General features: G+C 38.7%; 4 protein-coding genes and 1 long non-coding RNA gene across 5 annotated transcripts in view; 1 reads left to right on the top strand and 4 right to left on the bottom strand.

Annotated features, from left to right (window-relative positions):
• The window catches only part of LOC140932131 (ZP domain-containing protein-like), a 6,478-nt gene extending 2,080 nt beyond the window's left edge, over positions 1–4,398 (bottom strand). Inside the window, exons 1-4 of the mRNA XM_073381777.1 lie at positions 4,284–4,398; positions 3,234–3,347; positions 1,412–1,537; positions 463–868 (exon numbers count right to left, since the gene is read on the bottom strand). Of these exons, the coding sequence (XP_073237878.1) occupies positions 463–868; positions 1,412–1,537; positions 3,234–3,347; positions 4,284–4,398 (761 nt within the window). The remainder of the gene's footprint in view (positions 1–462; positions 869–1,411; positions 1,538–3,233; positions 3,348–4,283) is intronic.
• A 2,922-nt stretch (positions 4,399–7,320) lies between these two features.
• LOC140932130 (ZP domain-containing protein-like) lies at positions 7,321–13,290 on the top strand. Its single transcript, XM_073381776.1, has 7 exons — positions 7,321–7,480; positions 8,397–8,498; positions 9,400–9,525; positions 10,576–10,981; positions 11,564–11,743; positions 12,396–12,694; positions 13,199–13,290. The coding sequence occupies exons 1-7, from the start codon at positions 7,321–7,323 to the stop codon at positions 13,288–13,290; spliced, it is 1,365 nt and encodes a 454-aa protein (XP_073237877.1).
• Positions 13,291–15,885: 2,595 nt separating this feature from the next.
• Positions 15,886–18,472, bottom strand: LOC140930883 (uncharacterized). The gene is made up of 2 exons (XR_012164898.1): positions 18,126–18,472; positions 15,886–16,610 (listed from the first exon to the last, which is right to left on the bottom strand). It is a non-coding gene; the product is annotated as an uncharacterized lncRNA (long non-coding RNA).
• A 196-nt stretch (positions 18,473–18,668) lies between these two features.
• On the bottom strand, positions 18,669–37,477 carry LOC140930882 (sentrin-specific protease 1-like). The gene is made up of 21 exons (XM_073380594.1): positions 37,338–37,477; positions 36,641–36,677; positions 34,380–34,416; positions 33,425–33,633; positions 31,621–31,795; positions 29,401–29,600; positions 28,667–28,824; positions 27,864–28,042; positions 26,891–26,933; positions 26,300–26,356; positions 25,373–25,457; positions 24,748–24,828; positions 24,102–24,167; positions 23,254–23,370; positions 22,950–23,087; positions 22,416–22,481; positions 21,500–21,579; positions 20,870–20,948; positions 20,152–20,202; positions 19,547–19,591; positions 18,669–19,417 (listed from the first exon to the last, which is right to left on the bottom strand). Exons 1-21 carry the CDS (start codon positions 37,424–37,426, stop codon positions 19,355–19,357), a joined length of 2,055 nt encoding a protein of 684 aa, XP_073236695.1. The 5' UTR covers positions 37,427–37,477; the 3' UTR covers positions 18,669–19,354.
• Positions 37,478–46,851: 9,374 nt separating this feature from the next.
• On the bottom strand, positions 46,852–51,178 carry LOC140930881 (E3 ubiquitin-protein ligase TRIM71-like). The gene is made up of 2 exons (XM_073380591.1): positions 50,832–51,178; positions 46,852–50,721 (listed from the first exon to the last, which is right to left on the bottom strand). Exon 2 carries the CDS (start codon positions 50,441–50,443, stop codon positions 48,353–48,355), a length of 2,091 nt encoding a protein of 696 aa, XP_073236692.1. The 5' UTR covers positions 50,444–50,721; positions 50,832–51,178; the 3' UTR covers positions 46,852–48,352.
• Positions 51,179–67,567: the final 16,389 nt, after the last annotated feature.

Genomic DNA, 67,567 nt, shown 5'->3' with positions numbered 1-67,567 from the left:
CATTAAAAAAACTCTAACACTAAGCCATTGTCAAGAGACTTCGACGCGATCATTAACGTTGAGAGACTATTTGCCATGCGTAAGCATAAAATCCAGATCATATATGATTTAATTAAAGGCTGGAAGTAAAGGCTGGAATTACGAACAGTCGAAACGACTGTTGTGGCCTTTTTCAGTGCAACCAGTGAATCCCAGGAAACAACAAAAAAACTGGAACTTATTACTGTAATTAAAATTATTTTGTTTTAATGGCATTTTCTCAGCGCTGATTCTAAGAATTAGTAAATCCATAGTGTGTGTGGGTGGGTGGGTGCGCGTGTGCAATGAATTTCAGCATGCAATACTCTAAATTGCATTCCTTTTAGCAGCCGATTTTACTTTTCTTTTGCCTTTGTAACTATCGAGATATGGCATGGTCTATCTTCTTTGGAGCATTTTCAAAATTCAAAATCAATTGCATACCTATTGCTATGGTACAGTTCCAGTACAACCGTAAAGTTCCCCTTTCCTATTTCTGAGAAAACCAGCTTTCGATTTTCCGGCCTCATTCCAACGGCAGTGGCTGTTCTCGAATTGGAATAATAGCAACTGAAAGGAATCTCAATCTCTCGAATGCGTGTTACGATGTCTGAGCTCTTCAGCGGAATCTCCAACACTTTGTTGCTGTATACAACGGCAGACTTCGTGTGTCTGCGAGTAGTACCGCATCCGGTCAGCGGTGTTTTTAAAATGAAGTGTGAGGAAGTTTCAGTTGCACCGCATTTTGGGTTCAGGAGTCGAATATGCTCTCGGTCCATTCCTTTGAGAATGGTTTTAGGGATGGTGATGGACATTTTGTTTTGAAGGCAGTTGACAATAACTCCCTTTGCTGTAAACAACAACAACAACAACAACAAACCATATATTAGTAGAGTAAAAAATATATCACTGGTTATGAAAGCTGGAAAGATGATGAAAGCAATGGCACTACAGTTAATATTGAGAGCTCCCTCGAGATAAATAGAGATATAAGAAAAAAGAGAAAAATAAGGAAAATTGTTAATCGGCAAGCTCCGTTATGACGATCTTTAAAATCGGAAGCTATGAAGGGTGTTACCGAAAAAACATTACATAAGTATGACCTTCTTGGATCTTTAATACTTAGTATTGTACTCAGGGTATATTTGCATCATGTTCCTTCCAAAGTCGAATCCTGAAGTCTCTTTCCCCCTTAAATTAGGCCAAGTGTAGGAACGCATTAATATTTTAGAAATTCAGTTTTAAGTGCATGCGAAAACCAAAAACATTTTAAAACCAAAAACTTCCTACGGCCTCGTCTTAAAGAAGAAGGCTTTTATGAAACTCCGAATTGGCATATTATAGCCCTTCACTCATGCGCGAGTTGACGCGGATCTTAACTGCGTCGCTTTACCTTCACAAGTGTGATTGTCCGCAGCCAATGAGAGCTCTGCATCTGGGCATGTACACTCGTAACTGCCAGGTGTGTTTTCACAGTCGTGAGAGCATCCACCATTCTGCACAGCACATTCGTCGATATCTGGGTAGGTATATTTTCAAAATTATCGATTTGTCTATGGTCCAATGTTGTTCTGCAACTCTTTGAGGCAACAGAGTTATGTTGTGCCAATACCCTGCTGCGTTAAAGGCAACACTTCAGCCTTGGTGAGAGTAGGACGGCGTTTCAACTTTTTGGCGCCCTTATAATTTTTCCTACCTTACTAAAAGTGTGAACTAAGCCTCAGCTTAAACGCACAATGCAATGCGAAACGATTTGCACAAGAACCGCGGTCCATATTTTTAGCCTTAATTACAGCCACTATGTGTTGTACTTTTATATACTTTTTTGCTACAAATATCTTATATCCTAAGGCTTATTCCTAAATAGAGCGCGCTTTCTAAAAGTTTCTAAACCCGAACCTAAGTGCTATTTTCTTTGTTTTATTATCCAATTCATACTCCCTGCTGGTTCCCATCTTACAAAATTCTTATTAACTGTCTTCAAAGTTTCACTCTTCAATGCAATCTATTATTCCGGTCTGTACGAGGCCCAACACAAGGCAAAGAGATGCATTTAATGGATATGAAAAGTCGAGAAAACTTGTTCTGATTTTGTGATGTATTCTTATTTTAAAGCAGTGCATTTACAGCAGTTAAAAGGAATGAAAAGTTGTAATAAACATTGTAGGTATGTGAAAGGGGTACCGTTTTTCAGTAAACGTATGCGAAAGGGGAACCAGTCTTTGCTGTCAAAAATGGTGTACAAAAGGGTAAGGGGTTGGACCTCAGGGCGGAGCCTCCCGCTACATGACTTTGTTGAGTACTTCCAACCCCGGGCGCGATATCATGCTTTGATGATGAAAAGAAACCTGTGATATTAGCTCTAGGTGCATTGAGAAATTTTGTTTATGTTTGTTGCGAGATGACAAAAAATAACCTCGTTTGCAACGCAGCGTACTTTAACGGTCTGCATTTGCTGGTTGAATTAATTGACAATGTCAAACTGAACACAAACAATATGAGTGAAGTACAAAATGTCTTAGTGCTATGAATAAGACGCTACTACTTAAGGTGCTTCATTTAAGTTCGCATACATGGTGAGTTCTTGTCTAATCATACCTATAAAAAATATCTGTAACCCTAACCCGATTGGCTATCAACAGCCCTGATTGCGTACGAGTCATTTTTAGTCATTTACCTCGAACTCTAACGTAAATTTCACACAAAATCTTTTTTTCCACCTGCGACATACAACCCGCGACCCGCGACCATTAGTCACACTCGCGTACAGGACGTAATAGGCCATTTCCGAGTTCCCCAGGGCCTCTGTTTCAAAACGACGGTAGGTGCTCAGCCTTTCAGGAGATATGGAAATCATTTTTCATTCTCATGCAACTGTAAAACTCATTTTCGTAAAGAAAGGTTGTGCACTTAGCCTCATTTTGAGAGTGAGGGTTTTTGGAACTCGGAAGTGGCCTATTGGACAGAACACGTCATCGCGCGCACAGTAATTGTACAGTTGTACTTGACGGGATTCCGTTTTACGTTAGTATATAATACTCTCTCAAGAGATCCTCTGTTCATGTAAAACAAAAGTTCAAATTCTCATAATTGGTAACTCACATTTTAGTATCACAGAAAACTCGAGTCGTCCAGGCCTGTCTGTAATCGTGTAAAAATTGGATCACTCGAACGATTAAACCCGAGTAAGCTCCACCCAGTATTTTTTTACTGACCTTCCTCGCAAGTATCTCCTTTAAAGCCTGCTGCACATTTGCATGAGAAGCTATCGCCTACAGCTACGAGACAGCTCCCTCCGTTCTTACACGGAACGCTGGTACATGGACTGACTGCAAAATAAAAAGAAATCTATTGCTGTCACACCAAGTTTCAATCTATAAAAAGAAAGCCGACGTCGCCAACATGCAGAAGGGACTCCAACACAGTCTTGGATCCTGGATTCCATTATTTTAGATACTACATTTTGGATTCTTTGACAGTGGAACTTAAATTCCGGAATCCTTGAGTTGTATTCCGGACTCCAACAAAACAAAAGAAAGATTTAGAATCACGCTTACGGCAAACGTAGATTGCCGTGTTCTGTTACTTACTAATTTATTCACACAAAAATTAGTAATTTCAAGCCAGGATTATCAAGAAAAATTGTTTTGAAGTGTTTTTACCTACTTATTTTCTATTTTGAGAAATTCTCAACTTGACTCTGACGTTTTCCGTTTGCCGTCAACGTAACTCTAAAGCTTAAATGCCTGTCTAAAGAATGCTCAACAATGCAAGACCATGGGGACATTATCAACTGCCATCATTAACATTTGGAGTTTAAGTCTAATATGTCATAATATTGCGAACTTATAGTTTCACTTTTTTCATGTAGTATTTTTCATTCAAGAAGGGACATATAAACCGCTTGTACCGAAAGAATAAAATCACATGCGATGTTATTTTTTTACTTATGTAGTATTCGAACTGAATTCATTTTAAAAAAAATTCATGGCTGAGTATGCACCCATATTTGAAAATCAGTTAAAAGACTCTTTCACAAAATTACAACATAAATAGCTCACTACTAATCGATTTTTCTAATCAGCTGATGTGGCTGTGGATTGCAATTGTTATTAACAATGGAGAGTATATTTCGTGCAGTAGCATTCAAATATATATTTATTTATGAAGGCTCTCAGACGTGTCCTGCATAATGAAACTCTTAATCTTTGACAGATTTAAATCTCAAACAAAGTTACGTCACATAGCAAATTTTAGCATCTAACCTCCAGAGGATTCCTCAAAGACTGCTCCATCAGGAAAATCATCGACTTCTTCTTCGAGGCTGTCTACAAGTTTGTCATTTGTCAGCTGATTTGTGTATACAGTTTTTCGAGACATGACTAGCGAAGACAGGCTTGAACAAAAAATCAGCACTATGACCGTCAAATCTTTCATGATAATTTTAAAAAGATATCAAACTCCTTCCTCTTTCACTGAATTTGCCGAATTAGCCGGAAAAAAAATTGCATTGCTCTTTTATAGGGATAAAGAATTCTGCCGGAATGTATGTCAAGAAAATAATGTATTGAAAACCTGTCTTAGGCGACATATCACGATCCAAGGTTAGGAAATTCAGTCCATATGTTTGAGAAAAATTTAGAACAGTTTTTAATCAGTCTTTAATCATGGAAGATGATGCAATCATTGTCGCTTTTGCAATTGAGTTCATTTCCTTTTATATGCTTCACAGTTTAACAGAGCCATTCAAAATATTTGTTTCGTTGTCGAAAATGATGTGGCACACCTCAATGCAAATAAAGGTACGATAATTGTTTCAAGCCTTTATTTGTGTGATGTTTATTCCTTTTATTCTTTGATAAAACTACAACCAATTTAAGGTAAAATACGGACGGAAAAAACGGTCAGGTTTTTCAAGATTTTTACTTTTTCTGAAATCTTTTTAAGATATGATCATCCAGTCAATGTTAATTGTACTTTTTATTCTTGTTTTCGTATCACTTACAATTTTTGATTTTCACAATTTCACAACTAGCAATTTTCCACCCTTGTGCAAAGGAATTTGGAAAGTAATGAGGCACAGAGTACTCGGTGTAAAAAACGACGATAGGTGCATGACGAAAAACAGTGAAAACAAAGGAGTCAAAACAACCAAGGAAGACCCCAAGGACTTAACACTGCAATGAATAAATTTCCTGAATCACTCTACTCAAGGTTTATAGTGAACATAATAAAAAAAAATTAGCGGATTTCTCTTTGAGATCTCTGCAGTGTTGAGGCCCGCGTTTAGTCAAAGTTGGTCGACAATTATGCCCATTTCGTGCGTTTTTCTCCTACTGTTATACCCTTTTAACCTGGTGTTTGTTCAAGCAATTAACATTGAACCGAAAGAAATAGCATTGGACGGTGGTAAGTGATGTTTCTATTATAGAAAATTTGCAAGTTACCTTAACTTTCACACACAGAGATTTTTCTGCTAGCAACGCCGGCATACGGCGTGTCATGGTAAAGCTTCTTTATATGTCAGTGACGTTTCTAATGGCAAATTAAGTTTGTAAGCCGGGTAGCCTGTGTAGCCAGCGGGATTATTATTTAGCAAAGTTTTGGTAGAGGAAGTGCGAAGCCGTGCGGAGAATTTACATGGAAGGAGACGAAATTTCCTGGCGCCTTCGGCGCTCGCTTCTCGCAGCAAAGCCGCTAGAATGGCGGCTGGCTCACCAAACCCCTCACAAGCGCAAAAACAATTCCCCCTGTTACGCAGGCTATGGGTCCCGCGGAATGTCGGATCTGTCCGGCAAACCCAATCCCGTTTGCTTTCTTTCAATGGCAGAATTTGAATACCACTGTGCGTTCAGACACTTTACGAAAAGGACAGATGCAAAATCTTGGGTTTATCTCGGTGTAAGAACCTGTGAACTTTCTCTTTGCTTTGCACCGTTTGTTTTTCCAGGTGGTATTGTGATTACTTCATTGTTTTCTTTGTTTTACATCATCCGTGAGTTTAACAGGTTCTTACACAGAGTTTGAGCCAAAATTTTAATGTGAACATCATAACAATTCAATAAAATAGAACGAGCCTTTGAAAAAAGTCTTAGAAATACCCCTCCTCGATCTTAGTTGACATACAACAAAGTAAAAAATTAAGGGGCCTTTGCAACAAATGATTTTTAAAAATTATGTTATTCAAACTGAAAACCCTCACGGACTTGTACTTGCCTGTATGACTGCAAAAATAATGCGCTGTTCACACGAAGCCGGACATGATTGAAGCAGTGTATTTTTTACCCGGATCATCGTGTGGACGGGGACTTAAACCACCTCTTAAGAGCGGTTTCAAAAAGATGCAGTTTCTGTGTGCGGATTCCCCGGGAGCAAGGAGGGGGGAGGGGGGGTGGTACTGCCATACATGGGCTATATAGGTATGTGCCACTGTGAAGGGTATGGTTTTCAAGCAGTATACCCTGGGATAGGGTATATAATTAAGAGAGTTTGGGTCTAGAATAGGGTATCTTTTTCCATGATCAATTGGTTGACGATTTTAGTCTAGACTAGGGAAACCGGCAATTGCCACTGAAAAATATTTTAAAAAATGAAATCGGTTTTGTTTTGGCTGGATTGTGCTAGTGACCTCAGTAGTTTCTGGAAAACAGCTACTCTAGGATAGGGGGGATTTGGGGAGTATACTCTAGAATAGGGTAGCAAAATTCAGTTGAACTAGTTCTGGTATAGGTAAAAACTCTGGGATAGGGTATATAATTAAGAGAGTTTGGGTCTAGAATAGGGTATCTTTTTCCATGATCAATTGGTTGACGATTTTAGTCTAGACTAGGGAAACCGGCAATTGCCACTGAAAAATATTTTAAAAAATGAAATCGGTTTTGTTTTGGCTGGATTGTGCTAGTGACCTCAGTAGTTTCTGGAAAACAGCTACTCTAGGATAGGGGGGATTTGGGGAGTATACTCTAGAATAGGGTAGCAAAATTCAGTTGAACTAGTTCTGGTATAGGTAAAAACTTTCAGGGTCCTAGCAGCACATCCCCACCCGAAAAATTCCTAAGTACCTCCCCCGGGGGGCGGATTCACTGGTTTCGAACGGACGGAGAGTTTGATTCGTGTAAAAAAATATGCGGATTCGTGCGGGAGAGACTAAAATTTGCTATCGTAAACTTGCTTACCAAATATGGCGTATTTACACTGACAATTTCGTTTCCAGTCACCTGGCTCGATTTCACTCCGTCCTGGTGCACGCGATATGGCCGAAAGAAGCTGTCAAAAGAAGCAGTACCAAAGTCCGAAAGTTGCATGAGGTTATGTGTGAAGCTAAATCCTTACTGCAAAGCAGTGGAGTGGTGGACGAAAGCTGGCGGTTTGTGCTTTGAATGTACTCGGCCATCATGGATGAGCCGGTACAGGGATGCCAGTGATCTCGCTAACCCACCGCATGTGTTCATTGAAAAACTCGGTAAGATTGTCATAAAAGATATCATTGGCCGTGGATGTGTATCCTGGGAAGACTCCCATATGAAAGAGGTGGGGATGATGGTCGGAAATTTTTAATTAAACCCCTAAAAGAGACCAATCTGGGCGTGGTCCGACCTTTTTTGACCCCTAAAAGAGACCATTTTGTGGACAAAGACATTCTGTTACAATTTCTCTTGGTATTGATGTTATAGAAAACTTTGATTACATGAATCGAGTAAGTAAACCGAATTGAAAATATACAATTTTTTATGTTTCTCCGCGTGCAACCCTAAAAGAGACCTTTACGGCTAACTTTAGTGGCGTTTTGCCAGAAAACCCTAAGTTAGACCAAAATCCGACATTTACACCCCTAAGCAAGACGACGAGAATCCCCGCCCCTTTCATATGGGAGTTCCCCCCAAGATGTGTATAAAGGGTTTTGTTTATCTTTTGTCCCACGTTAGCCACTTAGCAACTGATTCGCAGCGTTTCGACCTCGTACTATTGGCCTTCCCATCATTCCATAGTGTCGATTTACTGAGTGTGTTTAGGGACGTTAAGATCCAACGACGTGACGACAACAACAACGTTGCTTAACCAGTGAATTAGCGTTATTTCAGTTTTTATCGTGATTATTCCTACCCACTTAGTTCGTTAAATGCAGGCAAAAACTCCTAAAGTTGAATTCCAAGGGAATATATCCAATGAAGTTCAAGAGGGAAAATAAAACTTCGCCGTTGCTGGTTTAAATTCTCCCTGTAACGCGAAATTAGGCATTTTCACGTCGTAGTCGTGCAAAAACGGCAAAGAAATGTACATAAAAAGCGTGCTGCACGTGCAGAATTGTTGTTTTGCTTGTTTTACCAATTGCTTTTTTATACTCTTTAAAAAGTCCCTTTTCTTGTCCCTTTTATTAGTACCACCGCGGTTGATTGTGATTGGTGTACCACGAACCTTTCTCGTGGCTGCCTGTGGCTTTCGAGCCAAAGCGTTGTTGGCATCATTAGTTCCTCTCAGCGGTCTGTTTTGGTACCGATTGGTTGTTGTGTTATCTTATTATAAGCACCCACGCTTTTACAGGAATCTCTATTCCACTGCTCCTGTTAATGTTTTTAAGGGTTAAGTCTTTTTTGAATAGCCTCTATATGCTTTACCAACTGCAACTGCAATTCTTTAAAAAAAAAAACTTAAAAAGTTGCTTGAAAGTAATTGATGGACTTATGGACCGCCATTATTTTTCACTAGTTAATACTTGTCAATCCAGTCCTTGTAAAAACGGAGCAACTTGCACGCAAACGGAAACTCCACAAAGATACGAATGTACATGCAGACTTGGTTACAAAGGAGTCAACTGCGAGACAGGTATCGTAGTGAAGGTTTTGTATTGCCTTGCTCATCTTCTAGAGTCCGGCCTGTTATAAATTCAAAGGGAAAAGAAATAAAAAAATATATTACCTGATGGATTGCAAATAACGAAAGTGAGGGTTTTGGGGAACTCAGACATGGCCTGCATAACGTGCAATTTTCAATACAAATAGGAAGAACATGCTTACCCACTACTTGGTTTCCATATGAATTTCCCGCTATGTCTCCTCTTCAACCGCTGGTTTACATCCCGGATCTTAAATAAACCGACTGTGTGAGTCAAATTCCGTGGTCATAGCTTGAATGGACTTTTTCTAGCTACATCTCTATTACCAAAGTTAGGGACTCCTGCTATTACCGATGGACAGGAATTTGTGGACTGCTATGCGAGTCGATGGCAAGTTAAAGTTGATGATGTCATCTAGATCCCTCCCGGGTGGAATTGTATTTTTCAGACATAAGGTCAATATAATAAATTGCTGTTTGGCTAAATGGACTCTGGTACATTGTAAGACTTATTAGAAATAATAAGTGTCGTGCATCATTTTCGTACAGACATTAACGAGTGCGCTTATCACAATGGCGGATGTTCACACAACTGCAAAAATACAAATGGCAGTTACCATTGCTCGTGCCCAGACCCCGAGCTGAGTTTGGCACTGGATAATCATTCATGCATTGGTGAGTACCCTGTGATTTTAAATAAGGGGCGTTATGTGAAGATTATACGCGCAAAGAGAATGAGTCTGCGGAATAGATTTAATGTTATTAAATACCCTTATCAATTAATTTATCAATTGATTTCGGGGCTTTCGATTCTGATAACAGTAGCTTCTTAAGCTTCTTATTCGACCTTTTATCTCGTGATTTAAAAGAATCATGCAAAAAAAGAAATGAATGAATAATAAGAAATTCCAAAAGAACTGTGTTTACTGAGAATAAGAGTTTAATTACCAGTGTGTAAAAGTAAGGAAAGAAAGGGTCTTTACGATCGCAGATTTTTTGCTATCGACGAAAGTAAAAAAAATATCTATGACTTCAAACAAATATGTGCATTCAAGCATCAATGTTGGAACTATCAGTAAAAAGAAATCATTAGTGATTCACGGGGGGTCAACCACATTTGCATTGAGATATTCACAGTAAGTAGACAAAGAATAGCCTCGTTTTCCTCGGGGATAATTGAGCAAACGAAATATGAGGGTGCGAGTGAAAATTCCTCCGCGCGCGAGGAGAGGGACGCAGAGGAAGGATTGTGTCACCTTCCGCGCGTGTGGCGATTTTCACTCGCGCTTGTGTGATTCACTCGCTCCGCCATCCACGAGGAAAATGAGCGACTACTCGGACGAATACCGTACACTGCCGCGCAAGCCCCCTACTTACAACCCCCCTCCCCCTCCCCCCTGTAATTGGACCATCTTCCTATTAACGAAAAAAATGAATTCTAAGCTCCCACTAGTTTCAGTTATAAGCCCACTCTGAATTCGAATTATTATGCTTTGAAGCTTATAAAATAACTGAAAACAAGTAAACGCAAAACCCATTTTGATCAGCACTGCTACAGCTAGTTTCGAATCGCTTCTTCTATTTCGTTTATAAGCCCTCCTCGGATATAAGCCGCTCCGTTTATAAGCCACATCTAAACGTCTTACAAAGATGTATAATCCCAGGGCTTATAAACAGCAGCTTACGGTACACCAGATAACTATATTCCTTTGTACTTTCTTGTAGCCAATGGTGTGACCGTGCGATGTGGTGAAAAAGTTATGGCAATCACTCTCCCTAAATCGCTTCTCCTCGGCTTAAACCGCGAGCATCTCACTCTACGCGATGAAAATTGTGTTGCCACGGAAACCAGCACACATTTCACCCTTACGACTACATTGACGGGCTGTGGCACGATCGCCAGATACAGGGGAAAGGCAACGGTTTATAGTAACACAGTCATGGAGATACCGGTTGCAGGTGACGCGATCATAACAAGGGTTCGTGAGATTAAGATACCCTTTCGCTGTTACTACAAGAACTCTGGTCAAGCTTTTGCTGTTGGAGTTGAACCTGATACCAGGAAACTGGTTTTTAATGAAGATGGAAAAGGAAATTTCACAGTTGCTTTGAACATGTTTCCAGATGAAAGGTCTTGAATGTTACTCACTGGATATATTAGGACTAATTGTTGCTCGAAGTATTAACTTATAGGTTTTGCAACTTCATGTAATACCATGTATTACTATCATGAGGATTATGGCGAAGCAAGTACTGAATTTTACAACAGGAAAACAAGATCGCCATAGGGGACGTTCATCGCGCTTTTGGTTTAATATTTTGAGTAGTATAGATTATAATTAGACTTTTTTCCGGCTTGAGTGTACAGGTTTTCCTAACCAGTGGAATGGGATATATACTTAGCCTTTTGAAACAAGAAACGATTGGCATTATTTTGAAATGGGACATTTCCACAACTTAACCCCTTCTCCAAATCTCTCTGACTCCTGCCCTCCCCAGCTGAGCTGCCTTACCGCCGTGAGTGACGTCAGAAGTCCCTGTTTCAGTCCAATATTTTGTGACCGATGTCAAGAATCGTACAATAATAGTGGACATCTTCCAAATTTATTCAACGTAAGCTGGTTATGAGGATCATTCAAGCAGAAGCATCTCAGCCACTCAGAACAAGAGGAGTATTTCGAATGAATAAAAATATTTATTTTCAATTCATTAGGTTTTCTTCAGCCTATACTCCAAAAGATTACCCTGTGGAAGTCAAGTTGAGAGAGCATCTTTATTTTCAAGCATCTGTGAAAACCAAGGACAAAACTCTGTCAGTTTTAGCTGAGAACTGTTACTCTACCCCCTCCAAGAACAGAAATCATGATGACAAATATTATCTTATCAAGGACGGGTAATCAAGTAACAAATAATGTAAAAACTAATTTATATTATCAAGATAGCACTGACTATGAATAGGTGCAACGTCTTACGTTTGTTGTTGTTGTTGTTGTTGTTGTTGTTCGTTGGGTCTTCTTGACTACGGCAAGCTGTATAATCGCTTTTGAATAACTTTAGGCCAGCGGTTATGAGAAATAAGTCGCCCCATATAATGGAATCCAAGGCAGTCTTTGATTTTGGATTCCACGCCGTGGATTCCGGATCCCAAGTAATGGATTCTGGATTCCGGATTCCAATCATTAGTGAGATTCCGGATTCCTTGGGCAGTATTTCGAATTCCAAAGCCCGGGATTCCAGAATCCACAAGCAAAAATTTCCTGGATTCCGGCCAGGTCCAAATTCCCTTACATGAGGCGAAAAAAGAATCAGACAACACTTTTAATGCACTGCACTTTATCAGTAACGTTGTCTTCGTGTTGTTTTGTTTTTGCTTTTAATTTGTTTCGGTTTTTTAAAGCCAATTCACCATTCCCTTGTGACTTAAGGAAATTGATGTATTATTAACAGAGAGAGATATTTGGAACGCTCTTATGATAAAATAACTTGTATTTACGACAGGGAATAGCAATAAATAGTTACAATAATTTGATGCTTTCAACTTTCAGCTGCCCCGTCGATAAATCCACCGCCGTCGTGAAGTCGATAAAAGTGAGCAAGACAAGGTTCAAAACTGAAGCCTTCAAGTTTATTGCAGATCACCCCTTCGTGTTTGTCCATTGCGAAATAAGGATTTGTGACGCAAGAAATTCAAACTCCAGATGTGCACAGGGTTGTATCACAGAAATGAGAAAAAGACGTGACGTCAGAAATGATGACGTATTGTACCCACTGGCACAGGGACCCCTAACAATCAGCAGTGATACGACACCGAACTTAAGCTCGGCTACAAAGTCAGCCTTGCAAGGTAAACAGAATGACATAATACATATAGTGTGAGTAGAATTAGGGTGCGTTCGATTAACCATATTCAGGAATAAAAATACGCATAAATTTGTGACAAATTTCTTTAGCCTGCCTCGCAGGCGCCGTAATGGTAAGGGAATCGGGACTGAAGAGGAAAAGGGAGGGATTTTGGAACCAATCAGAAATTTTTTAAGTGATTTTTAGATTTTACTAAGAAATGAAAGCTAAAAAAAATGATTTTTAGGGTTTATCCATCAATGTATTCTTAATCCAGAATACAGTCAATTGAACGCGTTCTTAATGGAACTGAGAATGACCTCATCGTTTGTGGAAGTAGCAAACGACAGACAAACTAAGTTCATGAAATTGCATCGCAGAGTTGAATACATAACTTTACCTGGTTTTAACACTAACACGTACCCACAAGTCCATTTAGGTACGCTGACCAGCAAGTAAGCATATTTACAAAAAAATCACCTTTTATATCTTTGTGTTTGTGTTTCAGGTGTTACTGTTCCCGCTGTCCTTGCAATGGCAGTAATATCTTCGCTTTGCATTGTGGGAATGGTCTGGTTACTAAACAAAAGATCCCTCTAAGCCATTGTCCTCACTCAGAGGGTTATATGCTTCTGCTATACTTCATAAGCAAGTCACATATCTACATGCTACTTCAGCTGGACATTTTGCAGTGTTTTGGTGACATTTAAGACAAAATAAAGACGCCATATTGATCTGAAATTGAAACCTTTGTAATTGAAATAAGTGACAACTATCATGAGGTCATTTCCGTCGAAATAATGACTTGTCCATAAATAAAGAAGTAAAAAAGAAATCTTGGTGTGGTTTTCATTGAACACTGGATCCAGTTGTGGTTGAAAGGGCAGTTTAGTGGCTTGGGAGCACTTAAAAATTCAATAAATATTAGAGAGTTTTATCGGACCACGCCAGGCGAAACATCAAAAAACGTGGCTCCCGGGAGCTTTTGTTTTTAAACATTGACAGTGATGAGACGTCTAAACAATTGAACCACGAAAATCCTGCAAAAAGAGTAGTTCAATGTTTATTATATGTAAGCATAACAGTGATGCTATTTGAGCACAAAAGTGATATTTGTTGAGCATAAAAAAAACGAATTATTAGAATAGCATGAGGCTTTGAATGTTCACAATAAACCGGAAAGCTCTTGCACTGGCACGAAATCCCTATCCATACCGGATAGGGATTCTGTTCACACATAGGAACGATGATTTCGGTGCGATTTCTGCAACGGAGCGAAGCTGCGCTGCGCCGCGCCGATCTCTAGAGTGGAGGGTCACTTATCGAATAGGTTCTGTGCCACAATTTGGTGCTGTAAACACAGTTACTCAGACTGTATCAGAAGTGAATAAGTAGGAGCGAGGATTGGAATCAGGGGCACCCAGCGACAGTTTCGTCCTAAATGCTTTGAAAACACTTTTTAGGCTATCCAGAGTACTTTTAGATCCCTAGAAATGTATTTTAAGTGGTGCTAAAAACTTTATATCTGTTCGGTCATCCTAGGGCAACTTGAGTCTCGTCGAAATTACAAGGGCTTCGGTATTATTTTCCCGAAAATTTTAGCTACAATTTAAAGTTTTACGAAAGTGATAGTTTTTCTGATTCCTCTCTGCATCGCATTTTCGATTCCGAAAATTTTAGGTTTCCTTTCCCTATGAAAAATGTCCTAACATGGGGAGTGAAATGGAAAAAATTATACTTCAGAAAATCGTAGGGAATTTAATAATTAAGCTTCGAAAATTGTACCTGAATTGAACGGTCATCTAGAAATTTTTAGCTTTCCTCAAGCTATAGAAAATTCTAGCCAATTTGTGCTCCTCCGAACAGATATTTCATAGAAAACAGTCGTTGGGTGCCCCTGTGGAATCGAATGAGACGCAAGTAAATATTCAAGAGTGAGGACTGGCATTTGGTTCACCAAACCCTCTCATCCAACCGCGCTGGCCAAGATGTGAGTTACAATTAACGAATTGTTCCCCTTGCTGATCATTATTACCGGATAGCTTATCATGTCGGTGAAACAAGCTATTCAGCATAGTGTCAACGTAGCTCGAAACATTCAGCATAATGTGGACAAACCTAGGCAAAAGAAAACGACTTCACAACAAGGGAAGTGGTTTGTTCAAGCCAATAGATTAAAAGGGTTGGTACACATGGATAAAGCCTGTGATGTAACTTGTTTACAAAATAAGAGAAAATGTAAACAAAGATTCGCCTTTACGGTCGCCATGACGTCACGTGAATATACTTTATTCGCCATTTTCACATTGCCCAAAATACAACAGCAAGTGGTAACGTTGCGAGTATGCGCGAGCCGCTGGACGGAAGTTTGTGGTGGTATTGGATCGCAGCGAATGCAGCAAAGAAAAATGGCGCCTCTTTTAAAAATTACCATCGTCTTAGTCATCTGTTCTATCTTTGTGGAGTGCAGATAAGACAAAGTCTTCTTTGTAATATGCTAGATTGGTCTCATGGCTAATAAATCGCAGATTTCGCAATTTTGCGCGGTTTGTGGTCCATGAGTGATTATTGTTTCGTGTTTTGGCTTGCGCGCGGACACGTCGATGGGGTTCTGTGTAACAGCTGCAAAACGCCTCTATTAAACACTGGATAACTGGGAAAAAATCTCTTCATGTAAGTTGTGACCGAGTACAAAACGTCCGACGCTTACGATTTGAATAAAACGCTGTGAAAAAAAATTCTAAATGCTAGTCTGTTTATATAGTCATAACTGAAGTTCTTGCGACAATCCCCTTGCAATAATACGATTTCACGTCAGTTATGGTTTAGGAACGCCCTGTTTTTCAGAGATGTGCAACCTTAGTGCAGTGATTGTGCCAGTGATTACTTTTCAGAGATACCCCATCCTAACCACCAGTGGCCAAAGCAGGTGCAGTGCCCTAATTCTGCGACTGATAAAATTTCAAAGATATCCCACCCAGGGCTATGAAATTGTATGTTTCCTTTTTTGACTAGATGATATAAAACTGAAGACCCAAACTCAAGAAATGACATCTATTAAATCTATATGATGCCTTAACTTATTCAGGGGTGTAGGCAGAATTTTGTAATATGGAGGCTCTTTACTCCAAGATGCCCCTTATACTTCTAAAATAAAGAATTAGATGAGCCAAAACAGGAGTGTGGTACAAGATGTTTCATATTGCAGATGTGTTTTACTGAGGTAACCCTAACCATGAAAAATCCTTCCCTTTACTCCCCACACTTCTACATACTAGAAAATTGCAAATATGCACACAACAGTGAAAATACTTAAAACAGTAAAGATCATAGTCATATCTAAAACTGCATTTTCTCTCTGAGACATTGAAATGAATTTTCTGCTTCTGATACTTCCATGCTTGCACTCTGCATTTTTGCTTTTCATAAATTGTTGTTGGTATTTTCTACTGCACATGTGTTAATTATTTAAGATATAACTAATAATGCCTAGCTCCCTTGACTAGCCCATATCTGGGCTAAGATTAAAAAATTGAAAATGAGAGAAAATTAGCTCTAACTTTTCCTTTTCATTCAATTTCAACATGAGGAGAACATAAGGATCTTAAAGCCTGATATTTATAAAGTCTGACTTTATGGTAGCTTCAAGTGAGCCAATGTATGACTCATTAAAATTAAAGCTTGTCTGTGTGTCTTCTGGGGCACCAAGGCTATTTGACGCAGTTCAGGATGGAGTGACAGACCCTTCACATTCTGCGACAGCATAGGGTAAAATAAAAAACGGATAGTCGCCATTTTGTACCAGCTCTGCTATGGCTTGAGTGGAAAGTGCGACTGGTTTAAATGTGACGATGCAGTCGTCCTCAATGTCTATCACCTGAATCAACAAGGTTTAGTGCTGAGCATCTCATAGGGAGCTCCTGCAACAGGAAAAAGGGAAATGAAATTTTTCATAACTTGTCATCTTGCGACACCAGGAGCATCAATGAGATTGTTTCAGGGGCAATTTTACATAAATTGCAACTTGTGCAGCCTATGATATATGCCTATATACGCTACTACAGTGTATACACAGCCAAACCGACATTGGCAAACCAAGTGCTCCTAAATTCATGTGCACAAACACTGAATATATGAGACCCAGAGTATCAAAAGATCTATTTCTATCAGAGAGTGAAAAGTTACCCCTATGGCATTTAGTTGTTGCCCACAACAGCTACTAGTGATACCCCTTTAGATATTTTTTCAGGATTTCTCAAGTGTCATGGATACGAATTTATATTCAAAAAGGAAAGAAATCTTTTGGATAGAAAAGGAATAATAACATTTATGATTTTTGTAAGCGTACAAATACATTGTATGTGATGAAGCTAATTCTTATGTGGATGCCAATGTAAGGAATCAAATACAGGGATTTCATGTCCAGTGTTGTCTGTACTTCAAACAGAAATGGCAGTCCAGCAAGTGCAAAGGTGAACAAGGGCAAGAATTGTTTTGCGCTTGAACTTGTGCTAGTGTCAAAGTGGGAGTAACATTGCAATGGTCATATGAAAATGCATTAAATCACACTTATTAAATCACTTTTATAGTAGGGCAGGGAAAAGAATGCACATATGTGTATTTTCATATTTTATACTGATTTCAGTTATGTTTCAAGACATTAAGTAAACATTTTAAGCATAACATTACAATTCTTTTAGGCGCCAATTTTGTATGTATAAACAAATCATCATTGAATAATTATCAGAATAAAATAATCTTCCAGATGGTGAGGGTTCTTGTCAGTGAATCTAAGAGCTTACAGTGCATGATTATTAAAATGCAAATTCATCAGTGTTCCCCCCCTTGGATGCAAAATCAAACATTCAAGAATGAAAGAGTGTTCCGAAACAATGCTCTTACAAATAAGTTTTGTTGGGATATACTTTTAGATGTTAACGAAAAATCTAAAAACAAGGTTGAAAAGGACAAGAAAAATTTGTCCATCTTTAACGAAGTTTTAGCAAATAATATTTCACCATCCACCGCCTCGATCTCTTAATCTCTGAGAATAAGTAATCGCCATAGAGCACCAATGTAAACCAGAAAAGCAAATTTTCGAAAATGGAAGGAAACATCCGATTATGGCCTTACTTGTAAGAGTAGGAAATTTGCTTGTTGATTTCATGCCGCCAAATAGTATCAAAATACTCGAACTTCCCCCCTTTGAATTAACCATTAAAAGTGAAAATACGGAGTGACCGAAAGAGAAGTTTAACCTGTTTAGTCGCTTGTGTGGGATATATCACTGGATCTCGCTGTACGGTCAGGGTCAAATACTACAAAAATACCAACACACATAAATTACGTTGAATTCAGGCTGCTATAATTTTAACACATAACATTCGATGATGCTGCTCCACATTTCACAAAGTAAATCAAGGGGTATATCTTACCTAAATGTTAGGCAGCTCTGCAGATCGTGGACGATAACTCAGAAATCCGTGACCGCTTGAATGTCAACAAATCAACATACCACAACAAACGACCTCGTGAACGCTTTATCTGCTTCATCAGAGGAGCCAAATGGACGAAAATTAACCACCTAAATGGTCCTTCTCCCATACATGACACTTCAACATGGCTTAGCCAAAGTATCCAATCTATAAGACATGTCTGTTGTCGATTGGGTATGCAAAAAAATCTCCATTGAAAGTGCTTCAGAACGGCTTTCGGCCATTACGATTTCCCGTCAACAAGTGCTTCCCAGCAAGTTTGACGCATGCGCAAACGTTACCACTTGCTGTTCCAAAATACACCTTGTTTACTCCCAAATTTTACATAACCATTGTTTCCAATTTCTGCTGGGTTTGAAAGTCGTCCCAAGAGAAATCGAATTCAATGGTTAGACAATTTTTTTTCGGGGGGGAGGGGGGAGAGTCAACAAGGTGCAATATGGTCTATGTGGACACGGTGAATTACAAAAAATACCACACACATTGTTTTCATACAAAAGTTTATTTTAATCTCTTTCTCAGTCCAGCATAATCAGACAAGGAGACTACCCTCGACATACTCAGATGTCTTAAGCTCCCCTAATAAAATAAGTGCTCTAGAAAAATTCCAGGGAATATGTTTCAGAGACTACGCGAAAAAACTTAAAATCAAATTTCGTCCTCCTTTTCGTCTTCGTCCTCGAATCTAAAGCTCTCTATCAAAATGGTAAACAACATTCCCTCTTTGTAGTGCCATTCCTGGTATTGGATTTCGTATCGACGTTGAACCTGAATTTAAATAACACCGTAATGTAACATCGCTCAAAGGTGAACTGTACAATGTGGCAATGAACAGTCTCTTTATTAAATATTGTTTTATCTAAAGGCAAAAACAATTCACACTTCATCCGAGCTGTCGGTAAGGGTTGGGTTTGGGTATTGGCATCTGGGCTATATCTGTGTTAGGAGACCCAAACCAAGTTATCTTCTCTCTTCATATTATCACAACTTTTCAGTAAATATGACCATTTAGTTCAATGTTGTAAAGCAGCTATTTTTTTCGCGATGCTGCCATATTGTAAAAAAAATCTTTACATCGGATATTGAGGATTTCTTCTGTTGCAGAGTAAGTCCTTTTTCATGACATCAAGGGAACGATAGTGACACGAAGTGGTCTCTGTAGTAACGCATCACAAAAGTTGTTTGGTCAGAATCTCGTACACCATTCGTCGCCTAAAGTAAGGCATGTGTCTCTAAAAAAGATACAAAAAGAACAAATAAGGCAACTGTCAGGTTGAAGGAGCTCTGACGGTCACGATTTTTTGACTATTATTTTTTTCGTTCTATTCCCTTCATAAAATTTGTATTTATTCAATCTGTACCTGATCAAAATCGAAGTTTGCTCTTCTTGAAAGGTACTCGGCATACTGAAAAAGAACAAACCATAGAGAAGCTTAGCTATTTATTAGTCACCTTTCTTTCAGTGTTACCTACGAAAAACAAACAAACAAAATACGACAAAATAACGTCGTCCAGGAATTTTTTTAATGCACCTTTCAGTTTCTAATAGGTTCTTTTTTTTCCAATAAAAGGAAGAGCATGTTTTTATGGAGGAACAACAGAGGTCATTACTTTCTTTAATAAATAATGACCCACTGTCCTCTTCAGCGAAGAAAATAATGACCTGCTGGTTCTAAAACAATGGAAAAAAATCATTAATCTCGGTCATCTGAAAAAAAGGAAAAACCTAGTGCTGAGAGCTCGGTCGTCATTTTCAAGACAGCTTCGAACGCCAAACGTAAGCCTATCTTAAGTATTTATCTCAAAGGTGGAAAGTTAAAACTAACGTATTACATGTATGCGACTCGAAGTTTTATGCCTGCAGTTAGGAGGTCACTACTCGAATCCACAGTCATGGTCATGTTTGTTTCTAGAGCATTTTGTTTGAAAGCTACATTACATTCTGTTAGCATTCTAAGAGCCATACCTTGCAGGCGAAAACTCCACAGTCACATCCGTTTAGCTGTTCAGGTATATCCTGTTAGACGAGAAAAAATAAAAATAAAAATATATATAAATATCATTAGTGGTGCCAAATTGGTATAGTGAAGTGCTGCACCATGTAGAAACCTTCAACTATAAGGCCTGGTTCAAAAAATCGCATTTCGCATGTGTCGAATCTAATGCAAATGAGCATGAACAGTAGATTTGGGCCATTATGCATTAAATTTCGAGCGAAAACGAATAACCTTAACCCCACATGCGGCGTAGCCTCGGGGATACGAACCCAAGGCCAAATTAGTGAGTGGCGAGTGCTAACACCCCTGTACCACCCAAGAGAGCATCGTCGCTAGTCTAGTGGCTGCATAATCGAAGCAGGTACATGGCAAACACAATGACTCAGTACCAAACACCACAAAAATGAACAACCAGACCATACGTTCACTTTAACGTACTAAATGTCACTTCTAAAATAACAAGAATCGAAACAAGTAATAAATGAACGTAGTGTTTCTCGGGTTTCTCCTCACTCTTTAATTAGTGTTGTCAACAAGATAGAAATGTAGTTGCTTTACCAAGAGAACTTTATAAGCGTTCGCGCGTTCTAAGTCGAGTTGGAATTTGGAAGTGTTGCTTTTCGAGCAAAGGGGAAAGCCCAGAGTACCCGAAGAAAACACTTAGATTCAGATTTCAGGTGCAAATACCTTCGGAGATGCCGTCTTCCATCCGTTCAAATCAAAAGGCACTTTCTTCTTGTCCACTGATTCATCGTTTAGGTAAGATCTGTCAGTCAAGTTTTGTAAAAAAAGAACGTCAGGCTAGGAGGTTTTTTTATAGTTAACTGTTCACAACCTTACCGTATACTATTATCTAGAAGCAAACTAACAACACACATGTCTGCGAGGTAGCGTACAAATCCTTGGTCTAGCTCACAGGGGATTTTCTTGTTCAAACGCACTAAATCATAAAATAATTAGACAACACCTTTGCAAATAAAAACCAAATCAATCACAGACACGGACGACTCAAACTTAGTTAAATCCTGGTCCTTCGTCCGTGATATAGTACACACTGATTAATTGGCAGGCACTACTTACCAGGTTGAACAATCAATTATTAAACGAGTGCTAAACGGAGGGTTACCGGAAAAGTCGCGAGCGAGAAGTCACGCGAGAGCAACACGCGAAAGGAGACGAGAGTGCGAGGGGCTCGCCATATATGGAGGGCTCGCTTGCAGACTACAAGGAGCTCACAAGCCAAGTCTGCTTCAGGTAAACCTCAAAACGCGTTCGACCCGTTTATAAATAAAGGTTAGCCAACACTAACAGTCTCACCTGAGTACTGATAAACACTGATTGTTGGAGCCTTTCAGTGAGTCGTAATATGATATACACTTTTTCCGGAAATCAACTGCCTGCAATAGACAACAAAAAACACTGAAAAAATGACAAAGTGTGCGGAGGTGGTGGGGGGGGGGGGGGGTTGTTCGTCGTGGTCATAAAAGAGAAATTTGCGGAAGGTAAGCAAAGGCTTCTTGCTTTGTTATTTTCAATGTTGAAATTGTTACCAAAGCGCTGTAAATTTCCCAAACCTTTTAACAGATTACTTAAAAAGTTACAAGTGTTAAGTTGGCACCAGCATGCTTAAAATTTGGCGTAATCTTGGGTTAAACGTAACCATCTTTTAAGGAACTGGGCCCTGCAAGGCTTATACAGCTTCGTAAGGGGTTTTTAAGTGGGCTTGTAAACGGGAATAGAGAAAAAAAGACAGTTCGAAACGAGCTATACAAATGCTGATCAAAATACGTTTTGTATTTACTGGGTTTTTTAAATACGGCTAAAAGAAAGGTCAGAATAAAATGAATTCACTTCAATACATTTGGAGGGGGGCTTTCAATCGGATGTATTTTTAAGGTTACATGTACAATCAGGGACAAAAGTAGTTGACACACTTGTTTAAAACGGGTGCTTTTAACAAACATTTCATTCATTTATTATTTCATTCCTTTTAAACGCCGTAAATCCCCTCACCCCCCCGAATCAATGTTGTCTGAAGTAAAAAAAAGACTTCAGGGTCCAAAATTGAACATTGATTTTGGGGGGAAGGGGTTGGGGTAGACAGGGGAAGGGGATAAGTATATCCACTATGCAAAAAGCGGCCATTCCCCAGCCCCCTATCTGACGATCTGGATCCGCCACTGTAAGTGGCAGTCTCAGTCCCTGGGGGAGAAAAAGTAAAGTGACTTCTCACCGCTAAACACCAATGCATTCCTAAATGAACAGGAACAAGGACTAAATCCATAGCAAATATATCAACCTGGAAATAACGTAGATAGATAAATATATCAGTTATAACCATAGGACAGGAAGTACTAACTGCAAATAATTCAGCCTGTTCTCGGCGTGAGATATGTATGATCGTGATGAAGCATAGAGTTCTATACTGCACTGTTTCATTGTTAATAAAATGAAATGGTTATAAAGCCCGTCAGACTTTTATTGATTATGTTTTTAGTACATACTCAAACAGTGGATAGTATTTTTCGCGCGCTCTGATTGGCTACTCAAACTCCTGATATCCAGTCCTATTCACTAGTTATTTGTTGCGGCTAACTTTTCATCACTATCCCGAATATCTATTTATTTGCCAATCCCGTATCCCGTTAACGTTTTCTCGAATCCCACATGTATTTTGGTCAAATCCTAGGTCCGGGGAATACCCTTTCAGGGTCTGCTGACCTGTGGCAACCCCAAAGTAGCAATTCACTGCTCAAATTCGCATTACCTTCTTTGTCCAACGCCTGAGACTTGCATAGCCGGACTTAATGAGTTTGGGATAAAAGAACGAATTGAACGCATGCACTTTAACTTTGCCTTGTTGGTTACTTCGTTCCACTAACAGGTTGAAGTAGAAGTTGATGACCTACAAAAATGGAAGAAAATTAATTCAGGAAATAAAACTTTTAGAGTACAGTAATTATCGTTGACTTAAATAAATACAGGATAATACCTGAGAACCGAGGCTTTCTACATATAGTTACGTGAAAAGTTAAATACGATGATTTGTTTCGTTTAATTTCAAAACATACCTCGTCGTTGAGCCAGTTGAGATTACCAAGTGTAGCGATATCACTGCGTTTAAGAGTGACTCGGAAACCTTCCACAAGCGGATCATCAGGGTAGCCTGGAGCCAAGGCGGCGTCCACCTGGTCAAAACAAATAAAAGTTGTCTTGAGCCATGTCTGATTCCACCTTGTTGCCTCTAGCAAGAACTTTCCCTTAGATGAGTGTTTACAACCGAACGACGAAATGTTGTTAACAGGTTTCGTTTCAGGCCGGATGCCGAACGCAACGTCCCATTATTCGACATGTGAAGTTTGAAAATCGTTTCTTTTTTTCTTTTATTAATCAAAGATAGATTTTACACCTATTATAAGAAAACGAAAACCTGCAATACGATAATTATAATTGTCAAATCAAATATTTCATTTTTGGCGAACATTTTTAATGTCTTAAAAGACCTTTCCGGTTAATCAATTCCGCTCCAGGGAACGCACGAAATTGTATTTTAGAGAGTCCAATTTCCCACGTGATTATGCTCCCAGACCCCGCTCGAAGTTCGTGCCTCCGGCACTCACCGTTCGCGCCTGAGACACAAAGGGTGCAGGTCCGCCAGCTGAATCTCTGAATCCGGTACTTCCAAATGCTACCGAAAATTCCTTATTCTGATGACATTAATTGGGAGCCGATTATCGTCTGTAACCGATCATTCAAAATGTAGAAAAATAGTCCAATGTCTCCTTCTGTGGTGTTAAAAGCCAATCATAACGGTAAAACCTGTTCACAGTCTGATCCAATAAAAGTCGGTGAGCTTTGAACCGTAGAGAGTTAAAGCCCCACTTCTAAAACTTACACTGCAATGATAAACCTGATTTACCTTTCGATCCATGTCAGGCGTGAGCACCACGAACGACTCTGTTATTTCCTCAGCTTCTTCTTCTGCCTGTTATAAAGAACAAAAATAATTTTCAGCATCCTCCTGAACAATCCAAACAATTCCTACTGATGTGAAAGGCCCTTTTTCTGTACAGTAGTTGACGTGTTTAATCCCAGAATTAGTGGAATGGCACTCTAAAAAGGGCCCAATAAACCGTCGGGGGGAATCAACAGTATTGTATGGGAAGGTGAAAGATCATGGCAGGGTCTCTTACAGTCTTCACTTGTTACCAAAATAAAGCATTACTTCAGCAGTATGTAGCAAAACGACATTGTACTGAAACGTGTTTGTGTCCAGATACATGTCGCAGCGTAAATACATGTATGAAATAAACGCAAGATTCAGCTCAGAGAATGAATGTACAATGCAAAAGTGTATCACGTGGCTGTTAGACAAGTAGCCAAGGGAGAAGGGATCATTTTCCGTTTCTGGGAAACTGCCCACCTACCCCTCTCCTAAGCCAACATTAACATTAGTTCTCACATAGGGGAAAATGTTGGCTTAGGGGAGGGGTAGGTGGGCAGTTTCCCAGTAACAACCGGAAATACGTCTGCGGTCGCAAGCTAGATATCAAGTAGCAGAATACCTCTTCTTCATCTTCAAAGTCCCATCCTTTCTTCAATCTCTGCTGAATTCTATCCTTGAGCGCTTGTGTTTCCTCATCTCGCTGTGATAAGCAGGTAAAGAAATGACGATATAAAAGTGTTAGTCTCAAAGAACGCCGTTTTTTCTAACACATACTTCTGAGTTGCACTAAATAATATTTGGACGACTGTCAAATCACATCTTCTGCCGGCCACCAATGAAACTGTTTTAGAAGAAGGACAAAAAAGTTTAGCTTGGAGTGAGTTGATAAAGTAATACTGCCATCATGAAGCGATTCAGAGCTGAGATTTCAAGTGATAACCCTTTGTCAGAGCGAGATACTAGCATCTCCTTGTAGTTTCTTTTCAAGTCAAGGCGTACCTCGTTCGTTCGCGCAAAACAAGGCAATCCTGACCTTAACCCTAACACTAGTTACAATAAGAGCAGGGGGCATTCTAAGGAAACAATGAAAAATGGCGGCCAAGGGGAGACACAGGTCACCTTTTTAAAACTACAGTACAGTTATGCAGGCGAGGGTAAAGAAGGCTCCCATCCTCTGAAAACACATTGCTAACGTGAAATCCAATGAAATGAGTTTAGCACTGACCTCGTGTTAACGAACTCACCTTTTGTTTTATTGCCTTTAGCTTTCTTTCTTCACGAGAAATTTCCCGCTGCCTTGATAAATTGTCATCTGACAAAACATCTCTCCTGTGAACAAAATAATAACAGATGACACGGCTGCTAACATGTATAATAAGGTAAAGCTTCTCAAATTCATTTGACTTCGCCTACATTGTGTATGCATGATTACAAAGTTGAAATGTTTGCAAAACAGTTAACCCTTTAAGTCCCAATGGTGACCAACATCAATTTTCTCCCAACCATATCCATCGATTGTCAAAAGATTTGGTTATGAGAATTAATAAATTGATCATCTAAAAAGATGCTTTGATCTTTCATCAAATTCTCTCAACTTATTCTTTAAGAAAATGTATAGAGATCAGTTTGAAGAATTTGTATGTGGATATTGGGGCTTAAAGGGTTAATAGAGAGTTTAAGCTTCACGTATACGGCAAACGGCAGATTCAAGTTGAGAATTTCTCAAACTAGAAAATGAGCAGATAAAAACTGCTCAAAACAATTCTCCTGGATAAAAAAATGCGAAGCTACTAATTTATGTGTAGAAACGACAAGTAATAAGTAACGTGGTCACGTGGTACAAATTCGCGTTTGCCGGTTGACGTAAACGTGAAGCTTAACGTCTGTAATGAAGACCGATTAATAAAGTTGCTAGTTGCTTGTTAACAAAGTACTAGATTTTCTTGCCGGGCATGTAGCTTTTAAAGCTTACTTGTCCAATGGGCAAGGGTCCAAACAAGTTTTTTTCCAACAAAATCATTAAATAAAACGAGCAAGAAGTGGTCCTAGGCAAAAAGGCTGAGAGATATGCTCGCCCAAAGGACAAGTTTTTTTTAGCCCTGGAGGAGTTTGATCCTTTATGTGTTATGTCTTAAAATCTCTCCATTCCTTAAACTGAACATTACACTTACCATTTTTGAGTCCAGGCCTCATCAAACGGACTCTGTACAGTGGATTTGTCAAGTGTTCTGTGAGAAAAATAAAAATAAAGATCATACACAAGCCACAATAAATAAATCAGAACTCTGCAGCGGAAGGACTTCTATCCAGCTCACAGTTACACTATGAGTTTCAAACATTTTAGAGGTTTTTCTGTCCACCACAAGTGTGTAGAAAGTGAGAAACTGTGTTTGATTCAGTAATAATAAATTACAAATCTTTCAGCCTTACGAGTATTTCCCAGATTAATATCCATATATTTCCTTAAAGAATTAGTTGAGAGAAATATTCTGATGAAATAACAATACATTTTGTTCTGGTGATCATGTTATCCATTCTTATAACCTTTTGTTGTAATTCCATATTGATAGTTGTTGGGAGAAAATTGATGTTGGCCACTCTTGGAACCTACAGACATGAGCATTATTGAGCCCAAAACTTTTATTCCTAAAACCTTTGATAAACAAGTGGCATCCATTAAATAATACACTAATGATATTCCCATGGGTGTTGGCTTAGCGCTGCTCTCTCTGTTGTACCTTTTTAAAGCCACAATTCCTTACCTTGATCTAAGATTGCTGTGTGGAGTCGAGGTATCTCTTGCACCTGTAATTGCACCAAGAAGACAGTCAGACTCAATACTTTAAAGAGTACAAGGGATGAAATTAATGAGTAATTCCAGTTGAATGTGCAAATTCACTCTGCAATGATAATATTATTTCTTTTTTTAAGGTAGCAATAAACTGTGTGGCATTTTCTTAACACTGTGTACAAATAATCTTTGACAAGGAGTACATAATCAACAACACTGCTTCATGACAAGACCATCCAGCCTAAGAAAGTGTTTCTATATTTTTATCATTCACTTATTTATTCATTCATTTACTTTTTTTTAGGAGGGGTGGGGGGGGGGGTTATTAATAAACAAGCCCTCTAAGTTTATGTAGATGCCAAGGGCACAAATTCTCCAAACTGATCTCAATGCATTTCCTTTATGAGTGTTGAGAGAACTTGACAAAATATCTACATGTAAGCATCTTCCCTTTCATGGCCATTTTTATAACTTTCAGAGCATACCATTTTATTCGAATAAGCGCCCAACCTCAAATTAGCGCCCACCTCGAATAAGGGCGGTTAATCGAATAAATATGGTAATTGCATAAATTGCGTTCACAACTGCAAGGATCATTCTTTATTTGACTTCATTTCCGCAGTTCATCATGATTTATTATTTTCATATAGTTACATCTATCACATTCATCTCTTTCACGGGAACATATGAACACAAATAATTGACCAGCTCCCAACATCAGTGGTTTCATAGCTCTCAGTTGGTTAGAGCATCGCACCAGTATTGCGAGGTCACAGGTTCAAATCCCGTTGATGTCCTGAATTTTTTTCGGGCTTCTTTATACATAATTGCATAAATTGTGCTCACAACTGTGAGGACTATCCTTCATTTGTGTTCATTTGAATTCTTTTTTGCCTTGACTACTAGTGAAACAATATGGACACAAGCATCAAAAGCGTACTCACCCGGCCTGGAATATAAACTAACATCAGGAGTGGGCTTGTGTGACCTATTAGCAGTTTTCCTTGGTGATGCCACGACTCGCAGCCTTGTGGGTGACTGAGGAGGGGAGGCTGGGACAGTGAATGATACAGGAGGTGGTAACAATCTTGATCTTGGTGATAAAACACTGCCATCACCCGATCTACCACAGACGAAAGACATAATAATAATTATTAATAATAATTATTAATTTCACAACTGAGGCAACTGAGGCAAGGTCACCAAGGCTACAATTTCCATGTACATTGACTTTACGCCTGTCTATGGGTGTGGACAGGTACAACAAATTTAAATCAAATCAAAAATTACAACATTGGCGATGACTTAGAAAAAAAACTCAAATGACTATCACCTATGATTATTTTTGTTCTGACATTAAAATCACTGTCCTTGTAATAATCTTTGTCAAATAAAATGATGAGAAAATTATTGGGGATGATGTCAACTGATACTTGAATAATAAGTGAATTAATTTTGCTTAGACTGGTAGTGACATGTCTATAGTGTAAGATCTTAAATGCTTTGATCTGCAATCAAGATTCAAATAGAATAGAAATCAAAAGCCCCAAGAAATTACAGAGGATGCCTCTTGGGAGATGGTCGAGGTGAAAAAGAAAAAAGAACAAAAAAGTTTCACATTCTCAAGAACCAAATTAGCTGGTGACAGGGTAAAATCCCTGGTCTCAGACCCCTGTCGTCTGCCCTCACTTATTAACAACAAGCAAACAACAACAACTTAATGACCTGATGTTAGAACTTTGTTTACCTTGCATGAGATCTTGTCTTGGTAAGAAAATCAGTTTGAACTTCTAGTGGATGCTCACATGTTGTATTCCATAACTGTTCTGTGTGATCAGGTGTCTGCAGAGTGGTAAACTGTGCCACCAGCTGCTTGTACCTGTCCCGCTCATCTAAGCGAACAACCTGTTTAAGGATGAAACAGTTCCTTGTTTAAAGAAGATGACAGTGCCTGATCACATCACCATTCTGGTTGGACTTTGTTGGACATAAAATATTACATTGGCTTTTACAATGTAGTCTTGTTTATATATACATGTAATTTTGTTACTATGCCAACAGTCAGCAACAAAAGGCTACTCTGTTTGATTTGTCCGGTTGGTTCTGTGTATAGTTGTAACTTTGAGAACTACAATGTGTAGGTGCACTGAAAAATAATCATCATAACAGTAATCAGCGCACAAAGAAAGTCATGACTGATAGCCCAGGGCTAGTGGATTTTGCCTTAAGGCTAGTGAATTCTGTTCTACTGCCTGATAGGCAAGTGAAGTTTTTTAGGGGGGAGGATTCAAATCGCAGAGGAACTGTAATAAATTCTGCTTGTCATTTTTAAGGCTCAGAGATGCTATCTACATGTTTGCTTAAAGGACCAGCTGTAAAACTGACTTTCTTTGGACCCTGTTAATGTTTAATGCTAATGCATAAAAACATGGCTCCTAAGGTGGTACAAACATAACAATTAAATAATAATCATTATGATACCCTCTCTGCTGTGCTGATAAATCTGCTTCTGTCACCAGGTGATTTCTTTCCTGTAGTTGGACGGGTTTGTCCTCTTGCTCGAGACGGTGGTCTGCTGGTCTGAGGTGATCCCTGAGAATTCTTTGATGCCAATGGCCACTCCCTTTTACTTTGAGAGGGCTTGTGGGATTTGCTTTGTGGAATGTCTCTATATTTTGATGCTGTAGGAAAAAACAGTAACACAGTATGTTTAAATGAAGAGTGAGGACATAAAACACAATACAGGTGTACATATTATAATGACTTTCTAGTTAAACCCTGTTTTTAATAAGACAGACACTGAGAGTTAACTGAAGGTTTTTTATCATCCCCATCAAAAAAGAAAGTTTATTACAAAACACAGTTGACAATGATGTAAGTGCTCACATTAGCGAGGTTAACTTGTTATGAGAATTTGTTGATTGGACAAGAAAAAATTGTTTGTTGTCCGCATTAAGGGGTGTGCGTATCAAGCAGGTTGAATTTAGAGAAAATGTACAGGCTCTCCCCACAGACAAAGAAAACTGTCCGTACTAATGAGGTGACAGTTTTAAGCGGGTGTCTGTAAAGCAGGGTTCGACTGTGTTATGTTATACTGACAAAAAAATTCTCAAAAGATTTTGTCAAAAATCTGTGGCTTCTAATACACTGTGAGTACTTGTTAGTGTATTTACACAGGTGAAAATGAAATAAAAAATTAATGATTCTGATCTTTATTAAAATCTGTGTTAATTAGTGGTAAAAAAGTTCAGTATAAAATAGATGATCTACATAAAACTTTATACACGCAAACTGTCATTATTTTACAATGTATGCATAGTACATGTACTCTGCTTGCAAATACTAGATATAACATACAAAGTAAAGTCACTTCCCTTCAACTCCACTACAGCACAATGTTGCCAAGTTACATGTATATTGAGACCCCTTTCCAACAGCACTGTATATGATACAGGGTGCAGGGTCCGAAATTAACTTTTTAATACGGGCGCCAACTGGCGATCAAATATAAATTTTTGGTCGCCAGAGGGCAAATTGTGGTCGCCAAAAATTCCCCCTCCCTTTTTTTCAAATAAAATTTTAAACACGAATAAAAAATGCATGAAATGGACGTTTTTTTTATGCTCAAAAATTGCACAGCTTTTGCTCCCGATACCAGAAAGCAACCATACGTGTACGAGTGAATTCCTATTTTTTCCACAAACTACTTTTTGGAGATATAAAGCTATCTGACCCAGAACATAGGAACAGAAAGCTGTCTGCCCATGACTGCACTGATCATATCAAAACTCTATTTTCTCCCGATAACTACCACGAAACACGAAACATAAACACGAGTAAAAACACAAGTCAGCCATGTCGCTCGTACCAGGCCACAACTGTGCCACGTTACTCGTACCAGTCCACAAAGTACATAACGTACGCTGAAAACAACATGGCGGCTTGGAAACGTTCAACTCATATTGATTGTAGCTGTTGTGGAGGTATCATTACAGGAAGATTCTTTTCACTTTTAATTAAAAAATATCAGCAGGACAAAAAGGAAGACACCTGTTGGCAAATAGCTTCGAGGTTTCAATTCTTAATCAGTTTTTCCGAACGTTAAAGTCCACAATAACAACCAGCTTTACAAGTCGCTAGCTGGCGACCAGCTATGAAATTCTGGTCGCCAGGACTAAATTTTTAGTCGCATTGGCAACCAGGAAGGCGCAATTTCGGACCCTGGGGTGTACAAATGTATATACTACTTCCTGTAAGCTTGACGCAAGCGAGGTGCTAGTGTGGTTATTTGTATAATGAAGCATGTTTCATTTTTTTAATTTACAGTGTAAGCCATGCACATGTTTGATTGTTGCGGTAGCCTAGTGTATTTAATTTACACTATTTTTCTTAGTACATTTTGTAATAGTAATACATGTACAGGTATGTCTTGTCAGTAAGTTGTGCCCACATTGTAGATGGCTTCTCCTAACATGTTCCGTAATTGGTATAGGATTTAATGGAGCAAAACCATCATGTCACCTTAATTCAAATTTCACAATCAAAATGCAAATGATGCAACTTTATATACAATTACAGCTGTATGTGTACACGTACATGATATTACACATGGGTAATTTTTAATGTTTGAAAAGCATAAACTATTCATTATACAGAACAAATAATTGTACCTGTAAATCATTTACCGATACAAATACTTACGGTCATAAATTCTACCAGAATTTTCTGTCACACCTCTACTTGGCTGCTTTGGAGTTGCCCATGCTTTGCGGGTTGATCTTGCTGCTGCAGAGGCCTCTGGACCGTTGTCCTTACTCAATGGTTTTCTTGTTAAACCTGACTGTCCTTGATGAGACCATCCAATAGATAAGGAGCCCTGAAAAAACAAAACACAATCATCCATAAGCACAGCCTTGTTTCCAAGCCAATTCCCACTACCATAAGCTGTGGCTTATACATGTATGCCCCCTCACTTATAAGCCACCCCTCCCCCCCCCAACTTTAGTTATAGGCCTGGGCCTAGTTGTTCGAACGCCGGTTAACGCTAACCAAGGTTAAATTTTAACCCGGGTTTCTTTTTCTTTTTATCAAATGCACTCTCTCGGATAATTTTGTCTGTTTTTTTAGCATATCCAATCATCAAATTGTAGGCAAAGAGAATTCAACTGAGTTGGCTTTTTAAGCTCTCATATCTGAGTTCAAAATTTGCACTAACCCTGGGTTATCTTAACTCAGCTTCGAACAACCCGGCCCTGGGCAAAGAAAAAATACTACCAATTACAAGCCAGCGCCCCCCCCCCCCCCCCCCCCCGCCCAGGTATAAGCCCCTTTTAATTGTGTTCCAAGTGTATTAAAATGAATTTGACATATTTTGACATTTTGAAGCTTTGTTAAAAAATCAGCACTACTATAGATGATTTTTTAGTGCTCTTAAATTTCACAGTGCCTTTTCAATTCCAGTTGAATACATGTAAGCCACCTCGGACAAGCCCCTCCATTTCAAAGCCCTCCTAAAACCTCCAAGTCACAAAGACATATAAGCCCAGGTCTTATAAGTCGCAGTTTACAGTACATGTACATGTATGTGAGTGAGAGGTGTGAGATTATAAACTTCCAACTCACTATCTTTTATTGAATGAAAACATCTAACAGTTTGACTACGGAAAAAAGGATGAAAATAAAAGATTTAAATAATAAAGTTTCACAAAAGTACAACAAATGGAAAGAAGACACAAAAGATAGAAGAAAGCGTACATGATCATCTTGTAGCTAAGAAAACTTAAAGAAATTTCCACGAGGTAGAAAAGCAGGATAATATCGGAAAATACAGCAGTTTGAAATCCACTGAAGAACAAACATGCTCTAAACTCTTGACTCGTTGACTAGAATAAACTGTCTGCCCCTAATTTATGCTGCTAAATTGCTAGTAATGCAGGCCGTGAAAACAGATATACTCCCTCGGGAGTAACGAATAAATGAATGATAAGAATTACACTGTAACAAGAGGCAGAGAAGGCTTGCAAAGAGATGCATTAGCAAAAGGCATCCCAAGTGGATTTTTCCAACAAGCTTGATAAGTGACGTTACATCTGACCTTACCAAGGATGACTGGGAACAAGATGAGCAGCAAGCAACAGTATCCCCTCCAACAGACACAACAAATAATAAAATAGAAAACAAGGAAAACATCTTGCTAACTTACATGTATACAGTGTATGTAGAACAGCCAAGAAAATTTACACAAGAGGAAACATACATGTACATGTAAATTATGAGTGGAATAAGGTTCTTCGTGATCCTTGAACTAACATAAGATCCTTCCTTTGATTCACAAGCGTACATGTACAATCTACAGTTGCACATGTATGATGGTACAAGTATCTACTAATAAGTTACAGTTACCACATGACTCATCCCTATTGCAGCTCCAGGCAAATGGCATTTCAGATAATAAAAAAATTATTGCAGTAGGTTAGCAATAGTTATGTTTGTTATAGTTACTCACACTAGCAAGCCTGGTGTTTGTAGAACTGTGAAATTTTTCCATCTCTTCCTCAGCATCCCCCAAATCTCTGCTCAGGGAAGATGGATTGTCATCATCCGTCTCCCCTTGCACTACATAGTTCCAAAAGTATCTGCCAGACCAGTTCTTCACCCTTCTAATAAAATCTGTGAAGCTTTGGATGGGGGTGTTACTGGTTCTTGCGCATGCAGCTGGATAAACAAGCAAATCAGAAACAAACACATTTATAGTTATTACATTTATTACATGTACTGTATACTCTACAGCTATTAAGTCTTTACAAACAATACATATACATGTAATGCAGTCTTCAAATGCCCATCTGATCTCTTCAATCAAGGTGAAAGAGAAAATGGCATATTTTTTCCAATACATTGATACTACAGGAGATTTTTCATGATTCATTTAGAATTAATGTACAAGTAATGTTTCCTGATTTGTTACATTTAAGATCCTAAAAGCTTTCCCAAAACTTTCCCAACCAAAACAAAGCCTAGTAAATGACCAGCAAGTGGAAAAAAAAACAAGGCAAAAAAAGAGAAAGAAGAGGGGAGGACAGAAAGCAAAAAGTAGAAGTCAAGACTGATGTGTCACTTTTAAACCCCAAAACTGTCTCCAGATTTTGTTTTCTGTGCATGCTCAAACTTTAGAAGGTGACGGTTTGCATCTGAAACAGAAGGCTGCAAAGTGTACAACCTATAAACGGCCTCTTTGTAGCTGTCTTTACAGTCAGGCAGTGACCAGAAAACTGCTTGACTAGCTTCAAAATGCATTTTTCAGAAAAATTTCAAGGAGCGATTGGGTTACAATTTATGTACTACCAACAGTGTACAGCGAAAAAGTGCACTTTTGAAAAACCTTTGATTCTTTGATTTTTTACATGTCATTTTTTACATGTCAGAACCCCTAGTGTTACTTTGCTAAAAAACATACTCACCTCCTTCAATATTCCTTAACCTCTTTGCTGGTGGGGTCTGAGTGAAAGGTTAAATATAAAAACAAAACTAAATAAATAAAGTTAAACTGACAACAGATAAAAACAGAAGCTTTCATAGCTTTTCAATTGAACTCTTGAAGATGTGTTGTTCATGAAAAAAAAAAGCAACTCAAATGGCTGCCAAACTATTTTTTTATTATTATTATTACACGTACAATATCACAAAAGTGACATTTTGGTTTTTATTTTTGGCATACACAGCAGTACTGTTCATTGTCTTGCAGTAACTTTATAATAATATTTTATGTTATCAAAGGTGACTTAGAAAAAAGTTAAGCTTGGAGCCCTGTATTTTACAATGTTTACATAAAATTTACATGAACACATAAGCGTAAAAAGCTCACATTTCGGTCATGATGCCATTACCAAGGCTATATCTGTCATGTGTATAAACAGTCAAGGGAGGGAGGCACACTGGATTTCTAGTGATGCAGATGATCGAATGGAGGCAAAAAATCAAAACCCCAAAAAATATCTACTGTTTCCAAAAAAACCTAAAAACATCCCTGGACCAAAACTTAACCCCAAAAGAATCCCACACAGAATTTCCGGGCCTTAAAAATTTCCAGAAAGCATTAAATAAAATAACATGAGAAATAAAAACATTAGAAATTGAGTGTTTGTGTTTGCTCATTCATCATACCATCTGAGGTTATTTTTTCCGCATCTGGTAATCATTCTAATGATGCTCAAGACACCCAAGAGCTTCTTCTGTTTCAACTTAACATTGTTTTGAATACCCAAAAAAATCGCTACTTTACTCAAGCCACCCAAAAAATACAGTTCTTGTCAAATTTTCCAATCCCAAAAAATCCTGAAATCAAAACTTTCAAACCCAAAAAATCCTTCGATTATCTCCATCACTTGAAATCCCAAATACCCCCCTCCCCCCACCCCCACAGGTTGAATGGTTTCAGGTCTTTAAATTAGTAAACAGAGGTTGCATGAATGAGCAAACTGATGTGTTAGCATCACCATGATGCCATTTTCAAGACTACATGTAACAAATTATGAAATGCTTACACTCAAATAGTTTTGAGTCTCTAAATTAGCATAATACACATATTTTAGTTCAGTTAGCCCTGTAAGAAATCAAGCTCACTCTAAAGGGAATTACCCTCTGTGAATTAACCTAAAAGTATAGCTTGGTATATAGGAGAGGTTAATTTTTATTAGCAGCATAACCAGGGTTGTAAGAAAGTTTTGAAGTAGACAGCTGAGCTGTCAAAGTAAGCGGCTAGTGCAGGGATATTTTATTTAAAAAACGCTATCCATAAAGAAATGCTAAGCAGGGTAGCCAGCTGATATTAACCACGTAGGCAGCAATTTTCGCCGGCAGCCTTCTACTTTTGACAAACCCGGGCACAACTCAATTTGGACCTTCAAAAGGTCCTTTGAAGTCATGCGGTTTTGCTTTGTTGCTCACTTGGGTCACTCAAACACTTGCTTCGCTTACCCTAGGACACAACCATTTTACTAATAGGAAAATAAGGGGCTAGCTCACAAAAAAGGGGACAAACTTATAGGGGGTTAACCTATTAGATGGTGAACACAGTCACTGATTATTTGTTGGGGGGGGTTAACCTATAAGGTGGTGAACACAGTAACTGATTATTCCTTGAAAATAGCATAATGGTTTAATGGCTTTTACTTTTGCATGTTTGGGCATAAATAAAAGGCATTCAGACACAATGAAACAGATGATTTGACATTCAACTGGCCAAAACATGGTCCAAATTAAAACCAACAAATCTGGAATTCACAATCAAATGCACACGAGGCAAAGAAGGTCAACGATGACAGTCATGAGGAGAGGCAAACTATTGAGAGCACATCATTAATACAGGACTTTATTATATAAACACCAATGAAATACCAAGTAAGCTTTCGTGCGAAAAACTTGATACCGTATCTTCACATGTGAAAATATCACCATTGCTATGGCTTCATAATAAACCGCACCTTTCAGACCAAAAAACTATTTAAGTAAAATGGTTTGGCATTTCATTGGTGTTTACATAATAAATAGAACATTACATGGTCGCCTGGAGATACAAAATTTCTCTTCTCGTGTTGGAAAAAATATTTCATCCGTTCGCTGCGCTCACTCGTGAAATATTTTTCAACACTCGAAGAGAAATTTTGTATCTCCGCGCCCATGTAATACCCTCTATACATTCTGAGGGCAAAATAATTCTGACCTGTAGCACATCCGTTATAATGACATCATCATCGTCCCTTGCAAGAGAAAAATAAGACAGCTTACACACGGTAGCAAATTGACTACCAGCAGTACAAGGATTATTAACAGGGTTTGTAATCTCTTTTGAGCCCTTCAATGACTTTTTCTGTGACCTTTTTCCCGTTTTCAATGATATTAGGTATACAGTGTAGCTGTCACTTTCAAAAACTATCAAAACTATCCTCGTTTTAGGGTATTTTTTGACCTTACTAACAGTACAACAGATATATCTTTGCTGTCCACCAAAATGTGTACCATTAACCTAATTACCTGTTTCTATATTTCACATTGCCCTTGTTTTGACGTCTGCAGTGACTAATCTGACAAACAACTTCAATTTTCCATGACCAACAATTAAATCCCATGACATTCGAGGCAAATTTCATGACTTTCCAGGTTTTCTATGACCTACCTCTGCGAACCCTGAATATCCGCACAAATCAAACCCGCCTTATCTTACAATTTCTCACTGCACCCTGAGTAAGACACATAGTACGATTTCTGAAGGCAAAGTTTCAAAATTTCTTTGATCGTACAACACTACTGACTTGCTCTGATATACCCAGAGGTCGAACTGTCAGTCAATTATACACACAATTTACGCCACCCATCTCGCTATTACAAAGCTTATTATAACATAAAATATGAGAGAATACCTTTCCCTTCGTCTTTTATCACCTGCTTTCCTCCCAGACCGAGAATATGAGCGAATATTGTCATAAAAAGACGATAAAGATGCCAACATGGTGGTCTCACAAATTTACCGCCATCGGAAAACCACTGGCCAAATGCAGGCGACTATGACGTCGATTACGACAAGTTGCAAATTTTTCATCCCATTGTTTTTTCGTTTCCTCTTGGTTTGTTTGCTTTTTTTAACTCCGGGAAAACAAAAACAATCATATCAAAGTCTCTTCTTTTCAGAAAACTCAAATGAGTTTATGATGTAGGCTCGTTACACGTATTATTGTAATTTCAGTTGATTATATTACGTCACACGCGCAAAAGAGAGAATTTTACTCTTGTGTCATGGTACATGTTTGTAAGAAAAATTGAAAGAAAAAACGTGCAAGGCAATGTGGATTCCGGAATCCAGGAAATTTTTTCTTCAGGAATCAGGGATCCGGGAAATTTTGCTTGTGGAATATCCGGAATACCTCTTAAGGAATCCGGAATTCCAAGAACTTTTAGCGTTCGCAATCTTAGTTCCAATGATAAAGAATCGAAGTCTAGTGAATGGAATCCTTAATCCGTGGAATGCAGGATCCAAGGCTGTGTTGGATTTCATTACGTGGAGCCGATCTAGGCAAATGATCGCGTGTTTTCTTTCTTTACACACGGATTTTTACCTCGAGCAAAGGGCCTGTTTCATATACTTTCTGCAAGTAATCTGGCTCACTGTTACAGCGAAAGGTCCCGTTATGGAGGGGGACATTGGGGGGTACCCAATACCGCAATACCGTAAGAAAAAATGACAAATACCGAAATACCGCGTCGAAAATCGTCTAAATACCGATACCGCATATTTTAATCACATTCATAATCGGTTCCGCATACTTATGGGGGCTTCCATCTAGCGCGTTTAATTATCTCAGGCATTTATGCACCAGATGTCCATGTTTTTTTAATATTTTGGTAGTTGGCAAAATTTGGCAAATTTTCACTGAAAAGAACCTTTTGGTAGGTCGACCCAACAGCTAACTAACTCCAACAAAAATAACTCTTGAAAGCGCGAAAAAAAAAAACAAACAAACAAACAAACAAACCGACCAAAACCCTTTCCACGCACGTCTAGTGCGAGTTTGGATGAGTCTATAGTCTAGCATGTCAGTATCTCAGGGGTCAACTATCTCGACTGTCTCCCCAGTGGGGAGGAGCGTTGCGTGACGACACTAAAAACGGCTGAGTAGCAGACTGGCACACGTACACAGATCGAAAAGCCTGGTAAGGTAACTTGAGATGACTCATTATCATTGGATGCAACAATAATCACATTGTATATTATCGACCATTAACTGTCACAAAATGACCCACAATGGTTTAATCATTTACCGTTATGTCTCAAGACTTCAAAATATTAACTTTTATTGACCTTTATGTCGTACTGTGTTTTGCTTTGCGTATTGTATCGAAAAGAAAGCGCAAATAAACGGTACCGTAATACCGTGAACAATCTTATTTCACCGAATACCGTCAGCCAAAATGATGAAAAACCGCATACCGCAGAGCTAGATGATACCGCAATACCGCACGTTAAAATTAAAATTACCGAAATACCGTACGAAAAAAAGCCTAATACCGCGATACCGTAAACCCCCATGTCCCCCTCGTTATGGGACTTTTTTCGCGGCGGGGAGGGCGGGAAAAGGAACACACGCAAGTCAACTAGTCAACGACCTGACAAAGCTATAAAATGTACTTTTTCGATATCTGAGCACCAGTCTCTAGATGACAGGATATAGCCTTCGGGCCCCAGTTGTTCAACTGTTGGATAGCACTATCCACCGGGTGAATCACCAGCCAGCGGATAAGTAGTGGGGAAACCAATTGCGTTATCGACTGGATAGAGATTTATCCAGTGGATAGCGTTTTGAACAACTGGGGCCAGTTCTCCAAAGTGAGTGTCAGCTGACTTTCTAATTATGCGCGCGCAAATCGCGAAAAGCATTGACGAATTAAATGACGAAAATGGACTCTACGCCAATTGATTTCAGCTTGAAAAAAGTCGAAGTCGATTTAAGTATATATACCAGATCGTTTTCTGTAGACAAATTGTTAAACGGAAAAGAATATATCTTGAAGAAACGTTTTGGATGTGTCTCGACTACAATTCATATTATATGTCAAAACGGAATCGTCGACGCGATGCTGTGGCTGACCATGAAGTGTACTGAAGATCTTTCATCAGTCGTTGACGAACGTATCCTTTTACATTACTTTAAGCATTTTCTTTGGCTTTCAGACAGCATAATTTGAGCGTTCATTGAGACATTTGTCCGCGTTTGTGAAAATATTATTATTTCTTTCCGCAGAGCCACATGTTTTCATTTTCATAAGCTTACTCTACGTTTTACACTTAGTTCTTTCATTACTTGAGTTAAAAAAGTTTAAAAAAAGGGCTGAAGGCACGCGCGCATGCATTTTGAAAGAGCGCGCGCTGTGACCTCAAAAACGTGTAACTATGGAAATAATAAGAAGAAGAAGGTGTAAACAAACCAGTCAGAGAAGTATTTGATGCGGCGAGGTTTTAGTTCACGGTGTAATCCAGTTATATTTACAAGCACGGAGATTTGTTTACAGTTATAATCGTTCGGTACTGTGCTTGGTTTTGCTGTCAATTCTGCGAAGAAAAGTGATTGACAGTTTCAAAGTCAGTGAAATCAGCCTTTAAAAGCCAAGTTTGTGAACAGTTAAATTAAGGTAAGCTGAAAAATTTGATAGCGATATAGTTATGGCTTATTGATCCGTTAGAAAGCTAGTGACATACTTTGAAAGTCAACTTGATTTACCTTCCTAATTAAAGTCCTTGAAGGCATAAAGAACTGAACTAATTGATCTAATTGACATTTATTTAATATAGCCCAGTTGTTCATTGTGAAAATGCGTTTTCAGTAAGTTGATTGATGATTAGGCGGTCGTGAAGCACGAGCCAGAGCACCATCAGCTCTCGTAAGAAAAGTGGTCATTCAATACTTTCGTCATTCATACAAATTACGCGCAGCTAAATTCATGTATATTTTAGTGTTTGCTGTTGATTAAATGATAATTATTTCATCTGTGTCCCTGTTTCCTGCCCAGCGACACCCAGCGCACAGTAGAAATATTTAGGGCCACACCTCGAGTTGGTAATAAAAAGCCATTTTCGTGTTTCCAGTTTTTACATTAATCGTCGCATAAGTTAATTTCGATTCACGTCATAGCTTGTTAAAACAAAATTCAAGCATGCAAAACTTTCCACGTAATTGTAGTTTGCTTTGTGGGTGTGTGGTTTTTTTTTCGAACACTCGAAAAAGCACTCCAAAAGGAGGAAACTAAAATCTAAATTGCAACTAAAACTGACTGAAACTTTACTTATGCTCGAATTTTAGAGTAGCGAACAAGCTAATATCTTCGAGCTGACACTACATAAAAATAATATAGAAAATATATATATATATACATTAAATACATTATAAAAAATAATAATAAAATAATATTAATAATAATAAGCTCATAAAAAAAAGAAAATATTATTCACAATTTTAAGTTTAAGTACGCCAGGCAAAAAGAATCTACATGAAGGTAACATCCTGTATTTTGGTCTTAAAGTCTGCAAAAAAAAACTGTTACGAAAAAATTCCGGCACTGCATTCCACTGCTTAGCTGAAAAGTAAGAAAAGGAGTTAATTATAGGTAGTTGTTTTAGGTTTACTTCTGAATATTAGAATTCGAAATAGAACTAGTCGACCAAGTGCTCTACCTTGAGCAATAATAATAATAATTTGTTTTTAATTTTTCCAGCCATGTGGTACGACTCGTTTGACAACGGTGAGCCATTGCAGCTATCGCAAGACTACGATGCAGGTTCCTATCAATTGTTTGGAACCCTCAGTGAAAAAATGTCTCAAGATGACTTCGATGATTTCACAGAACAAGAAATGCAACAGCCAATAAACAGCTACAAGCCTCGCTTTCCAACCGAGGCATGGCCTGAGAAGAATAACTCATGGTACATGCAGGAAATTCCACTAGATTATTATTCACCCGGAAGTGAAAGGACTCAAAGTGAGCATGCGCAGATAGGCTTCGAAGGCCCACCTGTCAACTGGTTTTCTGAAGTTCCGGAGGAAAGAAATAATGTTCAGGTATGGTGGAAGGTCTTAAAATATGCTCTATAAAATCAAAATTCCGAAATTATCTAAGACAGTTATCCTTCTGTTCGGTGCTCATTACAAACACCGTAACAGAATCAATAAACTCTTTTCTACTTTGTATTACTTGATTACCCTAACTTCTTTTACCTATTTTATCGCCACTCAGTCCGCTCGTTTCATCCTGATCTAAGCAGTACTAGGGCGACAGCCACGCGAAGGCTGTACAATAATTCAACACTCAATTAGAGGTACCCCTCGTACCCACTTGAAAAGGAGTATAGGCAACCACTGCGAACGTCAGAAAAATAAGTGGTTTCATATGAGAAAAACAACACCACTGAAGTTTGCACATTTCTTCGACGTTCACTGCACGACGTGAAATTTCCCAAAAACCGCGTTTCATAGAGGACGTGAACACGCGATGACGAATTGTACTTTCTCTTTTCGCGCTTGACCTTAAACACAGTCCTCAGCTAAGAATTCAGCTCTTGAAAAATTCGTCTACATTTTCTAAATAAACCGAGATTCATTTCTTTTAATGACGTTGAACGCAGTCACCATTTTTGCCTGAGCTGTGATTTTTTCTTTGAACTACTGATCCCTGCACTCAGGCTAAGTTTAATCACTGATCTGATAGGCAGGCAACTGGCAGGCAACCGTTGCGAACTGGCAATTTCAAGTGTCATTTCAGTAGGCATCCCGCTCCAGAGTATGGAACGTTCCACTTCATGATTATAAGTCCACTAATACGTATCTCTTACAGCGAGCTCAGCGCTGTGAGAAGGCTCCGCCCAAAGTTGATTCGCGCGCTAAGCAAGAAGCGGTAGTTACCCATTTGAACTTAAAGGTGTCCACTAAATCTTGGTTCTAAACTTGGAATGAACTTTGTATCTTTAGTGATGAAATAAGAAAATAACCTTCTCGATTTTTGGGCGGGATTTTTTTTGGCCTATTTTCTTTGTTTTTGTGGCGAGTGTACGTATAACTATGCGTAGGTCAGATAAGTTATGCAAGAAGTTTGGGTGTTGTGACACTATACGAAAGGAATTTTTTGTCTGTTAGGGTAAAATCGTAACCACTCAATAATAGATCGTTATTATTATTATTCTTTGCAGGAAAGGAGCACGGTTCTTAATAACATCCAGAATTTGCGTTCGACACGTTTCACAATAGACGAGGAAATCGCAGAACAGAAGATCCTAAACGCTTCTATTTTAAAACAGTCATCCGCAGTGAAAGAGCACATTTATAAAATGATTTCACAAAAGGAAAACCTGCGAAACGAATCCCAAATCATGGAAAACAAAAATCTTGAATTAGAAGCCAAACTCGATCAAGAAACACGGCGGTTGACAGAGAATATTAGAAGTAAAAGAAGAGATATGTCGGAAATTAGATATGACGCCGAAGTGATACAGGCTCGAAGGGAGGAAAAGGCGGAAATAACCGAAGAGATCAAAGACCTTCGGGTGAGCTTCGAGGATGTTGATCTCGATATTTACTGGTTGGAGCATTTTTACAAGGTTGACTATGACAAGATGGTCATCTTTCCTTTCTGGAAATTAGAGGAGGATTTGGAGAGAGCTCTTCAAGGCGAGGACCCCACTCTCTATAAAGAAGAGGGACCACAAGAGAGAGATCATGAAGCTGAAGGAGATGGTTATGATTATGAAGATGATGACTTCTTTGACGATGAGGAGACTATTGATGAAGACGAAAAGGTGAGTTAAGACTTAACTCAATCGGTTAACCCGCTTTCGCCCTTGGCTACCTTTACCAAAAAACGTTCCCAAAAAATCCTAATACCTTTTTCTGTCTGAAAGAAAGATAATGTAAAAGGGAGTATTTTTAAGACAGCAGACCACAGGATCTCATTGTCAGACTTAAAGTAGATATAGGACCACTGCACAGCCTGTAAAAAGAGCCCCTGAAAAGGTTTCGTGCGACAGCCGCACCACACGGTTTCGTTCCCATACTTTAAAGCTAACACCTGCATAATTAGTGATCCCATCGTGGAAAAGTTCTTGATGAGCAGTCCTGATTAAAACAACTGAGTTTCGTTGTTGTGAACAGTCACGCTATACTGGCTTTCATCTTCAAAAATAAAGCAACTTGGACCAATAGCTAATGATAACAAACATTTCCCTTTTTAGGTTGCAAATAGCTTTTGTTATTGTGCATGGATTTGACCCCAGTAAGAACTCGTTTAAACAGCGTGTTTATGGGGAATGTAAAAACGGTGGATGTCGTTTAGCACTGATCAGCGGTACACACCAAAAGTTGAGAGGAATTTTTTACGTTCTAATATTTATTTCTACGCCTAGAAGAAAAATATAACTTAAAACTAAAAAGATTAAGAAGTACTGCTTCCTTAATTGTGTTCAGACATTTTCAAGATAAATCTAATTTAAGCACAACGCGTATTTGACTTTTTCTAGTCCATAGACGACTTTGAAGAGGAATCGGCCAAAGACGTCGCTACACCTGAAAGTGACACGTGCCAATCAGCAAACCGAGACTCTGAAACTGACAACTGCAAATCTAAGTCAGGAAGATTGAATGTTCTCAAACTTGGCCGCAGATTTAATAGCTTTATCGCAAATATATCCTCTGGCTTTGGAAGGAGTGCTGGACGAAAGTTGCCAAAGAAGAAGGTAAATGTTAATGGGAGACAATGTCATAGATTGACAGTGAAAGCTGTATTAATACACTGAGTACGTTTTACAGATTCCCTTCCGTGGGGCGAAAAAAAGGCGAAAGTCAGGGGAATGAAAGAGAGCAAAACTTGCTGAGGTGGCGAAAAGTAAAAGTAAAAACACACCGAGAGGCCTGGCAAAGTGTAAAAAAAATAAACTCGCAGAGGTTGGAGAACTAGTAAAAATAAAACGGGTGGATTCTAGGAATTAACACACAAAATAAAAAGAGGGACGTTGGGAAAAGAGTGAAAATATAATGGGTGGGGATTAGGGAGAGACTGAAAAGAAAACCGGGTGGACACTGGGCAAACGTTGAAAAGAGAAAGGGAAGGATCGGGTACAAAACGATGAGGCAAATAAAGCCTGTAGGCTAACGCTTCAAACGCCCCGACTCCTGCGTAACCTCTGCGTTTTAGTGTTGCTTAACTACGCCAGTCTTTACCTAGAAGATATCAGCACTGTTATACAATATCTCTCATTTTTTATTCATTTGCAGAACAACAATAAGTCATCTTGTTTTGTGCGTTGGTTCCGCCGCGTTTTGCGTCTTCCGAAGTGAAACAGAGCGCGGTTGAATTGATCAGTTATGAACTTCATGTCTTAAAACAACGAGACCCATGCAGCAGACGAGAAGCTGCAAGTCCATTTGTTGTACATATGTAAATAGCTAAATGTTTTATGTGCGTTTGTTTCAGCTTAATTTTTTTCAACACTAGATCGCTAGTCTAGTAAGTTAAGTCATAGTTTTTTAATATGATATTATTGTATATAGAAAGTGGAATATTAAAATGAAAGAATGTTTCATTGAATTCAGTGTCTAATTTTGTGATTTGACATAGTCACATTTTGATTAGAGGCCCTAGTGCGTGACTATGTCAGAGGAGCAAATTTCACCGCTAAATTGAGTGTAAGCAAAATTATTCGCTTTTGCACTCTTTTTTCAACCATACTGCCTTGGAAATTCACTTCGCAACTTCACAATCAGCCAGAACGAGTCTTGGTGGTGAACTTTGATCGTCTGGGGTACGCAGGAATGAGGGCTATTACCTATGGCCTCGTTTTCTAAACAGGTCCTGGTGCTGATCCTTTGTATGAAAATACGTTTAGCAAAGTCGGTTAGTGCGCGGTCGTCTGTGCGGAAGGTTCCGAGTTCGATTCCCAGTTCTGACCTCAGATCCTTGTTTCGGCGACTTCTTTCCTCGTATAGCCTTAAGCTTTAGATAAAAATAAATAGAAGTATTGATGTAGGGGGGGGGGGGGGAATGAACGTTCCGTCCGGCCTCAAGTTTGTCATTCTGATGTGCTGTTACGAGTTACCGATCGACGTAAATAGAGCTGACGTTTATCTCAGTTTGCACAGCGTCTGAATGCTGTGCCAAAAAAACTCCTTAACGCATAAGCGTTACATCTCATTGCAACTTTTTAGGAAGTTCCAAACTGTCTGCAACATCGACCTTCGACAAATGTTGCGACTATTGCGAGCCAGAACCATTATTCGCCTTTTCAACCGAATATTTTTGGTTTTTAACAAAAAAAGATAAAAGTGGTAAAGATCCAGTTTTCAAGCAACGACACCCCATACACAGAGACTCTCGTAATATTGCATTTATGGGGTTTGTTTCTGGCAGCTGAAGGTGATACTTGCCTGGGAGGTGAGGGATAGTCAAGAGAGTTGTATGCAGGGGGCTCCACCCGAAGGTCGGTCCAGCGACTTACCCTTTTACCGTATTTATTCGAATAAGCCCCAAACCTCGAATAAGCGCCCACCTCGAATAAGCGCCCATCCTAAAGGCAGAAAAAGTTAATAAGCGCCCAGCCTCGAATAAGCGCCCACCCGTCCTCCTCCCAATCAAACTCAAATAAGCGCTCACCCCCACCCCATCCACTTCAGTCAATAAATTCTAATAAGAGACTTCCCCGAGGACGGAGTTTTCTTCAGAGTATTTTACAGAAACCTTGCTTTGTTACTTCTTCGCGTTTTGTTATTAGCATTGATTGTTTTGTTGCAAAATAAACATACTTCACTTGCTGATAATGGTAAAAATTTAATAAGCGCCCAGCCTCGAATAAGCGCTCACCTCGAATAAGCGCCCACTCTCAAGGTCCAAAAATTTAATAAGCGCTCAGGGCGGTTAATCGAATAAATACGGTATATACCATTTTTGACAGAAAAGGCACCCCTTTCTTTTACCTTCTATTGAAAGATGGTATTCCTTTCACATACCCAGTTAAGAACTTCACTCTTGCATCTCTTTTAACTGCTGTAAATGTACAGTCTTTTAAATATGAATCAATCACAAAACCAGAACATTTTCTTGTCTCTTTCACAGCCGTAAGATGCATCTGTTGGCCCTTTTGGGCCTTTTTACAAATTGAAATGACAGATTTCCTTAGCCTTTCATATGCTTAAACTAGCGAAATCCCTACCCTTTCAAGATCATATTCCTGAAGGCTTAACAAGGTACCCCTTTTGGGCGGAGCCATTACAGGGAGTCCCTCCCCCCGGGATACTTGGCTATACTAAAAATTAATATCCTTCCCGAAACTGCCTCGTTTTGTGCTGCTTTCCCTCAATTTTACGCCCAAATTAAACCGCATAGAGAAAATAATCGATAAACGTGTTTCCAGGTAGTTTAAGTTTATTCTACATTTTTGCCCGTATTTCAGCGTTTTGAGAACCTTTGCGAATACCTCAAAACAAAAAAATTCGGGTTGTAACAAAAATAGGGAGCGCAGAAGAATCGATCTTGGGTTTCCTGTGAACTTCATCGTTGTTATTTCTCGTACGTGAATGTATTCCAATCTTCTCTAGAGCCATTACTCCTTTTTAGAAGAACACCACTGTGAAAAGGACTCGACCATCCTTAGGATTGAAACTTAATGTATGTCAATAATGTTTTCAAGTCATACCTCTAGATCTGGCTCTCTAGAGGGTGGACACCACCTATTAACTTTCACAGTCAATCTTTCGGTGTCTTGAACCCTTTCACTGCCAAATTCTAATTTCGACCAAATTTCGAAATTTCATTTTGTGAAATTTTGAAAAACAAATATCACCATGTGTGAGTTCAGACAGAGAGGTTTCATTTCAGTGGTCACATCATAGGATTTGGTCCACTGACTCAAAAGTTAGAGTCACCTTACAAAACTCCATCAAACACTCTGGCAGTGCAAGGGTTAAAGACTTTTGACTTTACATCGAAACAATATCGACTTTTTTTATATTTTTGTAAATATATAAAGAAATGTACAGTACCGTCTTCATGTACAATAATAATAATATTAATAATATTTTTAAAATATGCCCGTTAATATATGAATAATAGCCTAATAAGCTATGATTATCAATATATATTAAAGATATATCATAAATTTATAAAGATTTGCATTACAGATATTGCATTGTACCGGCAAGAATCTAGCATCAATCGGATTGATGACCGATATTCTAATTTAAGACTATGAGACAGTTTAAAAGTTAAAAAAGTGGATTATATGCACCAGGTGAGGTTTTCTTGAATTCATGGTAAATCAAAGTTCTACTTGAAGATTCTAAGAACTTATTTTAGATCGATATCGTCTGGTTCTCGAAACAATAGATTTGAATTCCGGCCCTAGCTTTATTGCGGGATTTCAGGAATATCAAAACTGAAATTTGCGTATTGTTCTTTCAAGTGATTTAGGAATTAAATTGCGTGCATTCAGCTTATCTTATTGATTCGATTAAACGCCGCGGCTTTTTATAAAAAAAATTTAGCCTTTGGGATGCGGTGCTTCTTGAAGGGTGACGGAGATTCGACGACGACGTTTGTATAAATATCGCATTTCCTAAATCACTGACAACAATTAGGAAAAATCCATTATTTGTAAATATTTTACAAAACAGAGAGATGTTCAAAACGCCCTCGCTTTCTTGCTGAGACAGAATCGTAATTGCCTGGAAATTGTAGATTACAAAGACGAAACTGAGATTTTCGAACAAACGCGGCATTATTTCTCATTAGGTGTAGCGTTAATTCAAGGGCTGCGTTTATTGATGATTTTGCTTTCACCTGCGGCGTTTATTCGACAGCGGCGTTTAATCGAGTAAATAGGATACTCCGGTCGTTCTGCTGACATTTATTACAGTATAATGACTCGATGGTTGTCACTGTCTGCGACAACGATGAAACCCCCTGGCGTGATAGCCACACCTTTGGGGTAGCACTTCTGTCCCAGTCCGTTGAGACCAGATGCAAGTGTTGCCTCCAGGCTCCCGTCTTCGTTAAAAACCTGGATGCGGTGGTTATATTGATCCGATACGATCACGTGATTGTCCATGTCAAAAGCAATGCCAGTGGGATATTTTAGCATTGCTTGGCTGGTCTCCCCATTGCCGAGTTCCCGTACAAAATTTCCGTTGAGATCAAATACTTTTACTGTGTGATTGTTACTGTCTGTGACAAAAATTTCTCCCTTAGAATTCATGATAGCATGGTACGGCTGATCCAGCTCTCCTTGAGCGTTTCCATGGCGACCGAATGCGCGCAAAAGACTGCCGTCCTCTTTAAAAATCTGTATCCTACTATTGCGTCGGTCGGTGACAATGATTTCGTCATTATTCCCAAGGGAAACTCCCCAAGGGCGTTTTAGCTTTCCTTGATTTTCACCATAGCCACCAAATTTGTTGATAAAGACGCCATCTTTTGTGAATCGCTGAATTCGATGGTTGTCTTTGTCACAGACAACAATGTTTCCATGTTTATCGACTGCCACATCAGTCGGGTTATTCAGCTGCCCGTTTTTCTCACCAAGGTTTCCAAAGCACTTGACGAACTTTCCTTGCGAATCAAAAATCTGTACGCGATGATTGTGACAATCCGCTACGAGAATCTTGCCCTCGCCATCGACAGCAACGCCACAAGGAAGCTTAAACTTCCCACGAACCTCTCCCAGGCTTCCAATGGACAGAATTGGACGAGTTATTTTGCTATAAATTCGGGGATTGGTGACCATCACCTTAAACGGACTTCCTTTTATGGGTTGACGGTGGATTGCGATACCCACTTCGTGCTCGCCGTTTAAATTCGGTGTGAAGGCGACTGCATAACTTCCGTCACCCTTATCCACGACTTCCGACGAAACAGCAGCCTTATTAGGACTTCGGACATCGATAGTTATCATATCGCCACCTCGGGTTTTAGGATGGTCGTCGAAACCTTTGGCAGTCACAACAAATTCAGCCGCTGCGCCCACGTGACCTTTTACCAGTCCATCGCCACTTGCTATTGATAACTCCGAACAAGTATCGGAAACAACAATGTAGCCGAGTGCTTTTCGGGCAATCTCGTTTGAGTTTGGGTCGGGAAAGTAATATACGTTTGTCAAATTTGCCGCTTTGAAATCCTTCCGAGTGTTCGAAACTTCGTTTAGCCGTCTTTTTAAGTGCTTTTGAATGACCAAGATCTCCAGTTCGTTGCCGAATTTGACCGCCCTCTCTGTGTATTGGCAACTACCGCTTAACCGTTCAAGAATTGACTCAAAATGCTGCTTCTCTTTTCGAAGTAAGTTCTCTTTGGTTCTAAAAGCGCTGTTCAGTTCATCCAACAGTTTTTCCTCTTGCTGTTGAAGAGTAGCTATTAAAGTTTGAGTATTTTCGCGAATTTTCTCTTCCATTGAATCACGCTCTTCCTGAAGTTTACAAAGTAAAGTCTTCACTTCGTTCAGAGATTTTCGCGTGTTTTCAATTTTGCTTTTTCCCTGTCCAAGCAAACTAGCCATGCTGTGCTTCTGTTTGTGATAAACGTCTCTGAGATACGAAAACTTGTGTTTTCTATGCTCCGAAAACGTACAATCAAGACAAATCGGCTCATCGCATGTCTCACAGAAATACTTCAATTTCTCTTTCTGGTGATCCGGACAGCTTCCGAGGACACTCGTCAGTTCGGGTTGCTCCTCAGGAATATCCTCGAGGAATTGCTCTTGAAGGTGGTGCAACGCGTAGTCTTTTGAATGTTTGTGATACTTGCGTTGATGACTGTGCTGAAGCGGAGGCGAACGTAGATATTTTGGGTTCGCTGCCGTGTTAATCGTAACAATTTCCGCAAAATAACCATTTAACAGCGCCCTAGGGGACGGCGATATCTTATCCGGGAGGAACGAGCTCATCATACAATCATAGAGCTTCTTCTTTAAAAACTCGTCGCTCAAATCGCAAAATTTACCAGGATCCATTGTAGGTGAGGCCTTTGAAAATTTGAAATATTCGACTCCAAGGAAGCGCGTGCTTATGAATATTGCTTTACTCAGTTCTGTCGGTTAAACCACTTGAGAATAATAATGTTGTTGTAGTTAGTAGCAATGTTTTCAAATCTAATGTAAGCAATTTTCACCGCGGGGGACATTGACGAGGAAGTATTATTCGCTTATTAATTCTTGGCGGGTAACCAATGGATCGCCGACGAACATCTATTTAGTTGGCTCGTCCGCCATGAGATGTTTCGCGAAGTTTCCTGAAAGGCAAGGAAAATAAGAATAAAAAATGTATTCTAAAAGACCAATATGCAAATAACGAAAAACGCATCAAGACAAGAAATCTTATTTACACAAGCCAATAAAATACCTAAAAAGCTGCCAAAATCACAACGAAGAGCAAATCAAAGGAACAAAATTTGTTTGAACTTCGATAAAATCACGCGACAGCAATCCCAAACGAAAACATGACTAGCAAATTATATGCACTAAAGACAAATCTCTCGCTTCTGAAATTGCAGGTGTTTCTAAGAGAAGGCGTCTTCCTCCTTCCACAAAATAATTATTCTTTTTCAATCAATTACATTGATGTCTCACTTCTGACGGTTCTAAATATCTTGACACAATGGGAAAGCGTTTTGATTGGCTCTCAGCAAAATCCGCGTCAATTTCAGTTGTTTTGTTCCGTTAACACCAACACTGAGCTAGACGGCTTAAAAGCAATTTGTGTAAGGGTTCAAATAGCAAATATCGTCCATTCAAAGATTAATTGATAGCATCTCCATTGGGAACAGCTAGTTTTCGCGTGCGATTTAAAGAGCCTATTAATCGTACATTTACGCGGCGAAAAAGGATTAACCCTTGCCCCATCGCTTTGTACAACGAGATAATTATCACAAAAGTAATTAAAAATCCTGTAATCCTACTTTTTACCACAGCCAGCGTCTAATAAACACCAAAATTGCTGCTCTGAAAAATCAACACGCATGACAAAAGACCTAGTAGCCAATCTTGTTAAACTGAGATAGTGCTTTGGGCAAATGGTCTTATTAAACCTTCTGTGCCTTCATTCACGATATACCGTTGTAATGCCGCAACTGAATCACAATTATCATGATGGTTGTTTGACGATGAGGGGTATTTTTAAGATAGGCTTTTGAGTGAAACTCCTGTTTTCTGGACGATGTTTACGCCCAAAGACAATGTCAATTGAGGGACTTGTCAGAAAAGCGTTGTCAAGGCTGTGTTTCCGCAGTATAATGCACACTCTGGATGTGCAGTGGGCCACGTCTGCGAAAATTTTACCCATGCATTTGTTTAGTTTCCTCTAATCAATTATGGGCGAATCGAAAAAAAAAGAACAATTAACGACGAGTACTTTGAAATGATCACTGATGATCGATAATGTATGTTGTTTTGAGTAAAGTAATTGGAACAATAAAAAATGAAAGCAGGATTCCTTAAGTGTTGCCGGTTACCCGGTAAAAAGCGTTTCTTGCTTTTTCCGAGTGTGTGTTCAAAATTGAACAACGTTATCTTTAATTTATCATTATTCAGTGATGTCAGGGAAAGTTTACCTCACCTCTTTGGATTGGTTATAACGGGGGTTCGATCACAACAGCACAATAACAAATGCCTAAATTTTACTTAAAGTTAATACTGTGTAACTCAAGGTTAAAAAGAAGACCCTAAACCTACTATTAATATATAATCTATTATCTACAAAAGGGGTGATCTAGTGTGTTAAAAGTCTTAGAGAAAGAGTTTTAATGGTAGCTTATTTAGTTTGAAAACTTTTGGTATTCAGTGACTAACCGTGACTTTTGTAGTGTACGTGAGTTGGGAATTAGCAGTTAGCCGCAGAGCTAATTGGGCTAAATCCTTGCTTCAGTTTCCTTGAAAGTGAGAATTATCCGGTCCATTTAACCGAACAGGCTGTTAATGCTTGTAATCCACACAATTAAGCTACATTTCATGATCATCAATGCATCCGATGTTTTCATTGCATCGGTAAACAGCAAATATTTACTATTTAGCCGAATACCACGATCACTTAAAGGAGGACGGCAAAAAGTGTTTATTTAAAATCTATTTAAAAACTACCCCCTTGCATATTAAACTGATTCTCGTACGTCAGTTATTTAAATTCAACTTGAAAGTTCTTGAAGAGTTCTTCGTTTAGAGTTTTATTTGAGAGTTTCACTTCTTTTTGTTTTATAAAGGAGTACTTCATCTGCCATACTGAACTCAACCTGGATGAAAGAATTTGCAAAGTTGATTTTAAAGCTTCATTGTGGCGAAATAAAATGGAATCTACGAAGAAATGTTTCTTTTAGTCATGTTCTAGTTATACTACTAAGATTACTGTTCTAATTATCTGGAGCCCAGCCTAGTGTCTTAGTCAGTTCGTTCAATCTTTAATTCTGAAAGAGGTCTTTAATTTAAGCCTTTTATTCAAGTAAATGCTTCATCTTACACCTTTGCAAATTGCTAGCACTGGATCAGTGCACTGTTAACACCGCTTGTGACAGTATGTGAAGTACTGTCAAAAAGCAAGTAAACTTCTCCTTACATATTATGGCTTTAGTTGCAAGAATTGATCGGTAGAAATACTGAGAACTCTGAGCATTGCCCGTAACTCGGCTGATAACGGCAACAATAAAGTTGGCCTGTGCTAACGAGCTCTAGTGGTTACTGGAAGTTTATGGGAAATTAGCACCTCAAAGTTTACCAGAATTAAGATGACTGGAGCCGTAGTCGCCAATCTACTTCAATCAGTGGAATATGCATATTCGTCTCCGCCAATCCGCCCGTAAAGATCATACTGTACTCTTCAGCTTTGTAAGCAATTTCACTTTTGATGCCGGAAAAATGTTGAACTGTTTTGTTATTGGCGTAATAGCGAACAACATTTTACAGTCGGGATAACACTATTGTTTTAAGCGGATGATCTTAATAAGATTCACTCGAATAAAGTAACTTTTTCATTAACACGGGATAAGTTTTCTTCACCATAGATTTGCTATTCAAACTGGCAAATGCATGTTACACAAAACCGATGGCATTTCGTTAACAGTTTTTGGCAGTTTCCTTAGAACCTTTGCCGCGAATTCATGTGTGGGCCCATTATGTTTACAACATGCTAAATGTAACAACAAAGGCGAGATTACAAGTGTACATAAAACCGAAAAGTCCGGGACTTTAGGGTTCTGACTATTAATCCGTTCCAATTCTTTTTTGGATTGTAATCTTTTCGATGATAACAACTTTAATGCCACATACGCAACTGTGGAACTCTCTCAGGAAAGAAAACATCCTTGCCAAGCTTTTTGAGAAGCGCATTTGTACTACATCTGATATTACACAATATACATTATATAAGTGTTAATTTATCACAGTTGAGTCACAAAACGTTGTTTGAATCATTAATGGTGCTGCAATAACTTACCAGAATCTTGGAATGCAGTCAAGGAGGCCAGACTAAGTCGATGCCCTTTGATCACATTTTTATTGAACTATATATGATCCCGAACATGCGTACTCACATGCCTAGTAGTTCAGTCGCTGTTAGACGTGTGGAATTATCGGCATTTACGACGGTCTGCTTGATCCAAAGTTGATTTTTTTGTAGTTACGAAGTAAATTAGCAAAAAGATTTCTGCCTTTAAAGCCAGCAATCGAACAATAACGATTCAGCTGTTTTATTGCACGTGTGAGTTTTAAATACAATGAATACATGCGAGTTTAAAAGCCCTTTTTGTTAGCCTGTATGACGTGTTGTTTGCACAGGAGATTGTAAGCGCTTTGGTCTGTGAATAAATTACTTTCAACATCGCGTCATGGCAACGTTTGCCAAAGAAGCTCTCTCCTTCCCACTGTGCAGGACTAAACGACCAGCATGGCTAAAGCTTATCCTGGTTTCTGTTGAATGAATCACTTAGATCAAGCTACAGGCACTGCTATCGCTCCCTCAGTGGTATGGGTTGTTATGCGCGCCGTATTGCTTGGTAATTATATCACAGGCATCATTTACACAGCTGGGTTAAGCTGGAGACAGTGGACCTTTACGTTCAGTCGGGTCGGTGGGTGGGCATAGAGGACAAGCATTTTGAGTCCATGAGGGAAAACTGGCTGGCTTTTTCAGAGAAAGCCCTTCTCCAAAGCAAGCCGAACGAAGATCCGCCTCTACATCGCTTTGCCTATTCCAAAGTGTTTGCTTGACATAGGATTTGCAGAATCCTAATTGTTTTAATGCATCGGTCAAATCCAAGACTCTGTCTGTCGTGTGTAAAGCCACTAGTCTAAACACCCATCCTGTAGCTAACCTTACTGTTCACTTTCTTCTCACTCGAAGCTCTCGCATATGAAACAAAACTTGAAAAATTTTAACTAACAAACCTGCTCTACCGCATCATGCAGCCATTCTTTGGACAAGCCCCCCTCTGACAAGAGAATAACATCTTTGTCGAAGATGGAGAGTTCTGCTGTATTGAGTTAGATATCAAAGCATCTTCGTTCGAACTTTTCACAACGACTTCTAACCTAGAAAGCTTCACTCCACACCCTTAATCAGTGAATTGAAGGGTATCAAAATTTTTAGGCAGACCGTTCTGTCACAAAAATATCGTTTCTCTCTGGCTAGTGCGACGAGGAGGGCCGACCAAGCTAGTCCTCAGTTCCTTCAACAATCAAGGCTTCGGTGCCCCAAGGCTCGATACTTGGCCTTTTCAACATCTTTCAGTTATTGGTGACTTGCCTAGGGAATTCTTTAATAATGAGATCTCTACTTGTATACAGATGAATGGACTCTATTTTCAACCATGAATGCAGAACAAGCCCGCGGTGGAAATTCCACCTTAAACAGAAACATTCGTTAGATATGACATCTGGGTCAGGCCAGAAATTGAAACGCTCTGCAGAAGATATTGAAATTATGTAAGACCCCCCCCCCCCTCCCCCCCCCCCCCCCACCAATTTTGACAAATAGACAACAATTTTCCATGGTGTACACACTTATGACTATAGAAATGAAGTCAAAATGTTCGAGATAGAAGCTCGATATACCTTGAGGCACTGCTTTCATTCACTATACGAGGGAAGGCCTACTGCCAAACCAGTGATCTCTTACAATGTAGAACATGTAGCTACTTCAGGCATTTGTTCTATTACTGTGCAATTTAAAACTATTGCGCTAGAAAGGAATATATCAAGCTCTACTATACTTAACTTTTCTTGAACTCAAGACAAACAGTCAAAAACCTACCAATGTAAACATGGACACTCACAGAAGACTAGAGCGCAAAATATCACCACTTGGGGGACGAGAAGCTTTCACAGTGCCGTTAGCACCAAGTTGCGTTGGCACCAAACCAACATCGTATACGTATCAATATGGTTCGGACACCGCCAGACAAGAATGGACACCCTCTAAGCTCAGAGCCGTAGAGCTATCGGGGGGCGGAGAGGGCAGCTGCCCCCCTCCCCCCCCCCACCCACCCACTGGACCTGTTGAGCCAGGCAAATCAACTCTGAGCGCAGACATCATTTTCCTATAGCCACAGCATCACCCATGCAGACTTCCCTCACTACTCCATGTAACCCCCAAAAGTACAAACGGACGTAGAAGGCAAAGTAAAGTACAAATATAGTAAGCTCTTACTTTTTCTCTAAATTCAACCCGCTTAATACGGACACCCCGTTAATACAGACACTTTCTATTATATAACCCCCCCCCCCCCCCCCCTTGAGTGTCCGTATTAACGAGTCTGACTGTAGTCGACCACTCTAAAGCACCAATGTCACATTAAAAATGAAAAATCGAAATCACGAAAAGTTACACCCACCTTGGGGTAAAATTTTCCACAAATGGTAGTTTTAAAGAACACAAAGCAATCCTAAAAGACAAAGCCAAGAGATCCTGTAATATATTAGGTTCCAGGCTCCTTGTATTTTGCACTTGCGCAGTACATTTAAAATGGAGGACTATAGCACATGGTTCGTTTTCAAGCTGTAGTTTCATGACTTAAATATTACAGATCCATATATTGCAACTCGTCAGCACCTTAACTTTCTTAGACTTCCAATAGATATCTCTAACAGATTATTTAATGCACTGTATCTCCCAATTCTGATGTATGGCTCTGAGGTTTGGAGCATCTACGATAAAGATGATTATGATTCATGGGAGAATGATATGATAGAGAAAACACAAATTCAGTTCTGTAAAGAAGTCCTAGGTGTGAATTAACAGTCCAAATGTTGCATGCAGAAATGAACTTGGACGACTACCACTGAAGGAAAAAAATAACATAAATATTATCAAATTTTCGATACATTTAGAAAACAAAAAAGCTGATCATTATCCTAAGTATTGTTTACAAATATCAAAAGATATGACTGAGAAAAACCAGATGAGTCTTATGAAAAAAGTTAATACTCTATGAAACAATTCATATCTCAATGAATTGTATTTAAATGATAACAATTCTTCAACATATATAAAGAATATCCAATTAACTATACGTGAAGAACTGACTTCACACCAATGTAATCTAAAAGAAATAATAAGAAACTAAAATTCTACTCAATATTAAAAAATAACTGTCACAAAAGTAATTTTTGAACATAATTACCAATATAACTCACAATAAATTCAGACTTGGCAACCATCACTTACAAATTGAAACGGGCAGTCATACAGTCCCGAAAACTCCAGAAAATCTTCTAGTTTGCCCCTTCTGCCACTTAAATGAAGTTGAACACAAATTACACTTTCTATTCAATTGTAATCTTTACGATAGTCTTCGATCTAACTTTTACAGAAACATTAGTAATAGATACCCACTTTTTAAAAACTTTGACAACAATGGAAAAACCCTCTTTATATCTGATAATGTCGATCTTCATATCTACAGACTTACAGCTGCTTAAATACATTCATGTATGGAATATAGACAAAAAATTGTTCTTTCATTATAGCCCTTATTTTCATTTAAGATTTGTAACATAAATAATCACGCGGGAATACTGAAATAAAAGTTGTTGTTGTATTGCTGTTTATTTTTAAAGACGTATCTTTCTTGACGTATTTTATATTTATTATTCTATTTTATTATACTAAAAATTGCTGTAAAGCGCAGTTGATTATCTTGCCATAAAATTACGCAGTTACTATTATTATGATCATCATCATCATTATCATTATTATTTATTTTATTTCATTTTATTTTATTTTATTTTATTTTATTTTATTTTATTTTATTTTATTTTATTTTATTTTATTTTATTTTATTTTATTAAAGTAAACCTGCGGAATTTTTCTTTAGACCTGAACTTTATTGATTTTGGGAAAAATCTGGGATCAATCTTAGCAGCTGGGCACAGAACCTTATATAAAAACAGTAACAGAATATAATATACCAGACCTTATATATTCCACTGCACTAAAATTACCCTATTTTAGTTGCTGTGTCACTAAATAACGCAATTAAATTAAAATAGCTCATTTCTAAGAGTCCTTCTTACGAACGCCTTTCTTTAACACTTAACAATTATGTAAAAAGTTTTTCGTGTAACAGTTAACTTACAGAACGCTTAAGAGTGCTTACACAAGCCTTTTGTAAGATACTTACCTCTTGTGTAAGAAGGCTTACACAAGTCTTCTGTAAGGACTCTTTATACAAGGCTTGTGTAAGTATTTATCACAAGGCTTTTATAAAGAGTCCTTACAGAAGACTTAAAGGTGCTTACACAAGGCTTGTGTAAAACACTTAAAATAGCCTTGTATAAAAGTCCTTACACAAGCCTTGTGTAAGAGTCCTTACACAAGGCTTGTGTAAGAGTCCTTACACAAGGCTTGTGTAAGGTTGCTTACACAAGGCTTGTGTAAGATAATTACAGAAGGCTTGTGTAAGATACTTACAGAAGGCTTGTGTAAGATTTACAGAAGGCTTGTGTAAGAGTCCTTACAGAAGGCTTGTGTAACGTTGCTTACACAAGGCTTGTGTAAGAGTCCTTACAGAAGGCTTGTGTAAGGTTGCGTACACAAGGCTTGTGTAAGATACTTACAGAACGCGAAGAAGGCTTACACAAGGCTAGTGTAAGATACTTACAGAACGCGAAGAAGGCTTACACAAGGCTTGTGTAAGATACTTACAGAACGCGAAGAAGGCTTACACAAGGCTTGTGTAAGATATTACAGAACGCGAAGAAGGCTTACACAAGGCTTGTGTAAGATATTACAGAACGCGAAGAAGGCTTACACAAGGCTTGTGTAAGATACTTACAGAACGCGAAGAAGGCTTACACAAGGCTTGTGTAAGATACTTACAGAACGCGAAGAAGGCTTACACAAGGCTTGTGTAAGATACTTACCGAACGCGTAAGAAAGCTTACACAAGGCTTGTGTAAGATACTTACCGAACGCGTAAGAAAGCTTACACAAGGCTTGTGTAAGATACTTACAGAACGCGAAGAAGGCTTACACAAGGCTTGTGTAAGATACTTACAGAACGCGAAGAAGGCTTACACAAGGCTTGTGTAAGATACTTACCGAACGCGTAAGAAAGCTTACACAAGGCTTGTGTAAGATACTTACCGAACGCGTAAGAAAGCTTACACAAGGCTTGTGTAAGATACTTACAGAACGCGAAGAAGGCTTACACAAGGCGTGTGTAAGATACTTACCGAACGCGTAAGAAAGCTTACACAAGGCTTGTGTAAGATACTTACCGAACGCGTAAGAAAGCTTACACAAGGCTTGTGTAAGATACTTACCGAACGCGAAGAAGGCTTACACAAGGCTTGTGTAAGATACTTACAGAACGCGATTAAGGCTTACACAAGGCTTGTGTAAGATACTTACAGAACGCGAAGAAGGCTTACACAAGGCTTGTGTAAGATACTTACCGAACGCGTAAGAAAGCTTACACAAGGCTTGTGTAAGATACTTACCGAACGCGTAAGAAAGCTTACACAAGGCTTGTGTAAGATACTTACAGAACGCGAAGAAGGCTTACACAAGGCGTGTGTAAGATACTTACCGAACGCGTAAGAAAGCTTACACAAGGCTTGTGTAAGATACTTACCGAACGCGTAAGAAAGCTTACACAAGGCTTGTGTAAGATACTTACAGAACGCGAAGACGGCTTACAGAAGGCGTGTGTAAGATACTTATTTACAGAGGGCTTGTGTAAGAGTCTAACAAAACGCCGAAGAAGGCTTACAGAAGGCTTTTGTACAAGTCTTTACACAAGGCTTGCTACAGAAGGCTTATTGGAGATTTATACCGAAGACTTGTATAAGAGTCATTACTGGCGGTTTGTGTAAGAAAGGCTTGTGAATCGCTTAGGGTATTCTTTAAAGACTTGTGTAAGACTCGTTATACCATGTACAAATGCCTTCGGTATCCATCTTTAAAACCGCTTTTCTACGCTACTACGGTTCTCATACATTCCTTCTAACGGCTACCGCTTTTTTTTGTGCTCAAGTCTCTTCGGGGATTGCGAATTAGAATGTAAAAATATGGAACGTGCGCTACTAAGAAAATATTAGGCTGAGATGACACAAGAGACATATATTTTGATCTCTATATATCAATGTTAGATGCGTGTTTAATGTGGTTACCATTAATGTGACAACGTTGTTTTTATGCATGTAGAAAAGGAAAAATTGAGTAATCGACAAATCAGTGGGATTTTATAAAATTGTATTGCTATTTACGTAATCTTTTTAAATACCGTTGCTCAGAACATAGCAGCATAGGACTAGAGAGAAAAAAAAACTAACCTTACAGTGAATACGTTGATTCTAACGTCATAGGACTATAGAGAAAAAAACCGAACCTTAAAGTGAATACGTTGATTCTAACGTCATATTTAACATTTTTTAGATTTATATAGAAACTCGGTAAAAAAAAAAGAAAAAAAAAGACAGAGCCATGCAACGAGCTTGGGAAAAATCCTTTACCGAATATTAGTTCTTTTTTACTGTTATTTGTTGTTTGTCGACTGAGTTTTAAAAATAAAGTCGCATATAGGAACTCAGCTAAAAGTATCATTTGTGTTGTGGGTAACTTGGGAGGATTAAAAACGACTAAATTATCGGCAATATCTTGAGATGTTCTCAAAAAAGAAAAATACATAAAAGGGGGACTTCTTCAGATGGAGCGAACAGTTGTTAATCTTAACCGATAATCGCCAATAATACTTTGCACGTGGCATTAATCACTTCAATCGCCAAAAATATATCAATGATTCTAATGGCGTAAAAACGTTTTTTTTAAGATGGATACCAAAGGCGTTTGCACATAGTATAGCGACTCTTACACAAGCCTTTAGAAAAGACCCTAAGCGATTCACAAGGCTTTCTTATACAAGCCGTCAGTAAAGACCCTTAGCCTTCCCTCAGTATCTTAAATAAGCCTTATGTAAGACAAGTCGACAAGCAATTATGTTACACAAGCCTTCTGTAAGCCTTCTTAGGCGTTCTGTAAGACTCTTACACAAGCCTTCTGTAAGGACTCTTACACAAGCCTTGTGTAAGCAACCTTTTGTAAGGACTCTTACACAAGCCTTGTGTAAGCAACCTTACACAAGCCTTCTGTAAGGACTCTTACACAAGCCTTGTGTAAGCAACGTTACACAAGCCTTCTGTAAGGACTCTTACACAAGCCTTCTGTAAGTATCTTACACAAGCCTTGTGTAAGGACTCTTACACAAGCCTTCTGAAAGTATCTAGGACTCTTACGCGTTCTGTAAGTATCTGTCACAAGCCTTCTGTAAGCACTCTTACGCGTTCTGTAAGTATCTTACACAAGCCTTCTGTAACTATCTTACACAAGCCTTGTATAAGGACTCTTACACAAGCCTTCTGTAAGTACTCTTATGCGTTCTGTAAGTATCTTACACAAGCCTTGTGTAAGCCTTCTTCGCGTTCTGTAAGTATCTTACACAAGCCTTGTGTAAGCCTTCTTCGCGTTCTGTAAGTATCTTACACAAGCCTTGTGTAAGCCTTCTTCGCGTTCTGTAATATCTTACATAAGCCTTGTGTAAGCTTTCTTACGCGTTCTGTAAGTATCTTACACTAGCCTTGTGTAAGCCTTCTTCGCGTTCTGTAAGTATCTTACACAAGCCTTGTGTACGCAACCTTACACAAGCCTTCTGTAAGGACTCTTACACAAGCCTTGTGTAAGCAACGTTACACAAGCCTTCTGTAAGGACTCTTACACAAGCCTTCTGTAAATCTTACACAAGCCTTCTGTAAGTATCTTACACAAGCCTTCTGTAATTATCTTACACAAGCCTTGTGTAAGCAACCTTACACAAGCCTTGTGTAAGGACTCTTACACAAGCCTTGTGTAAGGACTCTTACACAAGGCTTGTGTAAGGACTTTTATACAAGGCTATTTTAAGTGTTTTACACAAGCCTTGTGTAAGCACCTTTAAGTCTTCTGTAAGGACTCTTTATAAAAGCCTTGTGATAAATACTTACACAAGCCTTGTATAAAGAGTCCTTACAGAAGACTTGTGTAAGCCTTCTTACACAAGAGGTAAGTATCTTACAAAAGGCTTGTGTAAGCACTCTTAAGCGTTCTGTAAGTTAACTGTTACACGAAAAACTTTTTACATAATTGTTAAGTGTTAAAGAAAGGCGTTCGTAAGAAGGACTCTTAGAAATGAGCTATTTTAATTTAATTGCGTTATTTAGTGACACAGCAACTAAAATAGGGTAATTTTAGTGCAGTGGAATATATAAGGTCTGGTATATTATATTCTGTTACTGTTTTTATATAAGGTTCTGTGCCCAGCTGCTAAGATTGATCCAAAATCTGGACTAAATAAACCACGAACGAGGGACCTGAACTGATCGAAATCCTAAAGAACGTAATTCATTATTAATAAGTTACGACATAACAAATATAACTGCGAAAAACATAACATTATCAAACAAATGAAGCAAGTAAATAAAAACAAACGTGAAAATTAAAATCTGAAAAAAAATTGTCACTTTAATCGCGGATAAAAGCTTTTGAAGTCAACAGCAATATTCTTGCATTACTGGTACGAACTTCAGGGACTGAAATTAAACATTTTTTAGAACATGATGTTATTTCAAAGATGGAGAACTTATCATCGGCCTGTCTCTGGCAAGACGGACATTCGCGGTTCGACCCCTACCTCATCCACCCACACCCACTCCCACGGGACTACGGATATGCGATCATTGCTCAATTTTTTTCTTTCTTTCTTTCTTTCTTTCTTTTTTTTTTTCTTTTTTGCTTATTTGTTTTTGATGTTATCATGATTTTTCTACAAATGACCTGCACGTTTTTATGAACTCATGTGTTTGAACCATGAGACGTTTAACCAAATATACTAGTTTGATGATTCATCAAAAGTCGTTTTGGGAGAATGCAGCGCATATCGGTGGATTTTACTTCATGCGGCTTGCTACTTCTGAAAGAAGAGTGCCGGATTTCATCGTTGAGTTCATGTTTACTAGTGTTGGCGAATGTAAGGTAAATGAACCGACAACTGTAAGGTAAGAATTGAAGTTTTAAGTTTGTTACTAGGCGAAAAATCGTGGAATTGGAATTCTTGAAACCCGTGAGTATTACCTCTGTTACCTAATGTCATGCGATGACTCCTCGCTTTTTCGATGCGTAACACGGATACAAGCGATAAATTTCTTTCGCAAAGTGAAGTATAATTTACTTAACGAGACTATTTGACGAACATTTCTCGTTTGCTTGGCTTATTCAGGCTACATGCCAGGAGTTTGAAGACAATGTATGTGTGTGCTATTATTATGCTTATAAGTTTTTGCACCTTTATATTGAAACTCATGTAAGCCAAACTTCTCAACTCTAGCAAAATACTCTTCTATTATGGTGGAACTTTTAACGTCTTTCGGGGCCCAATATGGTGTCAATTCTTTTTGGGAAACAAAGCTTGATTTTTGGCGAAACAGAATATAGCTTTTCTTTCTTTGAAGAGAGCGCGAGGCAAACGTCCGTGAGTACAGTGTAGGCCAGTGATTCTTTACGTAGAGATAACAAACATAGGCTGCACTTTAGGTGGCACACCCATGGATGCAGTGTAACCCAGTGATTCTTTAGGTAGAGCTAACAAACATAGGCTGCACTTTAGGTGGCACACCCATGGCTGCAGTGTAACCCAGTGATTCTTTAGGTATAGCTAACAAACATAGGCTGCACTTTAGGTGGCACAGCCATGGGTGCAGTGTAACCCAGTGATTCTTTAGGAAGAGCTAACAAACATAGGCTGCACTTTAGGTGGCACACCCATGGGTGCAGTGTAACCCAATGATTCTTTAGGTAGAGCTAATAAACATAGGCTGCACTTTAGGTGGCACACCCATGGGTGCAGTGTAACCCAATGATTCTTTAGGCAGAGCTTCCAAACAAAGACTATACAGGTGTACATCAGACGGCAACACGTTTTCCAGTTAAAACTTTGTCAGAAAGTTCTACACCATGGCACTTCGACTATTTCTTTATCGCGCCCTTGATACATTGTTTTGAAGTACAACTGATAGTCAAGAGAAGTCGTATTGTCTAAAACCATAGCAAAAGACAAATTTACACAAATCACAGAAGTAAGGTAAGGTAATACACGGTATTTCTTTCAGGTACATTTACATTCAAGTATAAAAAAACAACTACTAATAACTAAGCTAGAAATGAATCCAAGATAAAAACTAAAATAATAACGATATAACAAAAATGTAAAGATACATATATCTAAATTAAGGTTTTTTAATTTTTCTTTAAAACCTTATTGCCGCACCTTCAGAGACAAGCTGTTCCACCACACTCTTCCGTTATAAGAAAGGCTTCTTTTTTAAAATTCAGTGCGGGGTTGAACAGCGAGCTTGTATTCAAGCATTTTCTGTTAGGTTATAAGCGATTAAATCGCATGCAGCGACGAACAAAACGCGAAGCCGCCAGATATTCTAGAACCGTGTTATTTACAGTGCTGTGCATTATTATTGCTTTACTAACCAACTACGCGCTGATGGAAATAAGTTTCGGCCGCTTTAAATTTTGAAACAATTCACTGGTACTGTATAGTCATAATTGGAGCGGAAAGTTAGAACGCGAGCAGGGCGATTCTGCTGTGGTTTCTGCAATGTAGAAGATATTACGGCAATAAGCTCCCGAGGTCCGTTCCCGAAATCACAACTACATGTAGGATGAAATGTATTCTGCGTCTCCTTCTCCAGGTTAGGTTAAATAAACCTGTACCAACGGTTTGTTTGACAAAGCTCCCGCGAGACGATTTTTGGTGATTTTATTAATTTTTCCGATCCATTCTTTTTTCATCTTTATTTTCGCGGCTTTTGCTATACAAACTAAATTCATTTTTAGTTGTTATGGCATTACTGCTTAATCATGACGGCTTTGGAAGAAACTGAACTATTGTGCTTCGCGATTTCGCAAAATCGCCGCGGGAATTAAAAAATATTTTCTTCCAAAAAAAGCGTTTTCACCTCCACCTTCATTGTCGAGTCAATTATCTCGTTTATCTCGTGTTCTAAAGGTCCTCTTGAAAACTGAATAAGACAATATTTTATTACCTACAGCCTAAGAACCTGATTTATTTTGACCAGATCGAAACAAAACTGACCTCTGAAATGGAAGAAGAAAAGCCTTTTACTTTTGCCGTCTTCAGCCTGCCGCAGACCTTCTTGTGCCCACCTCTTTGTTGGGGCTGAGGCACCGAGTAACTAGCCACAGGAAACAATCTGGAAGTACCCACAAGAAAGTCATAAGTAATCGGGTTTTTGTAGTTGTAATAAAAAACTGTATGGAATTAAAGCAAAATAAAATGTGATGACTTGTCCTGGGTCAAAATTCAGGTCGACTGCTCTCTTTCTTTTTTAAAAAAATACGAATGTGTTATTTTGAGGCTGAATTGAGATCATATCGGTCGCGGATCCAGACGTCGAAGTGAGTGGGGAGGTGCTATCCTGCGTAGTAGGCGCTTGGAAGTATTTGGGCACGTTCACATTTTCGATATAACGTGTGTTATAGTCTCAAATGTCGCAATGACAATATATATGTTCATCAAAGCGTCAGCAGCACTTAGCAAAATTTCGTATACCTATGATCCACCGATTTATGACATCACATCCGCGTTGAAAAGTTGCTGCTCTGCTCTGGCGCGAAGCAGCAAGATGTACGCCCAATACCATTTGGTTTTTTCAATATTTTCACCCACAGGCTAACGGAATTTTGTATCTTGAATGCTGAGGATGTAGAGAAGATAAATGGTCGGCTTTTCAAGCAAATATCATGGCCAAACAAAACGATGAATATCATGCAGCTATAAGAAATGTCATGGCGAGTCTTTCGCTTTTTCAAAACGAGTGATTTATCGAAGTCATTAAACAAAATAGCCTATCTTGAGCGGAATGGAATGGGAAAAACGCCGATGGGCACAGTTTTAAGTGTTAATAGCTGAAATGCTTTATCACTCGACGTAAAGTTGCTGAAAGCTCTACTCAACCGTCCGCCGGAGTAATGTCATGGCGAGTCTTTCGGTGTTTTTTCGGTTGCGTGCTTCTGGAACGTCAAGTTTTGCTTCTTTTCATTTACTTTTGAATATTTATAGTAATGATGTGGAAGAAAGCATTCATGTTTGTGCTCTGTTTTTTTTTCCAAGCTTGAATCAATGTGCGCACCTAAAAAGAAACCCACACCTGGTCATATTGTTTCCTACCCTACTAGCGAAGTGTTAAAATGACTATTTCAAAATTACTCCTTGACATAACTGATAACTATAACACTTATCTAAAACTGTATTGTTCCCAACAAGTGTCGATTGATTCTTGGCCTTCAAACTGAGAAAATAATACTGCCATTTCCATATAGTGAATGTAGTTATGTATTTAGTAATGTGGGAGTAATGTTCTCCCAGGATGGGTTTCTGAGTTTCTGTTTTAGAGGTGTGAAGTTCTGGTGGGATCATCATAGCTATAATATGAGACTCAATAAGAAGTCCAGTTAGTTAAGAACATTTTAGAAGAAACGTAGAAGTTTTCCTGAGGCAGAACACATACGTTGGCTCGTAGTTATTTCTATTTCACATTGTAAATTGGTATGAATTATTAATAACAACTTTCAGTGGGTCATACATAATACTGTACTGCACCTCCTCTTGCGCATTTGTTAAAAAACTCAAGGTATCACGGCAACCCAGGTCTTGAATGCCTTTACACGGTATGTTCTCTTTGAATGGTAAGCGTGCAAGACATCGAGTGGATTTTAAATAATTTTGTTAAAAAGGTTTTGACCCAAATCTCTCCCTCTTTGACTTAAAGTAACAGGCCTGAACGAGATAGGTCATCTGAGTAGTGCAATTCGTAACCAAAAATTATCCTCAGAGGTTTTTCAAAGGTTAAGTTAAGATATTTTTGAAGACTAAAATGAAAACCCTGGAGGCCATAAAGTATAACTCACTACATGCAAGCTCAATAGAACTGAACCAGTTCTTTAGGTGGTGCTTTTGCGCGCTTTAGTTGCATTAAAAAATACAATCATTTGGCAGCTCTCTTTGTGATTTCTGCACTACATGAGAATTCCACCTAACTCTTCTTGAATATAAAAGCCTAATAACTTTAACTTCTGTACTGTATGCAACTTGAAGCGCCTAAAGCACCTTTTTACATTCCACTGAAGACCATTTTAAAATAGGTTTAAAAAGTTTTATGAGACTCGGTTCCTAACATACTAAGAGAATATCTATCACAAACAATGATATTTACCGAGAATTAATGAAGGTAATGCTTGCACTTGATGATCGAGCGTCTGACACATGAAAATGTGCAAAGGTAAAAGGCCTTGTTCAAACAAGGGGATAGCTAGGTGTGATAAGGATAATTACCGCCCTATTTCTATTCTGCCAACTGTGTCTAAAGCTGTGATTGAGCATTTTGTGCATCTTCAACTTTATAGCCATTTAACTAAAAACAATTTATTGTTTGATAAGCAATTTAGCTTTAGACAACGTCGCTCTACTGCTAACTACTCTTTGTCAGTTTGCCGATGTGGACCAGGGCACGTTCACGGGAGGGCGTCTATTT

This window comes from Porites lutea, chromosome 3 (genome assembly GCF_958299795.1).
Source record: "Porites lutea chromosome 3, jaPorLute2.1, whole genome shotgun sequence".
Taxonomy (NCBI): Eukaryota; Metazoa; Cnidaria; class Anthozoa; order Scleractinia; family Poritidae; genus Porites; species Porites lutea.
The sequence above is the reverse complement of the archived record's forward strand: the minus strand, read 5'-3'. Positions and strand labels throughout refer to the sequence as shown.

Excerpts from the sequence above, each read along its gene's own strand:
- LOC140930881 (XM_073380591.1), bottom strand. The coding sequence starts at position 50,443 with ATGGATCCTGGTAAATTTTGCGATTTGAGCGACGAGTTTTTAAAGAAG.
- LOC140930882 (XM_073380594.1), bottom strand. The coding sequence starts at position 37,426 with ATGTTGGCATCTTTATCGTCTTTTTATGACAATATTCGCTCATATTCT. Across the intron at positions 34,417-36,640 it reads TTATAACGGATGTGCTACAG|ACCCCACCAGCAAAGAGGTT; the intron begins GTCAGAATTATT and ends CCTTTCACTCAG. Across the intron at positions 31,796-33,424 it reads CAAACACCAGGCTTGCTAGT|GGCTCCTTATCTATTGGATG; the intron begins GTGAGTAACTAT and ends TTGTTTTTTCAG.
- LOC140932130 (XM_073381776.1), top strand. The coding sequence starts at position 7,321 with ATGAGGTTATGTGTGAAGCTAAATCCTTACTGCAAAGCAGTGGAGTGG. Across the intron at positions 10,982-11,563 it reads AACATGTTTCCAGATGAAAG|GTTTTCTTCAGCCTATACTC; the intron begins GTCTTGAATGTT and ends TCAATTCATTAG. Across the intron at positions 11,744-12,395 it reads TATTATCTTATCAAGGACGG|CTGCCCCGTCGATAAATCCA; the intron begins GTAATCAAGTAA and ends TTCAACTTTCAG.